General features: G+C 34.7%; 3 protein-coding genes across 5 annotated transcripts in view; 1 reads left to right on the top strand and 2 right to left on the bottom strand.

The window, feature by feature from the left end:
- Nucleotides 1-12: 12 nt before the first annotated feature.
- LOC112905183 lies at nucleotides 13-1,785 on the top strand. The gene is made up of 4 exons (XM_025977096.1): nucleotides 13-237; nucleotides 301-402; nucleotides 617-728; nucleotides 1,774-1,785. The coding sequence occupies exons 1-4, from the start codon at nucleotides 107-109 to the stop codon at nucleotides 1,783-1,785; spliced, it is 357 nt and encodes a 118-aa protein (XP_025832881.1). The 5' UTR covers nucleotides 13-106.
- Nucleotides 1,786-4,714: 2,929 nt separating this feature from the next.
- LOC108741615 (nose resistant to fluoxetine protein 6-like) lies at nucleotides 4,715-48,427 on the bottom strand. 3 transcript variants are annotated; one of them, XR_001938534.1, is made up of 15 exons: nucleotides 48,134-48,427; nucleotides 47,881-48,077; nucleotides 47,311-47,504; nucleotides 46,163-46,236; nucleotides 38,246-38,439; nucleotides 37,844-38,004; nucleotides 34,843-35,011; nucleotides 30,529-30,728; nucleotides 21,604-21,742; nucleotides 6,278-6,467; nucleotides 5,957-6,099; nucleotides 5,796-5,907; nucleotides 5,468-5,718; nucleotides 4,832-5,079; nucleotides 4,721-4,780 (listed from the first exon to the last, which is right to left on the bottom strand). XR_001938534.1 is itself a non-coding variant. In XM_018476469.1 (13 exons), the coding sequence occupies exons 1-13, from the start codon at nucleotides 48,342-48,344 to the stop codon at nucleotides 5,702-5,704; spliced, it is 2,001 nt and encodes a 666-aa protein (XP_018331971.1). In that variant the 5' UTR covers nucleotides 48,345-48,427; the 3' UTR covers nucleotides 5,239-5,701. The 3 variants fall into 3 exon arrangements, 1 of the variants encoding a protein (XP_018331971.1); XR_001938533.1 differs by having other exon boundaries at nucleotides 4,715-5,079; XM_018476469.1 differs by lacking the exons at nucleotides 4,721-4,780; nucleotides 4,832-5,079 and having other exon boundaries at nucleotides 5,239-5,718.
- Nucleotides 48,428-56,303: 7,876 nt separating this feature from the next.
- Nucleotides 56,304-63,860, bottom strand: part of LOC108741616 (O-acyltransferase like protein-like) — a 15,898-nt gene continuing 8,341 nt past the window's right edge. The window contains exons 7-14 of the mRNA XM_018476470.1: nucleotides 63,018-63,178; nucleotides 62,796-62,964; nucleotides 60,373-60,566; nucleotides 60,185-60,308; nucleotides 58,803-58,992; nucleotides 57,733-57,867; nucleotides 57,196-57,301; nucleotides 56,304-56,444 (exon numbers count right to left, since the gene is read on the bottom strand). Of these exons, the coding sequence (XP_018331972.1) occupies nucleotides 57,827-57,867; nucleotides 58,803-58,992; nucleotides 60,185-60,308; nucleotides 60,373-60,566; nucleotides 62,796-62,964; nucleotides 63,018-63,178 (879 nt within the window). The 3' untranslated portion in view covers nucleotides 56,304-56,444; nucleotides 57,196-57,301; nucleotides 57,733-57,826. The remainder of the gene's footprint in view (nucleotides 56,445-57,195; nucleotides 57,302-57,732; nucleotides 57,868-58,802; nucleotides 58,993-60,184; nucleotides 60,309-60,372; nucleotides 60,567-62,795; nucleotides 62,965-63,017; nucleotides 63,179-63,860) is intronic.

Below are 63,860 nucleotides of genomic sequence, written 5' to 3'. Positions count from 1 at the left end.
TTTGCATTTCTAGATTGTTGCGTTTTGCCAAATTCTGACAATTCTGCCATGCCTGGTAAACATTATAGGAACTGATTTGCTACTGATTGCATTATGCACCGAGTTGATGATTCAGCTAAGAATTCTTTCGAGTGAAATGGGAAATCTGAAGTTTGACCAAGTAAAGTCAAAAGAAGATAAATTAGAATGTAACAGACGATTAAAGAAATGCGTCAAGTATCACATTTTCTTACTCAGGTAGCATTTTCTTTCATATGAATAATTAAACTGTATGTATAAAATATTATTTTTGTGTTTCAGGGTATTAAGAAGGGTACAGAAGGTATTCTCTCCAATACTGCTTTACCACCCCGTCCTGTTATGCCTTACGATGTGCTTTGAGACTTACATAATAACAGAATGGTAAAAGATATTCTTTTGTTTATATTATGGTCTATATGTACGTACCTACATAATGTTTTTGTCTATTCAGTTGCAAATTATAAAATTACTTTTATTAGTAGGTAGGGACCTACTACTAATTTTTTTGTTACTTAAAATTAGCAGTAGATACTGTAAAAAACAGAAGAGAACTCAGAAAGGTGGTTCTCTATAACCTATTTTTTTTTCTGTTTAGTCTTCGGGACATGAGACTGATGCATTTACTTATAAAGAGCGTCTTGTATGTCATGAGTGAACTACTCGAATTTGCCATATACTGTATTTCAGCCGAATTTGTTGCTTTTGAGGTAAGTCCGAACAATCGTCATTAACAACATCATCACGGGGTACAGTTGAGACGATCAAAATCGGCAAAAGTACACAGTAAATTATCTGTGAGAAAAGACGTATCTTCTTTCTTGTTTCAACTTCGGACTGTAGCCATTTGCTACGTTTTGAACACACCTTTGTTAAGTTAGGAAACGCTTCATGAGTAGTATCAGCAGATAAAGTGACAAAAGATAACCGAATAATAGTCAGCGGTGCAGAGGTTAGAAGTTGCTTGGGTACACAAAAGATCAGGGTTGGCATAAGGTCGTCAGTCCTAAGACTGGTTGTGGACACGCACCTCCACTCCACTAATCTTCGCATTTCTCTAAAACTGGAAGAACCCATATCCTTGACCATTTACGAACGGTAATCTAACCTAGGTTAACCTCTACCCTCCTAACTCCTGTTTCTGCCTCTAATATGTCTTTGACTAGACCTTAATGTCTGAGAAGGTGTCCTACCAACCTATCTCGCCTATTTCTTATTTAACAACCATTTTCCAATTTTGCCTGGTTGGAATTATATCTTCATAAAAGCTTCCTGCTTTGTTAAATTGCTGAGAATGTTGAACTTTCTTTAAAGTCCGATACGAGCAACATGCTCAGCTGCTCTTTGTCTGCATCTCTTTCTGTTACACATCAATTAGTTTAATGTTATTAGTGCCCGCTGCAATTCCTACCAGACATCTCTTTTCTATGTTTACGATATGATATTCCCTACAACGTCTGTCGTGAGTAAAAGTAGGCGTTCTGTCAGCAACCGCTCTAGCCTAGTTAGTAAATTGAAAGAAGAGAGTAAATGCTACAGTTTTATTGCGGACTATGCCAATTTTGAACGTCTCAACTATAGTAAGTTCGAAAACTTTCCCGAAAATTACTTCATCCAACATCCGTAATTATTTGAGAATACTGTTTAACTTGAGTTAACCTGTTCCTCTCATCACTCCTGTTTCTAATTTTAAAATGCCTTTAAGTAGCCCTTCACGTCCCTCCTTTTCCCTATTGACTTTGTTACTTTTTCCAGTATCAGTATTAACATTTGGTGACCACTTATTTTTGTTAATAGTGTAATGTTCGTGGGTTTAACAAAATTAACTTCTAAGACTGAAACGAAGACAAAAACTATTTATTTACACTAATTATTAAAGAACTTAAAAACACTATTAAATTATTACTAAACTTAGGTTATGAATTATTCTATTTATTTACACTACTGTTGCTATAACACTATTCACTGAGCTATTTATTTCACTGCTATTACTGTCAATTTATTTCTGGAGTCACTTCTGCAACAGTCAATTTATTTCCTCTCCTCTCGACGATCGTCTCTTCCTCTAAATATTCTTTTGTTTACTTCGCTCTCGAACTTTCCCAAGCGTCTTATTCACTCCAAAATGGCCACCAGATGATCCATCATGAAGATACTGCAATACCTCTCTAACCTTGTTTCCAGGAATAACCAGTTGCTTCCTATTTTTCTCTCCATCTGGACTTTCAACAACACGCTTCAGGTTGCCATCCTCCAAAACCATTGAGTCCCACTGAGCCCATAACGATTTTAGTACTTGGGTACAGGAAGAAATTTGGTGCCATGGTGGTCGTTTTCCGTCTCTTTTCCATTCCATCACCTTGTTCAGGTCCGGCTCGTTTTCTTGGTCGTGTTTTATATTTTTGGGTAACCACTCGTCATCGATTACCGTGACGCGTCGAATTGCCTCCTCATTCTTTTCCATTCGATCACACTGCTTGCAATCTGTTTGACGTCGAGTACTTGGGTAAGGAATACTTTTCCTACACTGCCTCCTAGTATGACCTGGTTCGCCGCAATTCCAACATCTTAGCTTTCGAGTTTCTTTATCGAATTTGGAGATTTTGACGAATCCGTTTCTTCACAGAGTAGCCGAACCCTTCCCTGTTTGCTATATGTCCGTTTAACAGTTTCGTACTCCAATGCACGAGCCAATGCATCAGCTAGCGTCTTAGGTCGGTCAAGGTGTATTCGTTGTTGAGTGCCATCAGTAAATGCCTCCACAGCCAACCTTTCCATCAATTCTTCTGAAGTATTAGGATAGGCCAGTCGAGACAATCTCGCAATATCTGCCTCGAATTCTTGTAGGGATTCCGTTGGTTTCTGCTGACGGGTTTTCAGTTGGATGTGATACACCGCTGTTAAATGAACCTCGCCGTAGCGCAACTCTAACCGTTTTCCCAACTGTTCATAATCCGCCAATTCATCCGGGGAAGGGTATTCAAAATGTAACATGCATCTCCACGAAGCGCAACGGTCAACGCGGTTTCCATACTGATTTCTCTTTTTCTTCTTTTCAATTTCACCTCTAGTATCACTTATCTTTTTCGGCATTCTCATTTTTATTTCTTCTTGTACCTACCTTATGTTTCAATCTTCTGTTTTATTTCTTTTTGAGCTGCTTTTAGCTCTTCTTTTCCCATTTTCATGTCTGCTTTCATTTCTTCTTGTATTGCTTTTAATTCTTCTTGTCTCATTCTCAAATTAACTTTTATTTATTCTTGACCCTTTTTCATTTCTTGGGTCGTTTTTTTTTTCATTTTTTGTGGCATTTTCTGTTTGTTCTGCTTTCGTTTTTACCGTTACTACCACTGAGGCTTTTATTTGTTCCTCCATTTTTTACTTCGATTCCTCTAGTTATATCAGGCATGAAATAACCCGATTTCTTCTGAAATGTTCTACGAAGGTGTCCCATTTGGCAAAATCGTTCTTCTTTCTTCGTAAGCTTCCCAACGATGTATGGCTTGCTAGGGTTATTCGCGATCCGTGTAAATTTCCAGAAATTTCAATTTTACTGTTCGATGACATCGGATCCGTTTCTTCATTCTTCGAAAAATCGATGAAATTCTTCAATAACGTCAGATTCTTTCTTCTCACTTCAAGAACATTCCAATGATATATTGTTTGTTGAGGTAATTCACGATCGGTAGAAACTTCCAGAAAATTGACTGATGAAAAATTCTAGAATATTCGATTCCTTCTCCTTCTTCTTCAATCCTCTTCAGTCTCACTCCTGACACCAAATATCGTGCAATCATATACCTTTCTCACTACTGACTAATTTATTTAATGTCTAATTAGCATCACCATCAATAATTAATTTCTGTACTAAATCACACACCTTGCCGCTTCTTCGCTCTTTTTATTTCGCTTTGTATCGCTTCTAAAACTAGAACTAACTAACTAGACTAGACTTATTTTAGAATATTCTCAACAATTCAGCAAACTTCAGGGGATTTATGGAACTCAAAATTGAATAAACGATAAAGTAAACGGTGTAGTAGGGGAATTCTTCCTTCTTTGTTTCGTTTCTTGTTGTTTTGTGGTAATTTCTTTACTTTTAAGTAATTTATTATTGCTCTGTATTATTTTAGGCACATTCTACTTATTTTACAATGTGTAAGGTTTTTGTAATTCTTACTTCTGAAAAAAACTGTAGCATTTAATAAACCATAGTACATGTTTAAATTTTGAAATGTAACATAAAGCTATGAATATTACATAATATTGCGTTTTTAATAAAACTGCTTTTTTACGATCATAAATTTCTTTTTTATTGATTTTCCTTCACTTTAAAAAATAAACTGTCGTCACATAACGAAACATCATTATGTTTTGCCATTACAGAGAAACTCTCATCAATCTTTCAGAAAGGTGAATCTGATCTCAGATCAGCGTATTACCAAGATCTTTGAATTATATAAGTTAAAAAAATATTAAAAACAATAAATAAAGATATAACTAATTAACCTCTTAGTTTTTATCGACTTTCAAAAATTAATTGGGTGAAAGCTTAAGAGGCAATAATCCTTCAGTTATAATACAAATCATATATTAATAAGGTAACTGTAATACAACGCATCGAACATTTTCGTAACTGTGATGTATAATCGGTAATCGCCCAATACTGAACTTGGATTAAGAGTTTATATGGGTTGTTAGGAAAACTTCTTCTTGGTTGTACTGGTCGGTATAATCGTGGCATCTAGTTAATGATGGAATACTGAAAACTTTCTAGAATTTAAACGGGACAGTTAAAATGAATATATATTACTTTTAGTAAAATGTAAAGTACTTGATAGCATTGAAAATAATTTTGAGAAGACTTATATCATGGCTTATTATGGTTCTCGATAAGCTGATTAGTTGCTTTCCTTTTAATCGTATAGATAGTCGAGTCTCTCGCAAAAAACATCTTGAGATATTCTTCTTCCTGACCATTGTCGAGGCAAGAAGTACTTACGGATTGTGCCTGAGTGCAAAATACCACGTGGTAATGGTAACTTACAAGAGCAATCACATCTGAAAGCAGTTTGTTTTGAATGATAAAAACAAAATTTTCCCACAATTTTAATACAAACAAAATCAAATTTTTTGAATATTATTGAATATTCAGTGAAACGTACGGTTTTTTTATTCGAATTGTTTCAATAAGTCATTCAGATTCAAAAAAATGACACCAAAAGTTGTTTAAGTTTTGCCCAATACAACATTATTGTAGTCTACATACTTGAGCTTATACATATATGTACTTCACAGTTTGACTTTTATTGATTTTATCTTTACTATTTCCAATTTTATTGCTTAAATTATTTCCTATGGCAGTTGCGGTAGGTACTATGCAGCGAAATGATGGTTGTAATTAAATTAGTTTGAAGCTTAATGCAGAAGAATTTCAAAAGTTATATACCTCAACAGTTATTACAAAATCTGAATTTTGTAAATTAGGAGTAGTAACGCATTTATTATTACAGAAACTTGATTAATGCTGCGTTATGAGCATACATATATATAATATAGAGATTTTACAAATAAAAGATGACAATAAAATAACACCATAATCATTAGATGTTTTCAAATCTCAAATGAACAAAAATCAATATGGAATTAATTATCTTTAGCTTTCCCCAAAGCATTTATTTTCTCATTTCGTTTTTCTTACTAAAAGAAAAATAGAAAAACAATAATAAAAAATCATAATTAAGTAGGTAATCAATAGAATTTTAAGAACTACTTACTATTCATTTTAAGAGCCAACTTGAAAATACCGTTTATTGGAAAGTCAAAGAAAAGTGACCATGTTATTGAAAACAGGATCGTATAAATTAGATCGCCGAAAAAAAGATAATGCTAAAAAAACTTAATTTATTTCGGTAATAGAAAACTTTTCTGTTTTTACCATAATAAACACATTGAAAATAGCTTGCTGACGTTGTCTAAATGTTGTAATACCAAATTGAGGAAAATGTAATAAATACATAGGAAATGCTATCTTTTTAATAACTCCAAATATTGACAGACTAAGGAAGGTATTTATGAAACCTAAAAATAATTTTATTTCATTTTTATTTTATAGTTCGGAGTTTAGATAAATACTTTCTTATCATCATAATACGTATTGTTTCAAAGCCGGTGGATTTATTTAAGAAGACTTTTTAAATTACGTTTGTAATTCAACAAACAAACAAACTCACTAAAAAAAAAATGAAATGACACTTACCTCCATATCCATTTGTGCATGCAAAAATCACCCAGCATAGGGACAAACACCAAACAGGACAAACAAAAGCTATGAGGAATGAATGTTTCAATTTGCTGTATTTTTCATCGAAGAAAACAAAATTCTGAACAGCAAATATGCATGCAACCATTGTTGTTAATATCACGAACCACGTAACGGTAACCATCACCTGTAAAATATGACCTGTTCTGTTAAACTCTAATTTTAAAGAGTAGATAGCGGTTAATTCTTGGTCAACCATTTTAATAAGTACTAAACAAAAATTGAATTGCTTCACAATTATTCATTGAAAACCTTAATGTACTTTCTCTGTATATTCCTATACGGGTAGTTTATATAAGCGGAAGTAAACAACGTGAAACAGATATATGGTGTCTAGTTTTCTCTATCTTCCGAGCATTTGCATTTATGCTGCTATTATGTTAAAGATTCCTCAGGCATGCGCAGCATAAACAAAGGGTCTCCGAGGAGAGAGCGAGAATAAATATAGTCGGCACCGTAATGGCAGAACATTCTGTTCTGTACCAACTGACCATGAAGTAGTATTACAAATATATAATTCTGTGAATTCTGTTAATCATGAGTCAGTTATTTACCGAATTATTTTTATATCATTTAGTGTTTCTAATTTAATATGCGGAAATCAATCAATCCGAGCTTATATTATGCATATATGCTGACGAATGCGATTATTCTATTCATGATCCAACAGTCAAGTGTCTCAATCGAGATCTGTATTCAGCACACAAGTTTATATATTGTAGTATTATGTACCTGTATATAACGCGTTTCATCATCATAAGTTGTCAATCCTAAGACTGGACACGCACGTCCACTCTTTACTTAGGTAATCTTCGCATTTCCATAAAACAAGAACAACCCACATCCTTAACCATTTGCGAACAGTTATCTAATCTAGGTCTACAATTGCCCCTCCTAAATCCCATTCCTGCTTCTAATATGTCTCTGACTGGACTTTCATGCCTGAGAAGGTGTCCTACTAATCTATCTCGTCTATTTTTTACTGACTTCAATAGAGTCCCCTGTACTTCTATTCTTTCTAATACCTTTTCATTTCTCACCTTCTGTATCCACGGTATCGTGATCGTTTACCTTTAACACCGCATTTCGAACGTTCTAACCTTTTCTTTTCCGACGCGCCCACTGTCCATGTTTCCAACCAGTACAGCGTCGTGCTCCAATTATACACCTTTAACAACTCTTTTCGAATTTCTAAATTAACCACTCGCGAGCATAGAAGTGACTTCTTTTTATTGAAGGCTACACGACCCTTCGCTATTCTCTCCTTTATATCCGTACTACCCCTTGCGTCCTGACTTATCTGACTTGCTAGATACCTAAAATCGGCCACTTTTACTAATTTTTTGTTCCCTATCTTTATATTCGTCTTTCCCTACTTCTTCTTCCCTTACTTACCAGTATATTTGTTTTACTTTTGTTTATTTTCATGCAATACTGTATTGTCAATACTGCTTCCATTTTATTTAAAGCTATCTCTGACTCCTCCTTGCTAGATGCTAATATTACTATATCATCTGTAAATCTAAGCATACTAATCTTTTGCCCCTGTATATCTATCCCTACAGTTGTACTGGCTTTAATTATGTTGATCGCGTCTTCGATGTTTAGATTAAAAGGTAGCGCTGACAGTTTGCATCCTTGACTCCCTTCCTAATATTTACTTATCTACTTTGCAGACTGAGCTCTATAACTGCCTGTTGCTCTTTATACAAACCAAGTATCACTCTTCTATATTTGCAACTCATCCTTAAATTTTTAAGTATATTTAACATCTTCAATCTACAAATCCTATGTACGCACTCTTTCTTTTTTCTATCGTTTTCTCTGTTGTTACATGTTTATAAGTTTAAAATTTAAAAGTTAATATAGTGTTTTAAAAATCCAGTGCTTTCACTAAAATCTACTCAGAACATACTTTACAACGGTCTGGTCTTCAATAACACGGCGAAAGCCCAAACACTGGTCTTTCTAACACCCGACAAACAGTAAAAACAGCCTTAAAACAAGGAACGCGGAACACGAAAAAGAGAAATCTAAAATTCAGGAAAACTACGAAATAAAAACACCAACTCAAATAAGTCACCATCCTTTGTTCACCTATCATTTGCATGACACTGAACGGTGTACTAAATAAACAAAATGATTTCAGAAAATAATTCCGAAGGACTTAAAGCGTGGAAATTATAACGTGGCCAATTGAAAGCAAAACTTACAAAGGTTTCAAAAGTCATTAATTCATTTAATCAAGAAACAGATGATTCGGTACAATTCGAAGAACGTGTTAAATCAATTAAAAATGTTCTTTCACTGTTCGAAGATATTCAGATAAATATCGAAAATTTAACAGGTTTCGAATTACAACAAGATGAATTTTAATTCCTGCACGAACGCCTTATTTCGGCGGCCTTTAGTAGGCTGCGATTTAATCATCAAAAACACACTTATTCCGAGTTGTTGGGAACGCTTTGTTGACATTTGAACAATTATACACTGGTCTTTGTCAAATTGAGGCCGTACTTAATTGGAGGCCTTTGGTACCGCTTTCCAACAATTAATAAGTATATATGGTATGACTTGTAACATAGCAATAGATTTACATAGAGTTACATAAAAATAATTTTTACTTAAATGAAATAAAGTCAATAATTACAATAGGAAAGCAAGACTATAAGAAATCGATAAGAGTAGTTTTTTTTCATTCACGTGTAAATTCTGTCGGCAGTGAAGGTATAATGTCAAATTGAAGTTTACAGGGTTTGTCCGGAAAGTAATAGGTCTAATTTCCTTCCGCCGCGACTGTACTCCGGAGCGTGCGCGCACCGGCTGGATTCGGTAGAGGGCATTTCTAGCTAACGAACGAGCGGCTGGTGAGTTGTCTCCGAGCACCTGGAGAGTCAGAACAGGCTTTGCCGCGCGACGTTTTTTTGTGTGAGTGGTGCAATCCGAAAATGCAGCGTTCGTTAGAGCAGAGGTACGCGATTAAATTCTGTGTGAAACTCGGTAAATCTGCGACAGAGATGTTTGATATGATCAAGCAGGCCTACCCAGATGTTGCTTTAGCAAGAAGTGGTGTGTTTCGGTGGCACCAGGCCTTTTCAGAGGGCCGAGAAGAGGTCGCCGATAAAGACCGTGCTGGAAGACCTTCGACTTCGACAAACACCGACAATGTGACTCGTGTGCGCGAAGTTTTGAACTCAAACCTTCAACTAAGTATTCGTTTAATTGCCCAGATATTAAATTTACCAAAATTTGTGGTTCATGACATTGCGATGGAACATTTAAACATGCGCAAGGTGTGCGCGAAGATGGTCCCAAAAGTGCTTACTGACGACCAGAAATTGCAGCGAGTGGAAGTGTGCCAAGAAAATTTAAACATGTGTGAAAGTGACCTCCAATTTTTGAATAACGTAATCACAGGTGACGAGTCATGGAACTATGAGTATGATCCCGAGATAAAGAGGCAATCTCCCGGGTGGCACACGCCGGCGTCTCCTCGCCCAAAAAAGGGAAGAATGAGCAAATCCAAAGTGAAAACGATGCTCATTGTCTTTTTTGACATGAAAGGCATCGTCCATCATGAAATTGTAACGATTAGCTCAATAATTTTTTTTAAATCGACTCAGTCCTATTACTTTTCCGACAAACCCTGTATTGGCTAATCTACTCATTCTCCATAATGGAGCATGGTACCAGTAGTTGGTTCTGGCTAGCGTTACATGAAATAATTCACCACGTTGGCGCATTCTACGAGGCGGGTCGCTCCAGTTCACGTATGACAGTAACTCTGGACAACTATTTATGTTAATTATCAAGTTATAAAAATATTGCAGATCGTTAAAATTTCTGACAGAATGAAGTGAGCTTAGATTTAAAAAACAGGCGATCTGATAATAATCAGGATAATAGCTTGGTAGAGGCCAGTGAAGTTTCCAAGCGACCAAATTAAAAATTTGTGTTGGACCGTTTCAAGGCGTTTTCCAAGCTTATTATAATACGGAGACCATACCAGAGATGCATATAGCAAAACCGATCTGATTAGTGTTAAATAGAGAGTGCGTAGGATGTAAGGATCAGAAACATCAATAGTCATACGTCTTATGAAACCTAGTAATTGTAGCGACTTATTAGCAATACGATCAACATGTTTATCAAATTTAAGTTTATTGTCAAATTTGACTCCTACATCTTTGAATTCTGTTACAGTTTCAAGTAGTACATTGTTAATGTGATAACGTTCAGTTATTTGATTTTTGATGCTCGAAAATCGGATGACTTTACATTTAGATATATTGAGCATTAACTGATTCGTGTGACATCAGTTCGATAACGCTAAAAGGTCGTGACGTAACACTTTACAATCTTAGACGCTCTTAATAGGATGAAAAATTTTTAGATCACCAGCGAATAGCAAAAATTTGCACGTTAACGAATGCTTTATATCATTTATAAAAGTAAGGAACAATAAAGGGCCGAGATGCGAACGCTGAGGTACACCTGACTGTACAATATTGTCTCGTGATATAAAAGATTTGAACTTAACATTTTGAATTCTATGAGATAAGTAGCTTTGCAGCCAACGCAAAAGAACACCATGCATTTCGAAGGATTTTATTTTCTCTAACAAAATAGGGCGATTTATAGAGTCGAAGGCTTTTGAGAAATTAGTATAAACAGTGTCGACTTGCAAACCTTGACTAAGTTTTTTCAAAGTGAAATGCTGAAACAGTAATAAGTTAGAGACTGTTGATCTGTGTTGTCGAAATTATAGGTATCACAATACTTTCGAATAATTTTGGAATAGTACTCAGAATAGAAATAGGTCTGTAATTTTTGACGTCAGAACGCGAGCCTGATTTGTGAATCGGTGTTATAAAGCTACTTTTCCAGATCTCGGGAAATGTTCCTTCGCTCAGCGACTTATTGAATAAGACATGAAGCATTGGAGTTATGTTAAAATTACAATTTATCAGAAAGGAGGGCGGAATACCGTCCGGTCCAGCGCCCTTTTTGGGATTCAATTTTGCAATTTTATGAAACACTTCAGTTTAAGATAGAGAGACTTGGCCAAGATTAAAGCTAGATAAAGATTCGGTTGTAGGAGGTAAGTCATGACCTACATCCATTGTATAAACTGATTCAAAGTAACCGGCAAATAAATTAACAATGTCATGTCCAGAGTTAGCAACAGAGTCGTTCAGACTAACCTCATTTGGCAGACCACTTACTCCCCGTTTGTTATTGCAGAATTTCCAAAAAGATTTAATATCGATCATGATAGATTGTTCAGTGTGGCGAATGTATTCCGAATAGTCATGTTCAGCCATCGACTTACATTGTTTACGTAGTTCGGAAAATTTATGATAATCAGATTCGTGTAAAGTAGTTTTATATTTAGTATGTGCGAGACGCTTTGAATGAAGAAGTTTTTTACATTTTTCGAGTACTAGTTTGGATAATTGGAAACTTTTTCGAAATATTGAGGAACATATTTAAAGATAATATTGTAATAAAGCCATAAAAATAATTTAGAGAAGATTCTAAAGAGTTAACCAGAAAGTAAGGAAGCCAATTGACGTTGCACAATTCTTCATTAATTTTTACATAATCAGCTCGATTAAAATCAAAACATATCTCGTCGCTATTTAGCTCAGCAGATTTGTCATTACAAGATACGTGAAAATCAAGTGCTGGGTGGTGTTTATCCACCGGAACTAGATCAATTGCTGACCGAGTAACAGTGGTATTTTCATTTGATGAAAATATTAAGTCAAGTGATCTGTTATTCACATTAGGTATGAAATTATTTTAAAATAAATTTAAATAGTTAACAGTACTAAGTATTGAGGAACTACAGAGAATAGAATTTTGACATTGTTTGTTTACATTACAGTGAATGCCAGTGATATCATTTACTCAAGTAGTATAAGGAAGATTAAAGTCGCCTAGTAAGATGAAATTATGCGTAGGATTTTGTTCAAAAATTGATTCAACTGTTTCAGTAAAACTTATATATGCTTGTAATTTTAAGTTTGGAGGAAAATATACACAGCCAACGATATAGTTACCAGTTAATGTTTTGACCTTGACAAAAGTCTGTTGGGCTAGAGAGTTATCGGTGACTATAGCCGAGAAACTGTATTTGCTATGAACCGCAATTAGTGCACCTCCTCCGACATCAGCCTTGCCGATTCCTTTGTGCCTGTCCCTCCTGCAGATTGAGTGTTGAGAGAAAGCTCAGCGTCCGAGATACCGTCATAGAGCCAGGTTTCTGTCAAAGCAAAGATTTCGAAACTCTCAAAAGCTGCATAGGATCGGTTCAAAAGATGTAGCTTGGTCCTGAGTCCGCGTACATTCTGATAATATAACTTTTGTGAGGATTGCCTGGCTATCAGTTTTCCGTGCGTTTGGTAGACGAAGATGACAGCTTGTCCATGATCCTGGGAACGCCGTTAATGTACTTGAGATGCTTGTTGCTGATGCCCTCAGCCTCCAGGTCCTTAAGTTGATTATTCAAGGACGAGAGGTGCTCACGTTGGCGTTTGGTACGATCAGGAAGTATGCGCGCTGATCCCTTGTAGTTGGTTTTGTTACCGATATATTCTATAGCAATGTCAGAGTTCCTGAATTGGACCCTGATGGGACGAGCTGCTGGTTTTTGGCGTTGGCGCGACCAGCCACGGCCTTGTTACCTGCTTTGAAACGAGAAACAGTGAAGTCTGTTGCATTTAGGTTGTTTAGGGTCCTCTGGGACATCGTAAATGAGGATATTTTTAGAACGCCACTGTCATCCGACGATCTCAGCATACATGGATTCATAATCCAAACCAGATTGAGAACCACGAGTGCGATCGTTCGAATCCTTCAAGCCTTCAACTTTTTCTACTAGGTCGGCGTTTTGTTTCTGCAGTTCCTCAATTTTTGTCGAAAGCGTAGATAGAATATTTTTTATAATCGTAAGTGGATCACCCTCGAGACATGAGGAACAAGAGAATTTCATTTGCCGTTTAGTAGCCTTGAGTGCGAAGACTCGAATGTCGGATGCTGAGAGTGATGTGCAGCTCGGGTGGAACTTTGAGTTGCAAGTGTCACACTCGACAAAATCAGCCTCATTGCTTTTACTTTTCACTACGATAAATTTATTACACTTGGCACAATTATCCATTGTAATTTGGAATAATAATCACTTACAATAAGGTATCAATTTACACGAATAAGGTATCAATTTACACGAAATAACATTAAGTTTTATATGTTTATTTCTTCCTAACTCCTGACTTTTAATGTCCTAACACCGGCCCACTTCCTAATCGGTGACAATTTAAGGTATTTAACAAGTTTCGAATTACAACAAGATTAACGCGACATATTCGAAAATTCTTATTTTAAAACAATACAATAGCCAAAAATAAATTTATTAAAAGCAAAATCGCAGACCGACAATTCATTTTTCCAACTCGAACAATTCATTGCAACCAACCGGTAATTCAAATGAAAAGTAGAAAATATATAATATCATGTCAAATTATCACAGTTAGAATTATCCGAATTTCATGGTCATCATAATTAGTGGATGACTTTTTACGCCACATTCAATTCATTAATTCATTCAAATACACAGCTAAACAATATTCAAAAATTTTATTATTTAAAATCATGCATTAAGGGAAGGTTCAGCAAATTATACAATCAATGGAAATTTCCAGTGAAAATTACGAGGTCGCTTAGCAGCTCCTTAGGGACTGTTATGAAAACAAGAAATTAATTATTCACACAAATGTTAAAGCTTTATTTGACATATACAGTTAAAAATATACCGCATTTTCATTTGAGAAAACTGTTAAACAATTTCAACAAAAACCCCAGAGTACTTTCGGTACCCTAAGGTAACCAACAGGATCTTAGGACGTCCTCTTAATCTACATAGCAACAGAGAAAATTAACCCAATTACAAAACGAGAATGGAAGGAATCGGTCAACAAAAATTATCTTCCCAGGGTTGAAAATTTAACAAGCTTATTATCAAAAAGGTGTTAATTTTTAGAAACAATAGAAAATAAATCAAAATCACAAAAACCCAACTTTAAATCAGAGGAAAACACTTGCACATGTTTCAATTCACAAAATCTTGTAAAGAAGATCATTTTAATTACCAATGCGAAAAGTTTTAAAAAATGTCCATTAAAGATCGAGATGCAGCAATTCAAAAGCATGAACTTTGCAAAAACTGTTTACGCCCGGATCATGGGCAAAAGAAATGTAAATCAGGTAGTTGTAAGTCATGCGGCGGTCGACATAATGCTTTACTGCACCCGATATATGAAAATGCAAGAGCGGTTATTAAATTGAGTGAATCAGGTACCGAGGCGGACGTTATCGTGGCGAGATTGCTTCTACTCACAGTTAAAGCTGGAAATTATTTTGGCTACGGCAAAAATAAATATTTCTGATAAGGTAGGAAAGCAAGTTGTTTGTTGGGTGCTCGTGGATAGTTGATCGCAGTCTAATATCATAAACAAATTGTTCAATTGTTCGCAGAAAAAGTTAAATTATTATTCTGCACATGTACCAATTGTATGTTTAAATAACTCCGTTAGTATTGTTATAGCNCCTATTCTTTCCAATACCTCTTCATTTCTAACCTTTTCTACCCACGATATCCTCATCATCCGCCTATAACACCACATTTCGAACGCTTCTAACCTTTTCTTTTCCGACGCTGCCACTGTCCATGTTTCACACCTGTACAACGCCGTATTAATATTATTGATGATGAAATTGGAACTGAGAAATAGAATTATTTGAATTATAGGTATTCAAACATCTGAATATTCAAATAATTCGAATACGATGTCAAGCCCTTAATAACACAATACACCTGAAGATGCCTCAATCGACGAAATGTAGGTAAAACGTTTTTCAATAAAAAATTGTAAGCTAACTCTGAAGCTCCTGTTCTTCTTGTTTTACCATAATTTATTTTAATTTTTTATCGTGTAATTAAAAAGGTCGTAAATAACGTTATACTTTATGAGCATTCATGAGAAGGCTTATTACCAGTAACATAGTACAAGGTTGCAACTTATCCCTAATTTTTGACTTACAAATAATTTTAAACAAGTCAATTAAATTTTACTGAACTTTTTAATAAACCAGATGATGACTAATTAAGAATTATTGCTTATACGTACAGATAACTTTCCTGAATAAGCATTAATCTTTGTACATCGAGATAAAATGAAAGACCCTTAAATTTTTGAAACAGAAACTTAGAACAAAGAGATCATTCAAACTTTCTCACAAATAGCTAGTAACATCTCTGCTAATTAGTCTTCGTTAACTTTTTTATTAATATTATCAATCGCTAAAAACTTTTTAGGTATATTTTTCAATATACTCTACGTTGGCTAAATAAAAATGGGGAAGGATAATTTTGTGCAGTCGTGAGGTAAAAAATTATCCGGAGACCACTCGCAAGTTGCGTTTCTGAACTCCCGCTCTACTAGAAAGTTTTCAAATAAAACTAGTAGCGAGTTTAAATGATGCGTTTAATAAAAAGGTTTCTTACATACTAACTAAAACATTAAATTAATTTAAAACTAGAGAACAATTAACAAAGAGGGTGGAGTCTAAATGAAACATATTATGGTGGTGGATAAATGTGGGAATTTCCTGAATGTCGTCATATAAGAGAGGGTGTTGAACTCAACCAAATACAAAAAAGTTCTGGAAACAAGTATGAAAGAGCTAACAATGAGCCAGGTATTAGTGACAGAAAAACCTCACTTATACTTCCAGGAATTATTTGAATTCCTCACGTACATTTTGTCTGTGTAACAATTAGAATATTCACGAAATACTTATTGTAAAACCAAATAATAACAGAAATGAATTTATGACCTAAACAGTTTAAGTAATGTTTGAAGAAATGTAATAAAGTTGGATTGAACAAAGGAACAAAGAAATTTGAAATGTAATGAAAGTAAATAACGGAAAAGTTTTTGAATAAAAATAACTGTAAAAATACAGATAATTATTAGCACTAAACAAATTTAATGGCACAAAAAACGAAATAAGGGTGGATAGTTTCGGGACCTGTTACGGTCACTAGTAATTCAAGTAGTTTTCATTGTTATTCAAGGAAAATCTCTATTGATAGATTACAATCTCAATAACAAAAGAAATGCCAAAACAGAGATAAAATTTACACGCGCGAAGAAAATGCATGCGAGGCACATTTTCTCCAAAATCATATGCGAAAGGAGAACAGGTTAATGGTAAAAATGCAATTAAATGAGTATTGCACAGTTGCGTAACTTGCTTTAAATCTCAACCTCCAGAAACATTTGTTCGAATGGGTGACTTGGCTAAATCCAGATTTGTTCCAGCTAGACCTTTCAGTCCAGTTGGCGTTGATCTTGCAGGTCAATTGATCTTGCGATCCAAAAAACAAACGGTTTTCTTATATCTGTGTATTTGTCTGTTGCGTTACAAAGGCGATTCACATTGAATTTTTGGACAATTTATCGACTAAAATCGCTTGAAAAAGTTTATTGCGTGAAGAGGTCTGTGTAAAAAGATATATAGTGATAATGCCACAAACTTTGTAGGCACTAGAAATGAACTTATAAAATTGATCAATATGTCATTCAAATTTTCCGAAGTACGGGGGTTTTTATTGGAAAGTTCAATTAAATGCAGTTTAATTCCTGCACTAATGCCTCATTTATTCCGAGTTGTTGTTAGAAACGCTTTGTTGACATTTGAACAGTTATACACTGTTCTTTGTCAAATTGAGGTCGTACTTAATTGGAGGTCTTTGGTATCGCTTTCCAACGATCCAAATGATTTTAATGTCCTAACACCGGCCCATTTCCTAATCGGTGACAATTTAATGACATTGCCGGAGGAAAACTTCGACGCATCTGCATTGAATCGTCTAAAGATCTATCAGCGATTGCATGCGATAGTTCAACATTTTTGGAAGCGCTGGTTCTCGGAATATTTAACTTCCCTGCAGTCCCTAAATAAGTCGAAGCCTGGCTCAACTTCTAACGTTCAAGTAGGAGCTTTACTCTTGTTGCACGAAACCAATTTGCCAGTACTACAGTGGAGAATTGGTCGAATATGTGAGGTTTTTTATATTAATCATGAGTCAATTATTTTCCGAATTATTCTTATATTATTTAGTGTTTCTAATTTGATAAGCGGAAATTAATCAATCCGCGTTTATATTATGCATATATGTTGATGAAGGCGATCGTACTATTCATTCATGATCCAACAGTTAAGTGTCTCAGTATCGACACCTGTATCCACCACACAAGTTTATATGTCGTACTTTTTGTACCTGTATATAACATGTTTAAAAGTTGAAAATTTAAAGGTTAAATAGTATTTAACATATTCAGTGTTTTCATTGAAATCTACTCAGAACATACTGAACAATGGTCTGGTTGTCATCGCAAAACCTAAACAGACACGGATTTGAAATTTTTCTTCATTAACTCGCGACAATCTGTAGTAGTAGTAGAAATTAAATTAATTTCCCACTGATATTACATATTAACTGCTACTAAAAGAACAGTTCCTTAAGTGTTCCATCATCATCATCATCATCATAAGGTCATCAGTCCTAAGACTGGTTGGACACGTACCTCCACTCTTTTCTATCCTGAGCTAAACTTCGCATTTCCCTAAAACTAGAACAGCTCACATTCTTAACTATTTGCGAAGAGTAATCTAATCTAGGTCTACCTCTACCCCTCCTAACTGCTGTTTCTGCCTCTAATATGTCTCTGACTAGACCTTCATGCCTGAGAAGGTGTCCTACCAACCTATCTCGCCTATTTTTTATTGACTTCCATAGAGTCCTCTGTTCTCCTATTCTTTCCAATACCTCTTCATTTCTAACCTTTTCTACCCACGATATCCTCATCATCCGCCTATAACACCACATTTCGAACGCTTCTAACCTTTTCTTTTCCGACGCTGCCACTGTCCATGTTTCACACCTGTACAACGCCGTATTAATATTATTGATGATGAAATTGGAACTGAGAAATAGAATTATTTGAATTATAGGTATTCAAACATCTGAATATTCAAATAATTCGAATACGATGTCAAGCCCTTAATAACACAATACACCTGAAGATGCCTCAATCGACGAAATGTAGGTAAAACGTTTTTCAATAAAAAATTGTAAGCTAACTCTGAAGCTCCTGTTCTTCTTGTTTTACCATAATTTATTTTAATTTTTTATCGTGTAATTAAAAAGGTCGTAAATAACGTTATACTTTATGAGCATTCATGAGAAGGCTTATTACCAGTAACATAGTACAAGGTTGCAACTTATCCCTAATTTTTGACTTACAAATAATTTTAAACAAGTCAATTAAATTTTACTGAACTTTTTAATAAACCAGATGATGACTAATTAAGAATTATTGCTTATACGTACAGATAACTTTCCTGAATAAGCATTAATCTTTGTACATCGAGATAAAATGAAAGACCCTTAAATTTTTGAAACAGAAACTTAGAACAAAGAGATCATTCAAACTTTCTCACAAATAGCTAGTAACATCTCTGCTAATTAGTCTTCGTTAACTTTTTTATTAATATTATCAATCGCTAAAAACTTTTTAGGACTTAATTATCTACTCATCGATTTTCAATAGCGTCCATGTCCATTCAAATCGAAAACTAGAGATAGATACGAATAACTGTGTGCAGCGTACACCACTGATACCCTGAGCAAGTAAACAAATACAAAATATTTAGGAAACCGTCTATTTATGCAAGCAATTGATGGAAAAACAGCTGTAGTAAATGTAACCGTCAAAGTTTCAAAGGTCAGATTATTTTATGCGTGTCGTACAAGCAACATACGCTAACAGTAAAAATCAAAACTCAGAATTTGGGACTGCAAGTTTATTTACAAGATTATGTAGGTGTATGATTTGTCCTTGATATTAGTTCGGGATGATAAACACTTTTTACACATACATGAAAATATTTAAGGCTGTCATAAGAACATTATCAATAAATCATCAAACCAAGAAACGAATGTTTGTCCAAAGTGAGAGTTTAGTTCAAACCGTGCTGCAACAAAATGCGTACGACGCTACTACAATTATTGTGATTAGGTGCAGCTACATCTGCTGTAAGCCCATAAACTATCTCACAATTAAAATACCTGTTATCTGTAGTTGTCGTTTATTACGAAATTGTATTTATAGCAGTTTATTAACCGATAGAGGTCAAGTACTTTGATGATTACGGAACCACTATTTTTATGAAAATTTGAAGAGTGCGACTTGGAGTTAAACGGACTTCCTTTTCTTGGACCACGTATTCTACCACATCGTTTCGCTTTATAATTTGTAAATGGAGAATGATCTAAGCGAAGAAGGCTAGCACGAATGTATGATGGTGGAGCTAATTAAACCACTATTTGACTGAATATTTTAGATAGCCGTTTCAAGCAAACGAAGAAGGCCATCACAAATGTAGAACAGAGCTAGACCGCTATCTGTCAGAATCCCGTAAACGGTCGTTTCATGCAATCGAAAAGGCTTTACGATTGTAAAAAATTCCTCAGAGAATATGTTGAACAATATATCACAATCAAAAGTCCAGAGGGCTAAGCTGTATTGTGGATAATTTTTGCGACCCCCGGGCTACTCAAGAGGTAACTTGACCCCAGTTAGATCCTAAGTAGTTATCTTCCAGGTGCGAGGTAGCGAAACTTCGCATGGCTGGATCGCGTCCCTATACTACATAGTTGGTGTTGAGCGGAGGTCTAGCAGTTCCCAACGTGATTACTTTGGTTGAAGCATAGTTAATTTTCTAACTTAATTTAATACCTTTTTGTAAAGGTACTGGATAGTCGTATTATGTCATATCACATTTGAAAATTACACTCGATTGAAAAGATTAACTAACATTGGTCCACGGCTTACCTTACCATACGTAACCAGGTCGAAAAAAGAAATTCATGGTGGTCAATATTCTGTCGAAACTTCCAGATGCGGATCACGATTTCGATCTTGTTGTCGTGGATTTAGTTCAGCAGGTAGATATCCATCAACATAAATAGAACTTGTTGAACTTATTAAAGTGCAAGTGCATTATACCATATATGACGTTTACCGCGCCGTTTGTGGTACTTTATATAACGCTGTATCTAGGCAGCAGGACAGTTGCTCTGTGTTTTGTCAAAACTGTCTGAAACACGCTCATACAACAAGATCAAAATCGAGAATCGCATCAGGCAGTTTCGACAGATACTGACCAGCATGAACTTCTTTCTTCATGTTTTAAATATTCTTCGTTCTCACCGCCCGACAGTTTCTTACAATTTATCGTAAAACAAAAAAAATATATTTTGTGAGGGAAGCAGATTTCGACACTATCCATGAAAAAGGTGATGAAGGTTTTCATCCATTTCGCCTGAATAGCCGTCACAGTGGTTGCAAACTGACGTTTGAAGCATACAGATAACCAATAATATTTCAACTTTCTGTGAATATATTATATTTTTTTAACATCCGGGTAGGTATAGGTTGCTGCAGTACCTATGTATTTCCCATTTCTAACAAAAAATTACTCTGTCAAATGTTAGTTTCTATTTATCTTCCAGCTGTTGTTTCAAAATTCTTACAAAAAATATTTTAATATATCGGTTTCTCTTCTCTGGATGCGTAATATACCGTTCGTAAGATTAATAGATATTGCAACTTAATAGACGTCTTTTGTTGTGTCTTCAATTAATATTTGTAAATATAGATATATTCGATTTTGTTTGTGTTAAATAGCTAGTAAGTTGTACATTGTTTTCATATTGTACAAAGTAAAAAAAAAACAAACAAAAAAGTGACATATTGTTCAACAACCAAAAAATCCGAAAGCATTTATGGGGCAGTGCTCGAATACTGCAACCACCGATCAATTTTAGTTCATTTTGGATTCATGAGAAGTCTCTATGCTTAATTGTAAAGAGATCTCATCAATCATTAATGAACTCACAATTATTAACCAATTACGGCAGATGGCGTTCGCCACGCCGAATACATAGTTCATCAGTTTACCATTATTAGTCGTCATTGGATAACTTATCTTTAAGGGGGCACAACTCCAAAAACACTTTTCTTTCTTTTTGTTATGGCATGCATATATTAACTTCAATCATTGGCATGTTTTCTAAATTGCCATTAATTTTTAATATTTTGCGTTCAAGTTCTTACGACGAATTTACTTACCCTATTAAGGTCAATTTTATTTTTTTCAGACTTGGTTATGAATAAAAGATATCCCATAATCATTCCAATTATCCACGCAGACATTCGTAGATGAGTTTTAATATAAAACCGTGTGAAGAATTTATTTGTCTCTTCAGTACTAAAAACAGATAAAATGTAGTTAGTTCGGGAAAGTATTATTCAATTTTATATTATATAAATATTTTATTAGTTAGAGACTCAAACAGAAAATCCTCCTTAATTATTTTCCTGATGGGAAACTCTTAAAAATGTACTTAATTGTTTTTAGTACTTATTTTGATTTTGATTTCAAAATTATAGTACTTCCAGACTGCATACATATGTTACTATTACAAAATATTGCGAATATCCGAAAACAGTCACTGTTGACAAGTATGATAATACAGATAAAACACATTTTGCCTATGGTCTTACCTTTGTCATCTGTATTTATCAAAAAAGACAAATCTAGAATATAAATATGAGATCCACATCGACGTATCTACTAGAGATGATGAAGAAAACGAAAACAGTCGCGTGTGTATGTGTGTGTAAGTACAAAAATAATAAAAAACTCGAATTATTCTTGGTAATAGTAAGAAACGACAAATCAACACCGAAAAAACTGGTATGCTATACCTTCTGGATGATGATACTCCCTCCTGTATTTGCATAATAACGTACTTCACGCTGGACTAAGTGCTTTTTCGGCTTGGTGGTAAGGATACGTTTAAAATGTCTATATGTGACATACTCAGCTCATCTGATTCATATATATGTAACTTTATAGATAGTTATCTATTATCAATTGTCAGGATAACTCATACGTTTAAAAATTCATAACTGTCGTATTCATGGTAAGCACTTGTTAAGAGAGCATGCATCTATTGAAAGCTTTACATAGAGTTGAGGGTCGTATCCACGTGATAAATCCGTTATTTTAAAATTGGAAATAACAAGTACCGTGGATTTTCTTTCGACGTTTACACTTGGTAGCGAAAAGATCAATTTCAAGTTCATATGCTTGATCGAAAAAATCAGGAGTACTAAACTAGATTGTTGTATATTTAAGACTTTGTTGATTTGTGTTAAATTTCTGTTTTAAAATTATATAAATTACACACTGCGATTCTGCTACTGTCTATTATTAGATATCCCTTTTCGTACATAATATTTTATCATTATTTATTAAATTTAGTTTACGGTTAAACAGAGTGTTATTCAAACACGAGTACATACTTATTACCTGCATGGATAATAAAATTAAGTTTTTGTTACGCGGAGTGCGGGTCGGATCGGCATTTTAAGCGCCCGCCGCCGCGATGGAAAGGAGGCAGAGAACGCGCTAGGACGCGCCTTACCCTTTAGTCCAGTTATTTTAGGCATTTTAAACCCCAATTTGGGGAAAAATTCCTAGTAAGCTGAATTTTTGTATACACCTTTACTATGGCGTTGTAATGAAGATGTGAAAAATCGACATTGATATCGTGCCGGCTGAAAGTCTTAAAGGTCAAAAGCTCACGAAAATCATTTTTTCGCGAATATCTCGCGACCTATTACTCGAAGGTCAATAGAGGTCATTACAAAAATTGTTCGTCGTGAAATTATTTACAAAAAATACCTCTTGGATTTTTCTGTAAAATTAACTGTTTTCGGAGTAGAGCGCTGAGAAGGAAAGTGTATACCGTACACCAAGGCGTAAACTCCATTGCTTTTTATTATTTACTTTAAGTGTCTGAAAAACTTCTATCTGATACTTGGGCGTTTTATGAAAAATATACTTATATTGTAGAGGTTTTGGAATCTACTGTATATCATACAAACGACAGATGTTCCGTATTTTATTGTTACGAGATCCGTCACTTTACAACTGCTACTGCCTGTTGGACTGTATTTAGTTCGATTGAAAAATATTTCTTGAGTGGTAAAGACGTCATGTTAGTAGATTCATGCTATAGTTTTCATTATGAGTGATACGTGTTTTGTATGTAATGAATTGTTATCGGATGGTGATGTAGTAGAGTTAGGCGTGGTCTACAAACATTAAAAAATGATAGTATCGCCAGAGGTGATGGTAATATTGAATATTTAAATACTGTGATTTTTATGAATGGTCATAGTAAAAATTCTACGAACAATGTGACTACTGCGGCTTTCAAACGACGCCAAGAAGAACCGAGTACACCAAAATCTCCGCGTAAGAAAAGAATCAGCTGTTTTGATTTCAAAAAATTATGTTTGTTTTGTGGAGAAGAAGCGAGTGAAAGAATTGAGAGGAAAAGAAAATAAAATACAGACTATTAGACAAGTGAGTACTCCTACATTTAAAGACACAGTATTAAAAGCTGCTGAGGCGCGCGGTGATAAATATGGTAGAAGTGTAAAGAAGCGTGTGAATTTTGAGTATGACTTAGTATCTTTCTAAGCTAAATATGTTTCTCCAATTTTTTGTAAGTCACTGGAAAGAGTGCCGCAGGCCGTCCATTGAATGAAAATATTAGAATTGCCATGGACAATGTTTTTTATTGCATAGAAAATAATGGCGATTGTCAATTCACGTTGGGTGAGTTGAAAGATGTGATGAAATATTACATTCCAGACGATAAAACAATAATAAGAAAAATGATTGCTTAATATTGGAGTAATACTGTAATTACCACGAAAACTAATATTTGACCAATACGTCGTATGAAGAAAAAACAACAAAATCATTGTGATGAACGTCTTCGAATTGTAGAAGCTACTGCATCAATAAATAATTAAAGAAGATATTCGTTCCATTACAATTTTTCACGACTCTTATCCACCACCAAGTCGAATGTTTGATAATATTAATGACGAAATTAATAATACTTTAACACATTTCTTGCATAAATTAACTGTGAAAAATAAAAAAGGCCAAACAAAAAAATTGAAGCAAAATCTACAGCCATAGCCCATGCTACAATGTCCGCGATCGTACTCGTCACAGCTGCCGTATAACAGGGGTTTAGTGTAAGAGAAGTACACGGAGCGGCATAGCCTAGTGGTTAGACCACAGCTTAGCATTCGGGAGAAAGGTGGTTCAATTCCGGGTCCGTCTACCTTGATCCAAAGTTCCTTGAATCATATAGGCAAATGCTGAAGCAGTAATATTCCATAGATAATCATTCATTCTCTTCTGTCTACATTCCTTCCGTCTCACCTTTCTCACTAAATAGGATCTTCCGCCCTACCTTCTGGCATAGTCTGGAGGAATTGCCCGCACACCAGCATTAGTGGCTGGTGGGAATGAGACACATAAAAGTTTTATAGAGAAGTAAGGTTTGGTCAAAAACTGGAAGATACTAGACCAAAAGAACCAAATTAACATAGTCCAAATCACTACTTCACCTGATTATTGTGCAAATAGTGGTAATAATTTATTAAATCCTTTTTTGATACTGACTTTGTTAAAAGTACTTCCGTTCGAAATAGGGATTCACGTGAGATGACGTCATCAGCTGTAGCAGCTCGCTGTTTAGTCTCGGACTGCTTCAAAATCGCAACGACCGAAAAACAAAATGCATTATCTCGGAAACTACTACTCGCAGAACGATATTTTTTAATTTGGGGTAGGTCGCGAAAATAATAAGTTTGGAAATATTTTCAACTCTCCATAGATTAGTCCAAGCAACTTATTTAACAATAAATAATTGTGATTACATACGATCGTCGATTTTTCCTATCTATATTCAACCCGCGTTAATAATTGTGACTAATCGTGCAAGGCATAGGTATACCTAATTACTTCTCTCTGGGGGTAGACCCATCAGTCTAGTCCCGAACTGAACGAACAAGCCCATATCTGCCCATGCATTGCTTATAACATAAAAATAAAAACATTTCTTAATGCCATCTTATTGGGCTAAATGAGTAGAGCATTTGAGCAAAATATAAACTTTGGAAATTGTTTAAACTATGTTAAATAAATTATTAAGATGGCTGAGATTGCGTTTCTCGAGGCGCTAAATTGCCAATCATGACGTTTTTCAAATATTTTAATTACATTACGTTTCCCTTCATTAAATAAAGGAGAAGTGGTATCGCATCCGGCTACGGCATTTAAAAATAAAATAGGCATGCTTTTTCGCTACCTACTGATCTATGCCTTTTTTTTAATATCTCGAAAACGATAAATTTTAGAAGTAGGAAAGCCTTATGAAAGTCTACCTAAAATCATAAGTAGAATTCAATACTGTCATACACAGAGTGTTCCATTTAAAATAACGAAGTTGATGTCAACTTCCGGTATAACCGTTCTCAAAATTTAAATCGAATTAGTTTACGAAATATTTTAATGGGTGGTCACCGTGAGATTCCCTGTAGAAAGTTGTTTTACAATGCTCACATTTTAAATTCTGAAGACTCCCAAAAAATGAATCTGTATAATAAGACTAAAATTCGACTATTTCATAAAATTTTTGGATTCACTTGAACTTAAATAAGGTAATGATAAGTTGTTTTGGTTTACATCGAACGTAAAAAAGCTCAACAGGCCGAAACTATTGCAGAGTTTATTACAAAAAAGAAATAAGTGAACGTTAGACAGCTACAGAATTTTTGTATTTGATTGATCGCATTTTATATTGTCAATTATGTTAAAAAAATTACTTTTAAGCTTACTTATCCGTGTAAAATAATTTATTTAATATTCCTTCTTCGCCTACTAGTTACGACAATAAGTATCCAAATATTCGTTTCAACAATTTTGGATACTAAATTAAATCCTAATATCGGTAGCCAGGAACTAAATCAAACTTTGTAACTACCTTACTTTACGATCGTTTGAGAACTTTACGTCTATAACGGCTAAAAACTTTTAAAAGTTCTTACTGTAGCTTCCGGTTTTGTTTACACAATTGCTAGAATCTTTAAGGAATGGCATTTTTAATGTCTGTCTTACTGCAACTTTATTACATATTAACAAAAAGGTATGTATGAAAAAATAATATCGTATTGAAATGCCTGATTCCAGTTATCAAAAATCGGCGACTTCGAGATTTGTGTCTCTTTTCTATTTTGCCCCTACTAGCCCAAATTTTACCTCCCCCACATGCAATAATTTTTTGTCTTTACTGATGTTAATTGCATCTGCAATAGCAGTGCATATTAAAAAAAATGTATAACCTCGACTAACTCTCTTTCCAATATTCGCTGCTCTACATTGTTGCCCATATTGTATAATTGCCTGATGTTCTTTATACAATATATCACTCTTCTGTCCTTATATATCATCACTACATTTTTCAATTTATTTAGCATCTTTTCCCATTTATCATTGTCAAAAATTTTTTTCTAGATCTGTGAATCCAATGTACATAACATGTAAAGTAAATAAGTTGAATCATTTATCTTAAGATAATAAAATATCTCGCTTGGATCTTATTATCATTTAAAGTTTTATACAAATGTTGCATGTGTTCAAAGAGGAAATCAGCTGGTTTCCTTGAACTTGACCTTAAACTTGACATCCATTATCAAGTCATTTTGTTTAATGAAAATGCTTATTTTTGACCTCAGTAACGGAAATAATGGAAAATATTGTTATAAGATATATCCTTGAAGGTGATTGGCTCTTCATTTTTCGGTCCCAACCTATGAGAATAACCAAATATCCAAATAATGTTGATTCTATCTCATTATTTCGGAGATAATTTTAGGAAAGAGAAGTGTTTCATCGGGGCAATCGATTGGCGACCTTGAGTGTGATATCAACATTGAAGTTCAAGGCTGGTTGAAAGTGAAGTCACTTATTTTAAAGGGAATACATATTTTTTATCTCAACAATGGAGAAAGCGGCAATTTTAAAATAGGAAATACCGATAAGTTGATTTGCTTATAATTTTTCAGTAGGTATTTGTGAGTCATTAATAACAAGTGAATTTCAAAGGTTTCTAGATTTAAAAATATCCAACTGTTTACATTTCTGTGTCAAAATAATGTATTTTTACGAAAATTTTTACGGTTACGGTTATCCCTATGGTTATTGTTATTCAAGAAGAATTTAAGAATAACGAACAATGAAGTAAATAAACTTTTCTCTTCAAAATAACTTGCTGTAATCTTTAAATAATAAATTCTGCAAAACAAAAGCAGATGTTCTAATAAAAGTAGAAAAACTTTTCAAATAATTAAGTTTGAGGTTAAACTGATTACATAAGCGCATGAAGTCAATCGATACCTTAAATGTGTAAATCGTAGTTGTTTGAACAAGAGAGAAATTCAACTAAAAATAACAATTCAGTTCAATAAGTCGATATCTTTTGTAGTAATCAGGAAAGAAATATTTTTTATAATTGCACATATTATTCTTTATGATTCTCATGCGTTTTTATAGCAACTACATGAAGCAAGTGTTTACTCCCATTATTGTTTCTTTTCTGTAAATATGTTACCAACCGATACCAGCGTAAAATGTAATCTAGATTACCACACTACTGTGCGGGCTAGAATCTCACTCATTCAAATTAAATAGTTCAAAAGCTACTGTATTTTCAATAAACAAACATTTAATTGTAAGCCTTGATTTTTCGTGAGTTAATTAGAATTGGAAGGACCCTGGCCGCATTTTGAATACTTAAAATAATACTTTGAAATCAGTGCTAGTAAATAATGTTTAATTATTCTTTTTAAGTGAGCGGAAGTGTCACTGGATGGTAGGGTCGGAATTGATTATTTATTTAAAGTTGGCAGTCATCTTTTGTTATTTATTTTAAGCGGCCAATACAGTACGCTGGAAATTGATGTTATGTATAAAGTATTGTAAATATAAATAAATCAGTTGATTATACAAAGTGACTGGTTATTTTATTGCTATGCCTGTGTCGCCATAGTCACACTATTATTTTGTTATGAATATTTGAAGAATTTACATTGAAAAAAAAATAATTTGGCCTTTTTTTATTATATTGCGTTGTATCATTATTTATTTAAAATTATCATTTTATATTTAGAATTGTGTAGTGAAAAGTAGTGTTCCTGCTCCTATTGGTTGTAGTATTCTCTCTAACTATTCTTTCCTTCTCTACTGTCTTCGTCACTGTTTTTCTAGTTTTTTCGTTTTATTTGTCAATTCTGTTATTTTTTATCTTAAAACTACGACTCTTTTTCCTAATCCTATGTTTTCATGCATGCCCTGTCATTTGCCGCTATTGGTTTTTTTCATTTTCCATCGCGAAGTCAACTCTAAAAAACCAAATCGTTTTTATTGTTGATTCCGCCCTTCTCTCATCACCCCACTTCCAATCCCTCTTTTTCCAACCCTTGCTTGGTACTGGGGTTTGTATAAATAACCGATGCTTTCCTCAGTACCAGCATTTCTGACATTCCACCGACACACGGCAAGGAAGAGAGAGATCCTCCGACCATTTAATTCTCAAGCCTTGTATTTTAACAGTATTTGGCTAACTCTGACATTCCACCCACCAGCGGCAAGGAAGAGAGAGCTCTAGCCTCTTTGTACCCGCCATGTAATTTTGTGTATATATATTCATATCTGTTTTTTCTCTCATCTCCTTTTTGTCAACAATCCATGTCTCATTTTCTTTTTCTGTCAGGTTTTTTCACTTCATATATACATATATATAAGTTAGGTTAAGTCGTTTCTTTTGCTATTGTTAGATTATGTACATGTTTTTTTTTGTGTGTGGTTGTGAGAATAAACAATTTAAAAACTAATTAAATAGACTAGCCGTTTATATCAATGATCAGGATAATATCCCCTTAACGATTGTGAAAAGAAGTTTCCTCGGACTAGGTCTCCAAACGATTGATGAATTTGTGCATCATTTAAGTACCACAGCCCTGTTTAATGAAAAACATTTGATTTCATAAACAAACTCATCATCACCATCATCGTCATAAGGTCGTCAGTCCTAAGACTTATTGGACACTCACCTCCCCTCTTTTCTATCCTGCGCTAATCTTCGCATTTCCCTAGAACAACCCATATCCTTAACTATTTGCAAACAGTAATATAATCTAGGTCTATCTCTACCCCTCTCAACTTCCGTTTCTGCCTCTAGAAGGTCTCTGACCTTTATGCCTGAGAAGGTGTCCTACTAACCTATCTCGCCTATTTCTTATTGATTTCCATAGAATCCTCTATTCTATTACTCTTTCTAATACCTCTTCATTTATAACCTTCTCTATCCACGGTATCCTCATCATTCGCCTGTAAGACCACATTTCGAAAGCTTCTAACCTCTTCTTTTCCGCCGCGCCGACTGTCCATGTTTCGCACCCGTACAGCGCCGTGCTCCAAACATACACCTTTAACAACCTTTTTCGAATATCTAAATTAACCGCTTGCGAGCATAGAAGTGACTTCTTTTTATTGCAGGTGACTCGACCCTGCGCTATCCTCTGCTTTATATCCCTACTACTCCTTCCGCCCTGACTTATCTGACTTCCCAGTTACTTAAAATCGGCCACTTCTTCTAATTATTCGACTCCTATCTTTATATTCGTTCTTTCCTTACTTTTCCTTCCCTTGCATACCAGTATTTCTGTTTTACTTTTATTTATTTTTATACAGTACTGTTTTGTCAATACTGCTTCCAATTTATTTAAAACTATTTCTAATTCCTCCTTGCGAGATGCTAATACTGCTATATCATCTGCAAATCTAAACATACTAATCTTTTAAATAAACTAGGACAAAACTATACAGACAATAGGCACACAACAGATGTAGCAAAATTTGTATAACCAATAAGTAGGCTCCAGTAGGCACCCCATCTGCAGAAGACTTTATGTGTTTTTCTTTTGAGTTTATTGTATAATACTATTATTCATCGATCCATATGCTGTCTGTTATTGCATCGCGTGTGTTGTGTATTTTAATGTAGTACGTATCTGTGTACTAACATGAATTAATCTAATTTCTGTAAATGAAGGACTTACATGCCATATAATAGGAATCCATATACTCTCAGTTCCTCCCTCCATACAAGAATGAAGGAAAAACTGATTGATACAAGGATCAATAACGAAAGAATTATCAAAATACACCGTCTGTATCCATAGGATGTTGCTGTCAGTATAACCAAAGATGTTAATTGAAGCTGAAGATGTACATCCAAGTATCCTGTATGTGGGAAGCACTGGAATAGAATAAATTATTTCTAAAATTAGCATTCCAAGAAAGGCATTGTAGTAATTTTTAGAAGTTTAGTTTACGTTCAATTCTATGAATATATGATATTCTCAAGGGGGACAAAGTGGAGGTTAGAAATTAGTTGCTGCTTTTTTCACTGCTTTTAATACAGATTCAACCCAACCACTGGATTAAGCGGTTTAGAGTTCTTGGTCCCTAGCCTTTTAAGGTAGTTGTTATTGATTTTCTAGCTTTGATATTTTTGTGAAAAATGTCTATGGGTGTCCTTCGAAACATATTGAAATTCTAAGAATTATAGTCGAGTGAAGTGTAATTTGAAAGATATCGAAATGCTTAATATTTTCCATTTTTAGTTTTAAATAATAAGCTGCAATAGAAAGATATATTGCAATGGGTAATTTCTAGTTACGATGTATAATATACAGGGTATTTCTGAAACAAGTAGCAGCCTTTTAGAAGACGATAGGGCACAATGAAATAAGAAAATTAAGTGAATATTTACGGTTCTAAGGATCAACGTTTTCGTTGAAAGTACAGGTAATTTTAATTTCGGCTTTTGAGAAAAATGCGTCAATGCAACGTCGTTTTCAATAAGCAGGTAACTAGGAGAATCAATTGTATTTCTTTGGTACTATTTTGCTCATGTATTGTTTACTAATTGTTGGATTAGTTTAAGTGTAATTCAAGGTGTTTATGCTATAGCTGAATGTAGCTAGTATTTCTTTGTTCTTCTAATGTTGTAACTCTGATGTATTTAGTGAATCGATGGTAGATCAGTGCGTCACTGTTAATACGCAGCGATCACATTGTACAATAACCACAAGGTACTCACTATATTTTCGGGTCGTGATCGGCAACAAGACAACCCTCAAAGTAGTCCACGCGAAATAGCACGTAACATTGGCTCCTTTCATGTATGACAGTGTGGTAAATGTTAAGGGAACAGTTACTGCACCCTAATCATTTACAGCAAATACAAGCCTTGCAGGAAACCGATTTCCAGGTGCTAGTGGATTTGTGTTAGTGCTTTCGGTAGGAAAGTACTGAAGAGCCCAATTGTTTGTATCATGTTTACGGATAAATGTTGTTTCACGAAATGATTGTAGTCGGTGTATAAGCTAAAAATCAGTTTCCTGTAAGGCTTGTATTGGCTGTTAATGATAAGCATGTAGCAACTGCCCCTTCAACATTTGGATTTCTTCTACTTATTGGTGTAAGAAGTAAGTCTACTTCTTGGAATTTTAGTTTATTCGTTAGACTAATTTATTGGCCCGCTATCACAACGGCGACATCAGACGCATTAAGAGCAGTCGAAAATGAAATGCATGGGATAAGCCAGGGAATAGTATCTGCGGGCATACATTTTGTAAACAAACGCTTGAAGCCAGTAAGCTCAGATAAGATCTAATTATTTTTTGTGTGTGTGTGGTGTTTAATCCATGTGTGAACTGAATTGTTACAGTTGTGAAAATAATCAACAATTATCGGTGAGTTTAATCACAGAGCATTTCCATGTTCACTTAAATATCAAAATGCTAAATTCTTGCCGATTTGATTTACATTTTATTGTTTTGGCATTTTTGTCTTATTTCATTAAAGAGATTAGAACTCAAGTACCTGAGCTTTACAATTCTCATTAAGAAGTAACGCTATTACAGAGTGCTTGAGCCGTTAGCGAAAATCCTTTAATTATTAATTACCTGACAGAGTGCTTGAGCCATTGACGAAAATCCTTTAATTATTAATTACCTGAAGGAGTACTTGAGCCAGGCAGGGTGCTATTTTGGAGTGTTTGAGTCACACAGTGTGTTAAAATCCTTTCACCCGTTACTTTATTTTACTCTGTTGCACCGCAAGGTACCTTTCTTTGTTGTTAGTAGTTTAGCACTCGCGGGTGACAGACACGATGTGCTTTACTTTGACGAAAGTATGTAAAACAAATGGTATTTAGGTGAACTGGTCGCTCATACTTTTGTTATGTTCCAGGTATTTCGCGCATCATGTCACCTTGTGCTGAGGCATCTTCCATTTAACATAATCAGTTTTACTTTTGTTTTATAAAATAGTTCCTATATATTGCTTTTCCTTTTTTTTATAAATATATTTTACTTTAATTATTATTTTTGGGAGTCTGAAGTAATTTGTGTCACATTGGTAATATGGTTGGAACGGCGACGCTCATGTAAGGTGTACCTTGCGATTACTATACAATTTGATCGTTACATTTACAGTTACAAACTGACCTACCATCGATTGACTAAATATAAATCACTCTTAGTCTAATCTAACAAATAATAAACAGTACATAAGCAAACAACAGAAAAGAAATACAACACTAATACTGTTAGTTACCAGCTGATTGAATACGACGTTGCATTGCCGCATTTCTCTCTAAGGCTGGAAATTTATTGCCATATCTAAATAAAACCACCCTTTTCTCGAAAACGGTGAACTTTCGGATCTATAATACTTTACTTAATTTTTTTATTTCACTATCATCTTCTGCAAGATTGCTACCTATTTCAGAAACATCCTGTATACGTACTTTCTTTTACTGCTCTTTGCCTGCTATTAGTACCGTAAAACAAATGAGATTGTAAGATTAATAGAAGAAAGGCGAAAATAAAAAATAGGATGGTCGAGGAAGGCCAAAAAAGATTTGAGGCTATAAAGTAGGAAATAAGTAGGCAAAGTGCGAATATAAAGATAGGAAGAGAAAAATTACAAGAAGTTGTTGGTTTCCCGTGTCTAGAAAGCCAGGTAACACAGGCTGGAGGAAGCAATAGATATATAAAACAGAAGATAGATAGATAGAGTCGAGTCCCCTTCAAAAAGAAGAAGTTACTTCTATGCTCGCGAGCGGTTAATTTAGAAATTATTGTTTATTTGTTTATGTGTATTGTATAAAAGATTGTTAAAGGTGTATGTCTGGAGCTCAGTGCTGAATGGTTGTGAAACATAATTTTGAGGTAATCTACAGGGGATTAGAAGTATTAGTGTGGTGTTACAGGCGAATGATGAGAAAACGTGGATAATGAAAATTAAAAATGAAGAGGTATTAGAAAGTATAGGAGAACAGAGGACTCTATGGCAGTCAATAAGAAATAGGCGAAATAGGTTAGTAGGACACCTTCTCAGGCATGAAGGTCTAGTCAGAAACATATTAGAGGCAGAAACAGAAGTTAGGGAGAGTAGAGGTAGACCTAGATTAGATTACTGTTCATAATTGGTTAAGGATGTTCTAGATTTACGGAAATGCGAAGATTATCTAAGGATAAGAAAACGTGTAGGTGCGTATCCAACCAGCCCTAGGTCTGATGATCTTATGATATAGATCGTAAAACCAAACGGGCCACACGCCTTATTTCTTCTCAACGCGAGTTGACCCTGACTTAGTATAGTTTTTTATAACATAATAGAAATACGACTTATTGACCTACTAAAATTTAATTTTATATACAGTTTAGGATATCGTCAAAATGTTCACAAAGTTAACTTTATGCAATGGAGTAAATTCTAAGTAAGTTGGTTTACACTAAATATTATTAATAGCACAGTTAGATGAATATATACTTGTAATAATTTAAGATCATTATTACTCGCCTACTTCATTGGCTTCTTTTTCATTCACGGTAACTTCAACTTATCCTTGTACCACATATAGGCATTATGCAGGTATCTATACTATTTTTAAGCGATTTCTAAACCTCAATCCCCTCGTGCAAGAATGTTCTTATGTTTTGAGAATCTGATTCCGCTAATAACTTTTTAAAATTTTGATTTTTTTAACATTATCGCGCACGTGAATTTTGTTCTACGAACTTTTTGGAGAACTTCATACGTGAACAGGTTATTCAATGCTTATCGATAATTCAATTTACATAAATCGTCTTTAGATTGAGTCTAAGGGTGGTACAGCATTCATAAGGTTTTTGAATTCGAATATAAATCCACCTAATTCTTCAACGTGCACTACCGACTCTTGCCTATGGTTAATGTGGATTTATCATTTGATTTATAAATAAGCATTTACTATAAACAAACACATTCAAAAATTTATAAAGTAGGTACTCCAATAAGCATTCAGTTTAATTACTCACCAAATTATCTGGGTTAACGTAATTCTGTACATGCAAGAGAGCTGACCACCAGTTTTCATTACAATTTTGTAGCGAAGGATTCTTGTAACATGGCAGTAGAGGCCCTTCAAAAACTCTTTCTAATAATAACTTATGTATAACTATTAAGACGGCTATGGGCATAGTAAACCTACAATAAAGAAATCGTTTATTATATTGGAAATTGTGCGGTTGTTAATCACATGGTGAAATATTTTAAAAATAAACATGAATGAACAAAAAAACACTTGGTTTGTACCACAGTTGTATTTCTAATTTTTGACAATAGATTTTGTTCACACCATCTTGAAAAGGGTACTTAATAATAATTTCTTTAAATATTCATATTAATAAATACTTCATTCTCCATAGATCATCTCAAACTTATAACGAAAATTGTTGCTGTTGTCATGCTCTCGCCAGGAATCGAACCTGGGTCCTTCGATTAACGCACTAATGCTCTAACCATTATGTTAGGTTATTCATATTATATATTACGTTATTTACATGGTTCTTATGGAAAAAGTTAGTTCAATAAATTACACTTGTGTATGTAAATGTATCTGACCCAGTTGTCGCACTGTGTCGACGATTGGAGAGGGTGATTGTGTGTGCTGGTCTGTCATCCACCTTCATTATGATGGTGGTTGCATAATAAATGAATGTTCACCTTTTTTAAGCACTTTATATGGACCATAGTATGAAAACTATTAATGGATTTGTTTCAGGTGTTCCAGTCGAATTCCTGCTCAGAAAAAAGGGCTTCATAATCAACGTGTGTTGATAGCTCAGCAATTCGTGAGAGTATGACGGCAATAATATTATCTTTCTCCTAAAATATGTTGAATATTCCTTCAGAACTGGCTCATAAAGTTGAGGTGTCGTGAATACCTACGAGAATATTTGTCAGGGTTCTGACGTAAAGGAAAAGTAAGGGGTTTGTGGTTAGTAAAAATAATGGGGTCAAGGGCTTCAAGAAATTGACGTGAATGCATGATTGTGCGATGAATTGCGAGAAGTTTTTGATCGAATGCGCAGTATTTAGATTCAGCGTTAGAGTTTGAAAGAAAAAAATTTTAGGAGCTCCTAAGTGCCGTTGTGAAATTGTTGTAACGCAGCGCCCAAGTGATGGTCGGAAGCGTCTCAAGAAATTGCTAAAGTCGCATCGGATTGCAAATGGTGCAGAAGAATTGTGTGCGACAGTTACTTCTTGCGCAAATTGATTGCGTTATCGGCTGTGGGGATCCAGTGAAGTGGTGCACTTCCTTTTATTTTCCCCTGTGGAAGTTCATCAAAGACAAAAGGAGTGCGGGCAGCGCTACGCAGGAATTTTCTGTTAATGTTGGACATACCCAGCAATCTTCGCAATTGTTTTACGGTACTTGGTTTGGGAAAGTTCATGATTGCTGTCACTCTATCGGGTAAAGGAAAGCAGGCGGTTCTGGCTGTGATCACCATTGTAGTCATTACTGTTGTTGCCGTCAATTATTCCTTAGTCGGCGTCACCACTCTAGTCGATAAACTAGCGTAGAATTGTAGTTCTGACAAGAACCGGGTTTAGTGAGCGTTGGAGACTCTTCAGCACCTATGATGACAGTTGACACTATTACAGCATCTGATGGTCAACACTATTTCAGCAACCGAAGAGGTTGTGTTAGACTAATTTATTGAGTATTTTTTACAGCTATTTGTACTACATTTATTTACATGGTTCATATGGAAAAAAGTTAGTGTTACACTTGTGTACGTAAATGTCTCTCACCTGGTTGTCGCTCTATGTAGCGATTTTACCATGCCATATACCCTATCAAATTCAAAAGTAAAAACAGAATATTGATTTTATAAAAGGGTCCTTTCATTAAAGAGATTGAGGAGTTAGTTTTGGCTAGAACATTATTCAGGTGTATGTTACAGTTCGATTCAATAGAATGTTGGTTTTAATTGGTCAGATATTTCTGAAAACTTTGCTTGCTTAAAGTCAAATTCGTATGGGGTGTATTTGAATGGTACTGAAAATTGTAAGTGATAAGTATTACACTAATTAAGACAATCAGCAGAAATCTCTAGCGAAATTATTATGAAATTCAAGATCATAATCGATTATATTGTAGCATGTGCTGAGAATAAAATAATTCGAAGTGGTCTGTATTCTGTCGAAACTGCCAGACGCGGATCGCGATTTCGATCTTTTGGATCTCATCAGCGCGTCGCAGGCAGCTCCGACAGAACACAGAGCAACTTTTACCTGCTGTCTTAACAGTGCGTTTCAGAAAATACTACAAACGGCACAGTGAACGCCATCTGTAGCACGATGCTACATTTTAGGATTACGTATTTTTCAACAAGGTCCACTTGTGTGAATATCTACTTGCTGAAAACGAATCCTGGCGTAGCCAACCTCAACGTGATAGGCACGTTAGCTTAATTTATAGTATTTTATGTGCTGAGAATTATAAAACAAATGACCTCAATCAAAGTCAATTTGACATTAAAGTCTGACCACAAAAGGCATGACTTAACACGTTCAATGTCACCATAAAAATTTCCGTACTATGTGAACATCTTTCTTGCAATAGGGGATTCCGCCGGCGGACGTTTAGTCACAGGCTTTCAATTTTTTATACCAAATAACGTTTAAATATCTCGTTTAACTAGATGGGCGCCACTTCAATTATTACTGCTTATGCAATTTTATTGCTTATGTCATTTTCCAATCATATATGTACTTATATATAAAATCTTTGTATCTTCATAAATCACTTAAAAAAATATTAATTTGCAAATTTTATTTATTTGCCTCGTATATTTAAACCTGGTTAATAAGGTATTCTGAGAAAATTTGAAAGTGCGCCGTTTATTGATCGTTGTTGGTGTTCGTCTTACTCATTTTATCTTGATCACTTTAATGCATGTTTGGTCTTTTAGCATATTCATATTCAATTTAAATATTCCAACTTATGGTTCTAGTTCGAGAAAAACCTACCTTAAATATTTCTGCAAAATTAACTTAAATAAACTAACGTTTCCATATCTATCCATTTTTTGTAAGAAAGAGTATGTTGTCAGAAAACCTCCCACAAGAAGGAAGGTTTCCGAGCTAAAAGTTGATCCAACCACATCAAACGACAAGTAGCTGCGAATCCACTAAAATACAAAAAGAAAACAGTTATCGATTATGGAATACTGTTTTTGGTATTACAAAGAATATTGTTTCAACAAAGGTTAAATGTCACTTTAATGCAGATGGATAAAAAAAGCTTGTATTATCATACATCCTATTGTTTATTTGTGTCGATACTTGTTTTCGTTGAAATAATGCATCATCGAGAGTGTTAATAAAAATGATCTTTATCTACATAAAGTAACTTTAAATTATCGTACGAACCTTTTCGAATGACGGTGAACGTAATTGTGGAGTAAAACCCAAAAATAAACCTTCGTTTCCTAACATCATTGAAAATATTGCTAAAACACTAATCCCATCAATACAACTTAAACGTTCAGGGTGTGGATCTTCATAAAATATCTTTTTCCAATTCTTCCAAAGGGAAAGTGATGAAAGCAATGAATTAGTTGAATCTGAAAGCAGGTTCTTTTTAGAATATATATAACGTTAAACTTGTACGTTAATACGAATACTTTAACGTGTGATGAATCCACACGGTAAATTTATTAGGAAAAGAGTATTTTTTATAGATGAATCTGTTATTACTTATTCTCGTCTGTTTCAGAATTATTATTTCTTGTCGCAAATTTTTGGTTGATTCTAATCTTTTATAGCACTTAGTAAACACATTTGCAATTGCAAGTGAATGTATTCAAAATGTGACTGATAATCATAACTAATCCGTATATACGTGTTAACAGTCATTGCTTGCATGTGCACATGCAACCGCACGCTACTGTGGAAGTAGTAGCAGCAAATAATGATCAAAACGTGATGTGCATTGCTGAATATAAATGATCTTTTATGAAAGTATATGGGAAGATGGAACTGACGATGAATATGTGAATTACAAGCACAAGATATTACATAGAAAGCAGTAAGAGCTTACAGCGGCGTAAATTACACCATGCACAATTTTGTACATAAGGCGTTAATGATATGCAGTTATTCATATTCTCCTGTGATCTCCCTGATTGTTTTGGTTTACAACTGGTTCTTATTGGACAATTGGAGTTAACAAGTCTACCTTAAATTAGGCAAGACGAAATCATCAACACACATAAGTCGTCTTTTAAGGGTTGAAGGTAACTTAGAGTTTCAGTGAAATTAACCGCGGAAGTTTCTCTGCAATTCGTATATCTACTGCATACCTCTGAAATTACAAAGCCGAAACATTCGGAAGAGAATATTATCGAGGGTGGACAACCCACCTTATATCAAATGGCTTGCCTAGATCTCGCTGATAAGAATCAAGACCAGGTTTTCCGTATCCCACATCCTTCTAGAATCAGTTCAGAGTCTATAAATAGTTACCACGAGATGGAAAGAGTTACAGTCAGTGTATATTTTACAATGGTTACGAGGGGATAGAAACGAAGTAGGAAGCTCGAAGAAGCAATCAAGTAAGCGATATTGTAGGGCATTAGTTATTAATTAAAAATAGTGGTGTTAATAACACGTTGTGAACTATTAGTAATAATGCATAAACGATAACTAGGATGTCAGATCCGTATCATAAATTTCGTGCCAAAAACTGTTCACGTGACTATAGCATATGAGCAGTTACGCAAATGAGAAGGAAATACATATTGTCACATGTATGTAGACTACCCAAAGTACATATTGACTTCTAAAAGGCATTTACTGGAACATTTTTGAAACGGTTAATCTCTATAAATAGTTGTCGCTAGATCGGGAGGAGTTAGTGCGAGTCAGAGAGCCCGAGGCGATAGAAAGAGAAGAAGGAGTGATGAAGTGATAAAGTGTTTATATAGTGGTGAATTGTTAACTAATAATAGAAGTGTTATTTAGACAGCAACCTGTTAAACAAAAATTATGGAATTGCGAAAAGGAGTTTAAATACGTGACATTTGGTCTAAGATGTGGAGTGGAAGAAGACTGAAGTGGACTGGAAAAGTAAGAGCAGGATTTTGAACATTTTCATCTAATATTCCAGAGCACCCATCCATAATTTTCTGGAAGTTTCCATCGGTTGCGAGAAATCCTAGCAAGTGATATATCGTTGGAAAGCTCTCGAAAACAAGAAGAAAGAAGAATAGAAGAAATCGAAATATTTCATGCCATTTACAACCAGAAGTACCGAAGCAAAAATGGAGGAACAAATAAAGGCATTAATGGCAATAATGGTAAAAATGGCACAATGAATGAGAAAAGGTCACGATGATGATCTAAAAATAAGAGAAGAAGAATTAAGGGCAGGTCAAGAAGAAATGGAATAAAAAATAGAAATAAGAAAACATTTTTGAAAACAAGCTTTTATTAAATAAAACGTGAACTAAAAAGGAAAAATAAAATTAAGTAACATGTCGTAGATATGTATATACATGAATAAAGTAGATAAATTCTAGGTTCGGAGTGACCCCTCTCTTGGTAATTTTAAAAACTTGAGGCACTGATAATGTATAGCGTACATCAGTGCCTCAAGCTTTTTCAACTTACATACGCATATTGCAAGTTAAATAAAAGCTTGTAAAATGGAAGCAGTACAGGTAGTAATAAATAAGAGAATGAAGGACAAGATAATTGATATTCGAAAGGAAATGGAAAAGGAAATAGAAGGGAAATCAGGGTGGAAAAGAGGATAGAGGGAAGGGAAATCAAGATCGAGAATAAGATAGAGAAAATGAGAGCAGCAATTGAAAGACAACCCTCTACTTCAATACCTGATGATTCCGGTGCAAGGTTATCAAAAATTACACCTCCCACTTTTGACAGAAAGACCTCATGGTCTAAAATAATTCGAAGTGGTCTATATTCTGTCGAAACTGCCAGACGCGGATCGCGATTTCGATCTTTTTGGATCTCATCAGCGCGTCGCAGGCAGCTCCGACAGAACACAGACCAACTTTTACCTGCTGTCTTAACGATGCGTTTTAGAAAATACTACAATGGCGCAGTAAACGCAATCCTAAAATGTAGCATTGTGCTACAGATGGCATTTACTGCGCCATTGTAGTATTTTCTAAAACCTCATGGTCTGTTTACCTGAATCTGTTTGGATCGGCAGAATCAAATTCCTGGACTGATTCAGAAAAAGCAACGACACTAATAATTTCTTTACGAGGGGAGTCGCTAGATATACTCAAAAGAAAGCCCGAGTGCTAACAATATGATTTCCACCATCTTGTCAACTGTGTAGAAATGACGTAGGGCGATGAATATCTACAGCAGGTAAGGAACTAAAGAAGTAACGAGACTCTTTAACAATTTGAAACGTAGATGTATTTTCCCGGAGACCTTGCGTGGGAAACTGCGTTGTCCACCTGTAGAGATGAAGGAAGAACTAGAATCGATCTGTTGTAATCTAACCACTGTTCAGCCTGAAGGACCCTGGGAAGATAAGGCATTAATCGAAGACCAGAGGAAGAACGAAGAAATTGGCCCAATAATGAGAAGGAAAGAAGCTGGAATCTCAAGACCACCGAGGGCAGATGTAGGTCGAACAACGAAAAGTAATTGGGCATAGTGGACCTTCTTTAGCTTGAACCACGGCATCTTGAAAGAATGTGAGAAAGTCCAGATGGAACCAAAAACTTGCTCCAAGTGGTACCTTCGAAGAAAAGAAAGAAATCTTAGAAGCAGTCCAGGGATATTTCGGCGTTACTAAGACTCTATGAAACGTACGCTAGCGATTTTATTGGTCATGAATTAGAAGCAATTATTTATTTTACATGGACACAGTAGAGTTTGTTTGGCTAACATCACGACAAAAACTTTTTATTAGTTTAGCGATATTTCTCGCAATTTTTAACGCACGCTTTGCTCTTTTTTAGATATCCTCACGGGAAAAGATTCATGTGATACCATTTACCGAAATGCGTCAGCAGTTGAAGACATATATTGTAGAACCTTTTACATTTTCAAACAGTTATGCCCGATTGTTCTATTTACATCGTAACTGACAAAGGATTAGTCTGCCGCGCCCCTCCCCCTACACTAATTTTAAATTTTGCTGCCATTAGATTTAACAATAAGTCTTAATAGAAACGGCAAAGTTAGATCAATCTGATATACGACAATTTAATAAAAGTAAAGCATTAGGAGAGGGCCTTTTTGGATTAACAATTCTGTTTAGAGAGTGGTCCCATTTTGTCAATAATATTGTTCCTGTAGGTATGTGACATAGGAAAAATTGGTTTTGCAACCCAACATAGGTATACAAGCTACACCGTAACTGAAGGTGTAAATAAAAAGGTACAAAAACACATTGAACGAAGTTACGTTGGCGTAGATACATACATTCAATTCATACACAGTTCTGACACGGATACAACGTTTAATAAAAACAAACGTGCAACGCGATGGCTTTTTTAAAAGCCTTTATTGAACTGGGTTTGTTGTTACTCTACAAAATACAAACATAACAAGTCAATTGTGAATCGGTTTCCGATGTGCAATAATATTGTGAATATGACCTGATGCTGTAGTGTTACGAGTCGCATGTCGATGTGACCTTCAGTTTGACCGGCGCAAAGTAGAAAAAGACAGCTTTAGGCTAGAAAAGGAAGGAGACAACTCTCGGCCAAACTCTTAACCGGTGAGGAGCGTATAATCCGTACAGTACCGCACGGAAAAATTGACTATTTTATCCACTAAAATTGCATTACTCAAATGAGCTGTTATTGGTACCATTTACTACTGAAAAAATCAACGAGATGTTTATTTATATTTGAAGACATATTAAAGGCTTTAACGTTTGTTTTCGACTCGCACTACTATTCATGACTGAACAAAACTTTTGACAGGTACTGTATGAAAAAGTATGTTTAATGAACAAGAGTCGGGATTATAATGAGCTTTTTTGTCCCTACCTACGATTTTGCCAGCGCGCATCCAAGACATTGGAAGGGGCAATTCGCTAGAGAAAGTAAATGAAGTATAAAATAAGTTAGCTGGTGTCTTTAAATATTTAGTATTTCCATCACCGGAATAAGCTGAACATAAGGAGTTTTGGTAGGAATATTATACATGTAAACATGATGGCAATGTAATAATAAATTAGCGACTAAATCTAGGTAAACTACGCACACGTAAAAGGGTTTTGTTTATTTTTTACAACATGCTTTTTTCTTTTTAATACTATGTATCTGTTGAAGGTTATGTTATGGTCAGTGTAAGTTACCACTATTTGAAGCATGTATTTTTCATGTTCATCTTATCTATATACAGGGTGTCTCACGGTAACCACCCATTAGAATATTTCGGAAACTGCTTCGATTTGAATATTGAAAATTTGGAAAGTTCACACCAACTGCGTTGTTTTAAATGGAACACCCTGTATATTTTAACGGTTTTGAATACTACTTAAAATTTTAGGTAGATTTTTATAATGCTTTTTTACTTCTAAACTTTACCGTTTTCGAGATATTAATTTTTCTAAGAAAAGGTATCACAAAGCAGTAGGTTGCAAAAAAGCATGCCTATTTTACAATAAGAAACCTGGAGCAACAATATTCTTAGAAACGGTAGCTATACCCTGAAGCTTCAGCCTATACTTACAAAGTGGGTTAATTACATACAAGGTATCAGATATTTAGTGTCGGATCGGCTAACATCAAACAATGGTAAGTGAATTTTTCCAAATGGAATACCGTGTATATATTTTCATAGCCTTATACAGAATTTTATTGTTCTTCGAATGGCACTATGGTTCCCTGTACCCATCTGCTCTAGTTTTCAAATTATTTACTTTACTTTGTCAAATTAACTAAAACTGTTTATTTGTTTACGAAAATGGCCGCGAAATTCTTAGCAAAACTTCAAAACAAATAATATGAGTTAATTATCGTCACTCAAACACCCATACTGACAGTTTAGTTATTTTAATTCTCAATGTCAATTACTGAATATTATTTTTATGAAGAATGAAAAATGATATTACGTATTCAAATTAAGAAGAATTTTATAAAATCAAATGCAATACGTCAGACTACAGATAACAGTAGTAAAAAATTAAATACAAAATAAATAATTAGCGATATTAGTTTAATGGTTCGAGCTCTTACTCATAAATTTACCGAAAGGGTAAAAAGTTGCTTACAGCTAAACGGGGGCACATCCAATGATTTAACTAATACATTTAATTATTATCGGCTGACATCGTTAATTATTTATTGTTTGTTTGCTTTTCAACTACTTCCTATTGATTTTATAAAATTCTCCTTAATTTGAATAGGTATTTTCATTTTCCATTTCATAAAAATGATATTCAATAATTGACATTGAAAATCAAAATAGTTAANGGCACATCCAATGATTTAACTAATACATTTAATTATTATCGGCTGACATCGTTAATTATTTATTGTTTGTTTGCTTTTCAACTACTTCCTATTGATTTTATAAAATTCTCCTTAATTTGAATAGGTATTTTCATTTTCCATTTCATAAAAATGATATTCAATAATTGACATTGAGAATCAAAATATTTAATGACTAAACTGTCAATATGGGTGTTTGAGTGACAATAATTAACTCATATTATTTGTTTTGAAGTTCTGCTAATAATTTCACAGCCATCTTCGTAAACAAATAAACAGTTTTAGTTGATTTTACAAAGAACAGTAAATAATTTGAAAACTAGAGGAGATGGGTATAGGGAACCATAGTACCATTCGAAAGACAATAAAATTCTCTATAAGGCTATGAAAAAATATACATTTGAAAAAATTGACTTACGTTTCGCCGTTAAATATCTAATACCCTGTATGTAATTTATTATATGTTTTAATCAACTTTTGAAAGTACAGACGGGAAGCCAGCTTTCTTACTGTAAAATAGACATGCTTTTTCGCAACCTACTGCTCTGTGATACATTTCTAAAAAGAAATTGATATCTCGATAACAGTAAAGTTTAGAAATAGAAAAGTATTATAAAGGTCTAACTTAAATTATAGGTAGAATTCAAAACCGTTGTAATGTACAGGGTGTTCCATTTAAAACAACGAAGTTGGTGTGAACTTCCGGTATAACCGCAAGTGCGACCTAGATGCTGTTATTTTAATTAAGGAGAGCATACCCAATAACGCTACTGTCTAAATTTTTAAAACTCGAATCGAAGTAGTTTCCGAAATATTCTAATGAGTGGCCACCGTGAGACACCCTGTATATAAAAATGGATCCCTAAATGTGCTGATTCGAGAAGGGCTGGACCAATTTCGATATTTTCTTTAAGATATTCCTTGAAGCCCGAGAAAGGTTCTTATGAAGAGAAAAATTGTCCATAAAAACGTAGAAACCAAATTCAAGCTGTTCCTAGCTGCCAATTCTAGGGAATTGCCAAGTTCATGACGGAGCGTCACTTGACCACTACTCAATCGATTTGACCGATTTATTTTTTGACAAAGCAAGGTTTGAATGAAAGAGAATTTTTGGAAAATACGCGGAAAATCCGGAATATTAGAAATAACAAAGACTTAAAGCGTTTCATCATCATAAGGTCGTCAGTCCTAAGACTGGTTGGACACGTACCTCCACTCTTTCCTATCCTGAGCTAAACTTCGCATTTCCCTTAAACTAGAACAGGCTACATCCTTAACTATTTGCGAACAGTAATCTAATCTAGGTCTACCTCTACCCCTCCTAACTTCTGTTTCTGCCTCTAATATGTCTCTGACTAGACCTTCATGCCTAAGAAGGTGTCCTACCAACCTATCTCGCCTATTTTTTATTGACTTCCATAGAGTCCTCTGTTCTCCTATTCTTTCCAATACCTCTTCAATTCTAACCTTTTCTACCGTCGATATCCTCACCATCGGCCTATAACACCACATTTCGAACGCTTCTAACCTTTTCTTTTCCGCCGCGCTCACTGTCCACTCGTACAATGCCGTGCTCTCCAAACATATACCTTTAACAACCTTTTTCGAATTTCTAAATTAACCGTTCGCGAGCATAGAAGTGACAAGATATTAATAACTATATCGTACTTAACTTCGTATTGTTAGTGTCTGCTTCCTCAGTCAAGTGCTTGAAACTTTTATTATTTTTGTAATTAATATTAGCTTTTTAGTTCATTCTTAAATAAAAAAATTGTTTTAAAAAGTCCTTTCTTATCATATTTATTTCCGAGATGTCAATTTAACGTTATTTTTAATAATATTGCAATAAACTTACCCAACAAAAACGTTCTGTAAACATCATACAATGTAGATATTACAATAAATAATAGCCAGGAAAACAGAAGACCACTAAAATTAAAAAAAAAGTTAAGATCAAGAAAAATATGAATGTTTAATCATATAATCAGAACATCTTCAGCTTCATGAAATCTAAACCTACTAAAATTCCATTTAAATTAGATATATCTCTATTTTTTGCAAATATAAAAATACAAGTACTTAGTACCTGCTAGTATTGCATTTTAAAAATAGCGTAACCTATTCAGTTTAGCATCAAGCACAGTAAGAACTATAATTACTGTTCCTAGCTGAGCCAGTCCAAATCCGGACAGTGGTGGCCATAGTTGGTTTTGCATAGCACATACATTTAATTGCGATGACATTTTGATTACATCTGTAATGCAACCAATTATTATACACCCGAATATACATAGGGATGTAGACCAGCTCCGTTCAAATTGCTGATTTTTAATTAAAGTTTCTAATTATAGGAAAGCACCCTGGATATCGAAAGTTTACCTTTAACACAATTCGATCTTCTAATTAAACGTTTTAATTATCAACGCGAGACAACAGTTGATAATGCCCACGTATGAAGTGGGCGAAACACGTGTCTACTCAAATAATTTTTTTTGTGTTAATTAGGGGTGAGTATTCCTTTTAATTTTTAATTGTTTATTGTTAATTTGTTATTGTTAACTGATGTTGCAGCAAACTATCCCAATCGCCATGGTTAACTGTATAACAGAGAGAATTGAAATTGTTTGAGAACAATAAGTTGTCACGGAAAACTGCAAGAATTACTAATCCGACATCAAGCACCAGAAATTTGAAAGTATTCAAAGCACCACCCTGTATATGATTGCAACATTATTAGGTACATATTTGATACGTCCACTTTCCGAAGAGAAGGTTAACCAGAAAACTGATGTAGGTAATTGTCAATAATGCGGTTGGTAAATAACTCATCGTGTAATTCCACGATGTTTGCTATGCATATGGGCTCTACCTCCGAAAACATCAAATTTCGAGTCTACTAAATTAAAAATTCAGTAGGCACATTTTGACATGATTGTGATAAAATATGTTACATAAAATAGTTTCCGTTGAAAAAGTCATACTTATAATAACATATTAACTTACATTGCTATAATTTCCGTATTGCTGAAAGGTACTTTTTGGTATTTAGTTTGACAGAACTCCTCTTTGATGGTTATATTTGCAAAAAAATGTTGAAACAGCTTTTCAGCTTCTTTTGTCGTACAAACACTAGGATAGCACAAACCCCACCAAAGAATTATATTATTTTTACTTATGTCGTCCGACTCATTTAAAATCTAAAAGTAATGATGAATTAATTATAATCAGAACGTTTGTACAATATTAAGGGAAGTTTTCAGGTATGCATATGCAAAACATATTAATTTTAGAATTAATCATGCATTTGCTGGGTTTCCCTAACTGAGATTCTAGAGAGAATCGCCACCAACGAGCTATGATGGGGTTGTTGAATTTAAAAGTTCTATACAATAACCCTATCTTGAAATAGTTTGTAGGGTTCATTGAAAACTTAGGGAGATAAAGATATACCTTATTAATCTGTAAATAATGTGATCTTTTTTATAAGTGTAGGACAAGAATGTGTTGTTTGTACATTAAGTTAGGCACATACACGAATCTTAAATGTATATTGAAGAAAAAAGGTTGAAGTACCTTCTCCATTGAATATCTTCTTAATATCAAATTAGAAATGTAATTATCATTAGCAGTTTCAAATGCAAGACAATACTTTCCGTTTACTGTCCCCCGGTTGGTCTCTGCAGCTAAATTGACACATGAGTCATAATCGCCCATATTCAATACATTTCCTTTAAGCATCCCCACCGGCAACTTTGCTGAAGCTTGATACACTTAAAAATAACATATTTATATATTTATCAAAAAGCTTTAATTTCGGATTACTTACTTTGCAATCCCCAATTTCCAAAACTGTCGATGTTTGCATGATATTCCTTCAATAATGTTCGACATTCTGGCGACACTTCAGACGAATATCTTTTTAAAAATATATCTATGAAAGTGGAGGATGTCTCTATTAAATCCCAAGACTTATGATAATATACATCTGATGTGCATGTATAAATTATGCTGAACAATACAATGGAAAAAAACAACATATTGAATTCAAGTACTTCGGAAGAAGTTGTACGTCTAGTGCTAAAAGTGCGAATTCGACTTGTAAAATAAGATAAACTAAACTAACGAACAACACGTGTGGTATATCATGACAAATAAATTATTCTAAAAAAATGTTGAAACGGTTTTTTTTATCCGAAAAATCTCGTTACCTGTCGTATCAAAATATAAGGTCTTTTCTTTATTATGTGGTTTAATATTTTCATAATTTTGTGTAATGGCCACGTGGTCAAAATTTTCTGTTGGAAAAGTTGGTTTAGAGCTTTTGATTTCAGTTAAGTTTTCTTATTGTTCTTCAATTCCTTGTACTGTCGATTAAGTTTTCTTCTCAAGTGTTTAAATTTGGGAAACACTTGCAGTATGAAAGTAAATATGCTTCGGCAATATTAAGTCATTTTAATTGTTTCAATAGGGTTACGGGGTTTTCCTAATTTATGGTAAAGGTTTTCAAAGCTTTGAATTGTTTTTCACTTATGGTACTTACGGTATGAACTGCTGAATGGTTTCCGAGAAAAGTTTCAAATAGACAAAGACTTAACGGACTTAATTTTTCTTTCCTTTGTAATAAAGTCAAGACGGAAGTAGTAGGGATATAAAGTAGAGGATAGCGCAGGGTCGAGTTGCCTTCAATAGAAAGATATCACTTCTATGCTCACGAACGATTAATTTAGAAATTCTGAAAAGATTGTTAAAGGTGAATGTTTGGAGCGTGGTGCTGTACGGGAGCGAAACATGGACAGTGGGCGCGGCGGAAAAGAAAAGTTTCGAAATTTGGTGTTACCGGCGAATGATGAGGATACCATGGATAAAGAAGGTTATAAATGAAGAGGTATTAGAATGAACATGAGAACAGAAGTTTCTGTGGAAGTTAATAAAAACAGGCGAGATACGTTGGTAAGACACTTTCTTAGGCATGAACGTCTAGTCAAAGACATATTAAGGACAGAAACAGGAATTAAGAGGAGTAGAAATTTGTCTAGGTTAGATTACTGTTCGGAAATAGTTAAAGATGTGGGTTATTCTAGTTTTAGGAAAATGCGAAGATTAGCTCAGGATAGAAGGCGTGGAGGTGCGTGTCGAAGCAGTCTTCGGACTGACCACCTTATGATGATGATGAATAATGTTTTTAAATATTACTCATGTTTCGACTCAGTTAAAGGTATTAAAGTGCCCCCTTTGACATTGAGTAAATTTTTAGTTCTATTTTTAGGCCTTTGGTCGCCCTTTATTTGTTAATTTAATTGACTTTAAATTCTACTATTTTGAATTTTTGGGTGATTTCGTGTACTTAACTGGTTTATGTCTTTTTTTTCTTTTTAGTTACGGTTTTCTATTTATTATTTACTCAGCGGTATTGTTTGTGCTTGGTCCAGTTAAATCATACTCTAAATTAGAGCCTTGAAGGAGCCAGCAATTTTCCCGATCAGAGCTCTCTAAGCGACATATCTGGATGCTTCGTTTTTATCCGGTGTTGGTTGGCTGCATGAGATTATTCCACTAAGCTAATTGAGACGAGATCTGAGGTTCAGGTACTAAATCCATCCCCCGTTCTAGACCACGTAGTTCCAAGCACCCCTAAATTGAAACCTCTGTGGTGTTTTTGCCATCCACTTTGTCCTGCAGCCTCCATCCAAGTTTCCCCGGAGAGGTCCCAGTCAATTGGTTGGACTCAGACAAGAACCTGCCAGCAACTTCAACATTGGGTTAGGTTAGTCCTTGGGCCCCATGCACCAAATTTTTAATAAATTAAGAAATCGTTTCAACATACTTTACTTGGTGCAATTTACATTTTATTTTATTTTTGTTGTTGTTAGAGAGCATTGAGCTCTCTCTTAATGAAGAAAATCTAGGAACCTGTGACTGAGTGTCCGGAGGTAAATTTCTCTTATTGTTATCTTTTGGTTCTTTGCTTTGGCAAAGGAGCGTCCGAGTAACTTTTGCTTCAATTATCTTTTGGTACTTTTTCCCTGTATTACTATATTATAAGAAAATGGGTTAGAGACATTTTCATCTTTCACTTCTCTTCTGTTTTCACACTTCCTAAAAGGTGGCCTGCCCAACCACCAACATTGGTAGCTGATCTTGATAGGAAACCTATAGATGATGTCAATTACTATAAGCATTTTCATGTACAACTGATATTAAATATACAAATGCAGTGTATCGTCATATAATGGACATTTCCTTTACATTACTAAAACTAAGGCCTTGCCTAACCCTGAAAATACTTCAGGAGTATATTTGGACATTAAGTTAATGCGCTCTTTTGCAGCTCCTCCCGTTTGGTCAATAAAATTTATCGATACTGGCCATGGTGGGTTGATGAGATCAAAATTAATTGGCGATCCACGTCTGGTAGTTTCGATAAATTTCTGACCAACAACTCAAACGTTATTATTGACGTTTAGCACTTTAAAATTTAGATTTAACATTAAAAGGTTTATACCGTATAATTTGCAATTTAAAATGGTTGGTATAGATTAATTATGGAATTCTTAAAATGGACGCTAACAACTAGTCAATTAGCTTTGTGTTCGCTTAAAACATATTTTCTGTTTTTTATTAATTAGTTTTTATATAAACTGATGCTTAAATATCACTATAAAAGCATTTCAGTATATGAGAATAAAAAACTAGTGTACTTACAGATATTTTCAAGTGAAACTTTTATTACATCGCCTCAAATTTTTTCGTCCATCTATCGCACGTCGCATTACAGCCGGCCGCGGGGTAAAACTGAAAGGCGCTCGGCAGAGCAGCCAAGAACAATATGGCGGCACGCATGGCTCGCATGATTCAACCGTGTAGCATTTATATTCTCACTCATTCGTGCAAGTGCATGACAATTGCATTTATAGACTGTGAAACTCTAAGCGAAGATGAAATTATTGATAAAATAACTTATCTAAGTTGAAAATGATTCAATGATTTAAATAAATATTGTTCTCAGTTTTTAATATGCGTCTGTCATCTGAATGATTGTATCAATTTATTATGTATTCCGTACTCTCATAGCAGATTGAAATTAAAATTTATAGTTGGATATCTTGTCTACTATTGATTTCCCATTCTCATACCCATTTTCCAAGAATTAAGATAAGATTAAGAACACGATCTTAATTTTAATGTGGGAACACTCGGTATAGCAAGAAAACATTTATTGTTGTGTATCAATTAAGCCTCTACATTTGTGCTGACTTAGTTAGGTCGCGACACACTGCGACTAACTAGGTCAACGGCAAATACATACACAAATGTAAGGTGCTGAAATGTCCTTTTCCATTTAAACCATGTAAATAAGTTTGTATAAATACCCTGTAAATATTCGAATAAATTAGTCTAACAGCAGGCTCGCTATTATTAGAATACTGATAAAGCGTCAACCCTTGGAAGCTGTGATTTTGTGCCAATCATCAATGACACATATAATGTGCCCAACGATATTATAAATCGGTTCTTCTCAGAACCACAACTTTGATAGTCACCTCTTACTACGACTATACACAGGGTGACTACAGTGGTGACCCCGACTACGAACGCATGGTCAGTGATGAACTACGATTGGTGACCACAGCCGCAACCATTTGAAGATGACCTGCCGCTGTCACACATTCTCCACCGGCCAGCAGCGCAACCCTGCTCCTCGGCAAGCAGCATGTAAGTTAACAACACCGCCCAGGCCAGCCGCAACGTGACGCCCAACCTTGCCACAACACGCCACCGTTAACCATGTCTGCATCATATAAGATGACATATGGCAAGAGGTTCGAGGACAAGATCTCGATCTCATTCAAGAGGCATTTCTTTGCAAAGACGATCCAACAGTAGCAACAGGAGCAACGACCTTTGCTTCTACCACAGCAGATTCCAAGACAAGGCACGGAAATGCATTCCTCCGTGCAGGAAGTCACCGGGAAAACAATAGGGAGCTCACTAATGGCGACAGGTAAGGTCCACACAGCGCAACGTCGCCTATTTGTAACGGACAGAGCCACAAACCAAAAATTTCTGGTCGACACCGGTGCAGATATCTGCGTGTATCCCAAGTCACTAATACCTGGGCCTCGTCAGAAATCCACATTCATGCTACAAGCAGCAAACGGCACCAACATACCGACCTATGGTACTATTATTCTGTCGCTCAACTTAGGCCTACGAAGATGTTTCCCATGGCGTTTCATTATAGCCGACGTCACCAAACCAATTATCAGCTGCTGGTAGATTTAAGCAACCAACGACTCTTGGATCAACTGACACACCTCACCACCTCTGGTAAATTAATCAACTGCTGCCAATCTTCCGTCACGTTCGTTACAGAAACGAAAACGACCACTTCTCCATACCACGAGATACTTCACGATTTTCCGTCATTAACTCGACCCAACGGCCAGATCACCTTTTCGAAACATGCAACAAGGCACTATATCAACACTACCCCCGGCCACCAGTAGCATGCAAACCACGACGTTTAGACCCGGACCATTTCTCTGCAGCAAAGAGAGAATTTGAAACGTTGGTACAACTGGGTATCGCACGTCCCTCCTCCAGCCCCTGGGCATTGCCACTACACATGGTCCCAAAGAAAGACGATGAATGGCGCCCATGCGGAGACTACCGTGCTCTCAACGCGAGAACAATCCCAGACAGATATCCTGTATGCAACATCGACGATTTCACGCATGCACTGGCAAATAAGAAGATTTTCTCCACGATCGACTTGGTTAGAGCGTATAACCAAATTCCAATCGCAGGGGAAGACATTCAAAAGACAGCCATTACAACACCTTTTGGATTGTTCGGGTTTCCTCACATGAATTTTGGTTTACGCAACGCCAGCCAAGCATTTCAACGTTTTATTGACGAAGTGTTACACGGCCTTGACTTCTGTTTTGCTTACATCGACGATATACTGGTCGCATCAGAAAGTGCTGAATAGCACAAACAGCATTTACGCACGTTATTTACTCGTGTACATTCATACGGAATACTGCTTAACCAAGCAAAATGCAACTTTGGTAAACAAGAAGTCTCTTTTCTAGATTATTCTGTCTCGGCAAATGGAATACGCCCTTTACCCGACAGAGTAACAGCAATCTCCAATTTCCCCAAACCTACTACCGCAAAACAATTGCGTCGCTTCCTCTTTTACAGAAAGTTCCTGCCTAACGCTGTCCGCACTCATTCTGCTCTGAATGAACTTTTACTGGGGAAAATCAAAGGAAATGCACCACTACAATGGAATCCCACAGCCAACGAGGCATTCAATTCAAGTAAGGAGCAACTGGCGCAGACTACTCTCCTGCACCATCCACAACCAGATCCTACCTTAGCAATTTTCTGTGACGCATCCGACCATCACTTGGGCGCTGCGTTACAACAATTCTACAATGGAACCTGGGAACCCTTTGCATTTTTCTCCTCCAAACTATCGAACGCTGAAGTCAAATACAGCGCTTTCAACAGAGAACTTCTCGCGATTTATCGCACAATTAAGCATTTCCGCCATTTTCTCGAAGCCCGTGACTTCATTATATTTACCTATCACAAGCCCCTCCGTCAGAACCCTGACAAATGCTCTCCCAGACAGTCACGGCACCTCAGTTTCATTAGCCAGTTCTCTACGAACATCCAACATATTTCTGGGAAAGACAATATCATCGTAGACACACTCTCAAGAATCTCTGAGCAGGAATCCGACAGGGAACTTTAAACTTATCTCAACTCTAACCAATCCCTACAACTTAAATGGATTCACATTCCTAACACAAGCAAATCTCTATCAGTGCAAAGACTGAAACCAGCGTACATCATGAAAGAAGAACAGCACTTCCAACCGATACTCACAACGAGGAAAATGGACGATCGACCAGCCCATACTACAACCCGGTCCAGTCGTCGAGTACATTTCCCTAGCTATATCCGAGCAAGCTGATCCACATCATTCCTCACTGGAAGGGTGGTCCTGTGGGAACACTCGGTATAGCAAGAAAACATTTATTGTTGTGTATTAATTAAGCCTCTACATTTGTGCTGACTTAGTTAGGTCGCGACACACTGCGACTAACTAGGTCAACGGCAAATACATACACAAATGTAAAGTGCTGAAATGTCCTTTGCCATTTAAACCATGTAAATAAATTTGTATAAATACCCTGTAAATATTCGAATAAATTAGTCTAACACCAGGTTCGCTATTATTAGAATACTGATAAAGCGTCAACCCTTGGAAGCTGTGATTTTGTGCCAATCATCAGTGACACAGATAATGTGCCCAACGATATTATAAATCGGTTCTTCTCAGAACCACAACTTTGATAGTCACCTCTTACTACGACTACACACAGGGTGACTACATTAATACTCTAAATCGGATAATTTTCCGAAAATTTACAATTAAATTGCTACATTCCGAAAACTTTCACTTGCATCGTGGTTTCATAAAACCACACAATCTTTTTATTTCGTTGAATTAATTAGTACTTTTTTATACTGCTTATAGAAGCTTTCAATTAAATTTAGCTAAAATTATAGGTTGAATTGGTTTCTCTGACTACTACGGTGTCAAGCGTCTTTAGCGAAACAATTAATCTTTGACTTCAAACCCGCGATTCAAAATCCACAATACGTTTCAACTTCTTACAAACAATTTGACGGCCTTTTTTAGTGTTTCTGCTTTTTGGTAAATGTAAATTAAGCTAATTTAATGGGTTTTTATTAACTGTAGTAGTAAATTCGAACAGAAGGATTTTGTAGTATTCAAGAATAATAAATGGCTAGTTTGTGCCCAAATGGATGTAGAAAGTAAATACCTACAACATTTTATGTTAGGTGTCAAATTAAGATGATATATTCTATAAAAGGAACAGGTAGTGTCTTGATTGGTTAATTTATTGTAACACAATTATATAAACAACCCATCCGTAAAGAGTATTACGTAGGTACCTAAACGATTTACATTTTGATTAATAACTACTATTATTTTCAGTATTATTGTCAAGTTACTTTATTACTAATTTTCAATCTAAAATGTATCTATATGAAAATTCGGAGTATAAATACGTGTGTAATACGTGAAATGTATTTTTTATGGTAAGGTGTAGTAACCTCTATGTTTACATTTAATTTAGAGGAAGTGTAGTATGGGTCGGCACTCAATGTGGTTTTCTGTTGGGCTCACCCAAAATTAAGCAACAAATCCTAAACGTGCTTCAATGTTCTAAAAAATCCAGTTCCCTCTCTTTAGGATTGGTAAGTCTCATTATGGATCCTAAGTTGTTTTCCTTTATTGATATTATGAATATGTAGGAGGTTAGGTTAGGTTAGGTTAGGTTACCCATATTCGATGTACGTGTACCATGTTTTATTAGTTTTAATATTTAAGGGCCACCTTTTACATGCGCCCACCGAAACGCCAACACAAGAGTCTTATTATATACAGCAGTAGACTGGGGACAAAATTAACAGCCCCATTCGACGGTGAATCTCAGAAGTTCCAAGATAGTCCATTGGGACGCAATAGAGATGTTGGAGACTTCTACTGGTGCCATAGTCGTAAAAACTCCAAAATAATTAAAAATCATCATGGATTTTAGGCGGAATGCTAACCACTGACACTTTTCATGCTTGTCACTCGGAGCGGACCACATACATCGGCTTATTGCTAGCCTTTACGCTGACACTGATATATCTATTCCATTGTTCCTTTAAATGCAACCCTAGTCGGAAAGTGTTCTTTTATAAAATTTTATTTTAGTATCAACATAGTTGAGAATACGTTATTTTAAAACTGAATTTGTATAATAAAATACGTATTGATGGTCATGAAGTAGCGTCTTGGAGTTACGGTGTTTTCAATACTAGTTAATGAACTTTTCAGGGTAAATAATTGTGTTCTATTCACAAACATAAATGCTTTATTAAACTTGAAGAGTTGTCAATTTTTTATTAAATATAGCTGATGCAAATATTATATTTCTCAGCTTCATGCCTTCAGAACTTTGCAGTATTTAATCCATCGGTTCTCAATATACTGGACTGCACTTTTTTTTCAAACGACCTCTTACCTTTGAATGCATTGTATTCTGTAAACAAATATTTAGTTGTATCAAAATTTCATTTTATCATATACGCAGTTAATATTGAATCGAATAACTATCTATAAAGACGAGATGTTGGTTCTGATTCTGCATTATATATAATTAAGTATAATGGAAATTTTTAAAAATACGCGGTGAAAGATCCAATATACGAAGTCAGTCATAATAATCACATGATCTGATATTTTGAATCATGTAGGTTTCTTGCAACCAATGACGGGTCGCATAATATTTTAAACAAACGTTTTCATAGCTACCAACTATTACTAAGTTAATGTGAAAATTCATTTTTATTTTTCTCCCACTACAAACTACCTTAAATTAATGAGGGAAAAAATTTTGAGGCAGTTTGTAGTAATAGAAAAATAAAAATGAATTTTCACATTAATATTTGATATTAACCCTTATCAAATGTCAAAGTGTCATATTTATATTACAAAGTATCGACTTCTAAACAATAATTGATTGTTGTCTAAAATTAAGAAAAATATATTTTTGTGCTATAAAAGTGTTTAGTGTAACTTTGAAGCCGATATCGTAATGCACCGCAGGCCTTCCCCACCGGCTGCCACCGTTTACAAACATACGATTAGTAAAACAGAAAGTGTTATATGCAATTGTGTATTAATTTTCGAGTTTTTCATTAACTATGGAAAGCAATGATGACAAAAAGATGATATGAAATAAAAGAACAAACGATAATATCAATCAATACCGGTTTCAATTTTTAACTTACTTTGAAAAGCCAGATTGACGAGATTTAATGCAGGAACATCGAATACTAAAGTCCAAAAGAATCCTCCCATTGTAGATAGGCAAGTATCCGCAAATACTTTTCGATACTAAAATAATACTACTTTAGCAGTCGTTACTTAAGGTGAGTATACATCTGAGCACGAACACGTTCGTATCAAGGCAACTTGGTTTGTATCCTTAAGAATTCTGAACGAAGTCAGTTGAGACAACAAATGAGACAGTGATGCGCCACATTCTATTTAATTTCCAGTTCATTTAGTAGATAATCGTTGGCAATGATGATTTAATAAATTTTTATTAAAACGACCCAAACGAAGCAAATATGCTCAGATCCCGTTCACATCAAACGAAATTCCCTTTGCAATACTACCGCCTTGAAGTTTTGGAGTCCGAATAGCCTTGGGACAGAACGGGGCAGTCTGCCCCACCTCATTTACCGGTTGATATTAGACAGATACATTAGATATATTGCTCAGATATAGACGCACCTTTACATAAAGAATAAGTAAAAACATACAATTTCAAATCTTTCAAAACGGCTCTTTCCTTCATCTTTCATGGTTGCAAATATTTGTAAATCTAAATGTACTATGTACACGCCATAAGATATTTTAATCAACAGTGAATAATGCGGTAATGTTGACGATTATTCCTAAAAAACAAAAATTAATAAACAGAAAAACTACCAGGAACTATTTAAATTTCTGACCTACATTTTAACTGTGTAACAATGAGAATATTCACAAAATATCATAAAGCCAAACAACAGAAGAAATGAGTTTATGACTTAAACATTTTTAGAATTGTTTGAAGAAATGTCATAAAATTGAACTGAACAAAGCGACAAAGAAATTTGAAATCTAATGAATGTGAACAATTACACTAGATCTAACTTAACGGAAATGTTATTGAACTAACATAATTGTAAAAATACCGATATAATTAATAGCACTAAACACTTCCTAAAACCATTGAAAGATCCTAAAATAATTTCTTCGACATTTAATTGAAAAGTAGGTAGGTACTGACATTTAACAAAAAATTTCTTGAGTATTCATCATCATAAGGTCATCAGTCCTAAGACTGGTTGGACACGTACCTCCACTCTTTCCTATCCTGAGCTAAACTTCGCATTTCCCTAAAACTAGAACAGCCCACATCCTTAACTATTTGCGAACAGTAATCTAATCTAGGTCTACCTCTACCCCTCCTAACTCCTGTTTCTGCCTCTAATATGTCTCTGACTAGACCTTCATGCCTGAGAAGGTGTCCTACCAACCTATCTCGCCTATTTTTTATTGACTTCCATAGAGTCCTCTGTTCTCCTATTCTTTCCAATACCTCTTCATTTCTAACCTTTTCTACCCACGATATCCTCATCATCCGCCTATAACACCACATTTCGAACGCTTCTAACCTTTTCTTTTCCGCTGCGCCTACAGTCCATGTTTTGCACCCGTCTAACGCCGTGCTCCAAACATACACCTTTAACAGCCTTTTTCGAATTTCTAAATTAACCGTTCGCGAGCATAGAAGTAACTTCTTTTTATTATTTATTATTGAAACAGATAAATTCAATTGTCTTACCTCCGTATCCGTGATAGCAAACATGTATCATAATACTTAGACCGATTGCCCAGACTAATCGTATTAACGCGTTGTATGCCGAATGATGAAGTTTGTTATAGGGCTGTTGACGTTTAATTAAATCTTGAAAACCAATCCATGAAACCACCAACAAAAACAATGCAACTGCCCACAGTAAAGATGCGGTGAACTGAAATTTAATATATATTGCTTTAATCATCATAGGGTAGTCGGTCCTAAGACTGGTTGGACATGCAGCTCCACTCATTCCTATCCTGAGCTAATCTTCGCATTTCCCTAAAACTAAAACAACCCACATCCTTAACTATTTGCGAACAGTAATCCAATGTAATAAAGACATTGCCAGGCGCGGATGGCGATTTCGATCTTCTTGGATCTTAGGAGCGCGTCGCAGACAGTTTCCAGTATGGTAACGTGCCTATCACGTAGTGGCAAGCTACGCCTGGATGCGTAGCGATTTGTAAAATGTAGCATTGTACTACAGATGACGTTTACCGCGCCATTTGTGGAATCTAATCTACGTCTACCTCTACCCTTCCCAACTCCCGTTTCTGCCTCTAATATATCTCTGACTATACAATGCCTGAGAAGGTGTCCTACTAACCTATCTCATCTATTTCTTATTAACTTCTATAGAGTATCTATTCTCCTATTCCTTCTAATATCTCTTCATTTCTAACCTTCTCTATCCACGGTATCCTCATTATTCTCCAGTAACAACACATTTTGGACGCTTCGAACTTTTTCTTTTCCGCCCCGCCCACTGTCCATGTTTCGTACCGTACAACGCCGCGAACCAAACATACCCCTCTAACAATCTTTTTCGAATCTCTAAATTAACCGCTCGCGAGCATAAAAGTGGCTTCTTTTTAGTGAAGGCGACACGACTCGCGCTATCCTCTGCTTTATATCCCTAATACTCCTTCCATCCTCACTTATATGACATCCTAGATACCTAAAATTAGCCACTCCTTCTATTTTTTCGTCTCTTTATATTCGCTCTTTTCCTACTTTTTCTTCCTTTGCATACCAGTACTTTTGTTATACTTTTTTACCTCTTCCATTTTATTTAAAGCTTGCTATAGCATTTAGTATGCTGCTATATTATCTGCAAATCTAAGCATACTAATCTTTTGCCTCTGTATATCTCTCCCTACAATTGTACTGTCTTCGATGTACAGATAATAATGTAGCGATGACAGTGTGGATCCCTGGCTGACTCCCTTCCTAATATTTACTTCTCTACGTTGCAGCCCCAGCTGTATAACTGCATATTGCTCTTTATACAAACTAAGTATCACTTCTATTTTTGTAATTTTTTTAATACTTTACATTATTTCTATTTTTAATTTGCTACTTACTTTGTTTAGATACGGTTGCTTTCGATCCATGAATTTTGCAACTAGTATACCAATAAGATATGGAGACATTCTGGTGAAGGTAATGCAATAATATGACGCGAGGTAAATGTTACTCTCATGTCCCCTACATATTTTAATAGATATATCTTCATTGTGAAAAAACTGATTTGTAAAATTTGTATTCTTACCCTTCTACTCCAATTGCATATGCTTTTATTTTGTATTTCCAACAGACGTAAAAAGTATAGCTAGTTGAAACTACAATAAGGCCTAAAAGCCCGTAACAGGCTCTTCTGGGAAATCGGTGAAGTAAGATAAGAATTAAAGGTGTTATATAAAATAATTGCATATCTACGTTCAGATACCAACTTTGACCTATGCACTGAAATTAAAAGTAAAGTCACCATAACATAAAACTAGGTTCACTGCTTTCTAATCATTTCTGACATCAAGTGAAAGTAAACTGATGTGTAATTGATAAAGTTGAATGTAAACAGTGACATTAAAGGTAAAGCAACTGGAGAGCTTTTAGTTTGATTCTTTCATTTCGTAAAGTACTTTGTTCATAGGATGGCTTGTAATTGGCTGATTCACTTTGAGGTTTATTGTATAAACGGGTGTGTCGATGGATTCACTTTTTCAGTCCTATTGTCCAACTATTTCAAGTCATTGGACAAGAGTTTGCCTTGGGCATTCTATCTTCCATCTATTCTTTGGCATCCCATTGCTTATATTGAATTACACAACGAAGGGAGCATTGCTTTGGTTGATTTAGCATCGTTTGATGTGAGATAAGATTAGAAGCTAATGACTTATTCGACTCTGAATATACCATTTATTCTATCTGTCACTCTCGGTATTATTATATGCCTATATGTACAAATACGAATTTACAGCGCAGTAAAGCATCTGTAGAGATTTTGCACTGACTGTGGGTCAACTAATATTTGACAAGGTACTTGAAGGGTATTGACTCGTCAAACACAGAAGCCTCAAATAACGACAAATCTCTACATATGGTCTTAGCTGTGATGTCAACGTTTATACATTAAAAGCTGTTACACAGTAGAAGCTAGGCTTGGTCAATATTCTATTAGAACTATCTGTGAAGTATTCATTAATAGACCCATCTTTCCGCATGGGTTCGTCTGACTTGAGCCTAATCCTCCGCGATCTTGCAGCTCCTAGCCCTTGCGAAATCGAAAACAACAACAAAACAACAAACTCAAAAGCATACTGCTTCAAGAAAGATTGAGCAGTTGACCAATAGTGTTCACAGAAGAAATTATTGCAAATCAGTAATCTGCAAAAGCATCCGTCTAATGTTTTTATGTAAGTTCGCATTAGTACGTAATTTTTAAAATATGTGTAATAAGGTGCTTCAAACAAAATTTTTAATTTTTTTTTTCTAACTCTTACTCCCTAAAATGTTTCTATTTTATTTTAGTTTCCCATTTAATTAACATAGGAAAAATTCTTTTTTGTTTTAAATTGAATTTACACATAATTTACGCAATTTTTTCCAAAAAACCGTTTCATATTCTCAAAGTTGAGTCTTTGAGCTTTACAAAACTCTAAGACAAAGTATGATTATCTTTACAAAAAGACTAGTTACAGCCATTTAAAAATTACTAAATTTTGAAATTTGAAAAAATAGCTTGCAATTATTTTTTTTTGCATAATCCTCAAAATTTTTAATCAAACTATTAGTCAGTATTGTATTTTTATATATTACAAATTTCAAAAATGGTTCTCAGTACGTAGTGTAGGTGGCAGCACACATGATAATAATAAGATAAATGAATTAATCGTATGATTACAAGTAATCATGGATTATAATTTTGTTCCATATTAGTTTATATTAATTAACCATTTTTGAAATTTGTAATACATAAAAATACAATACTTACTAATAGTTTGATTAAAAATTTTGAGGATTATGAAAAAAAAAATAATTGCAAGCTATTTTTTCAAATTTCAAAATTTAGTAATTTTTAAATGGCTGTAACTAGTCTTTTTGTAAAGATAATCATACTTTGTCTTAGAGTTTTGTAAAGCTCAAAGACTCAACTTTGAGAATATGAAACGGTTTTTTGGAAAAAATTGCGTAAATTATGTGTAAATTCAATTTAAAACAAAAAAGAATTTTTCCTATGTTAATTAAATGAGAAACTAAAATAAAAATAGCGACCCCTTAGATTTGAGCTATAGGGCTCATGTTTGGCGAGGATTTTTTTTAAATCAAATAGAAACATTTGAGGGGGTAAGAGATAGAAAAAAAATTTAAAAATTTTGTTTGAAGCACCCTAATGTGTAAAAATAGCAAATATAACTAGAATGCTATTTATTCCTGTTGATACCCCAATTTTTGTTATAGCGGGCACAGATACATATATATCCTGTAGTAGTAAAAATTAATTCGAAGTTTAAATTACTTCAATGTATTGAAATTAACCCTACAATTTTTCTTCTACAATTCTTCTAAATATCTCATTAATGTAATTGTGCTTCAACTGTGAGAGGTGTACAAAGCTAAGACAGGTTTCCAATTAACAACCACAGCACACTTCCTACTACTCAAATGAGTAACTGTGAAGTATCTACTTCTTACCAGTTCCATTGGATTGAGGATATTTTGAACATATAACAAGCACGACCACCAGTATAGTTTACAATTTTTCTCAGCTAGCTTAGAAAGTAAAGGCCATTGCGATACTTGATAAACGAATTTTAGTAGGGAAACATGACATAAAACCATAGCAGCGAGTGGCACTGTAAGCCTAAAAATAAAAAAAGAAAATAAAAAGATATGGGAAAATAAATGAATAATTACCGAACATATCGCCGTACACAAATCTCAACGACGTTCATCGACTTTCCTTGTTGCAGTTTTGACTGAATTAAAAGAGTTAGTATGAAGCCACTTGCAACAAGAAATGTATCGACTGAAAATGAAAGTCCGAAAATCTCCATTGTATCGTTTCCTCCAAAAAACTAAAAAGCAACATTGACTTACAAGGGATAATCAGTTAAAAATAATGTTGATTAAATTATAGTGAGAAAAAATTAAAATGAATTTTCACATTAATATTTAAATTAAAGTAGTTGTGCCATAAATACCAAGGGTTGGCAAAAATTGATCAAACGTTAGTTAGTTAGTAGTTTATTTAAAAACAGTAAACAAAAAAATAAGCTGTCTGGTATCGTGGGACACTCACTAGCAACGAAGCTTCTTACGCTATTGAAGAAATATTATTATTTATAAATTTTGGTCAAGGTATTTTGTAGAAAAAACTGATAAATATCTAACATATGCAATCTGTACGCGTAATCTGCTCACAGTATTTAGCTTTTTAAAATGATCTCTATTTAGTCGAATATAGTTTGATATTCGACAATAAAATTGGTATCAGATGTTTTCTTTTTAAGATGACAATGTTCCGATGAACATATCAAATTTGAACTAGTTTATAGGAAAACTGCCAAAACATGTCAAAAAGTGCCAAAGGCGATTACACTGGTTAACAAATTTTAAGGTTTTGTTAATCCATGAAATGAGTTGTGCTAATTGCGAAAGAATACCTCTAAACATACATTTTGATGTAAGTTTTAAGGTCGAGTTAGCTCGCGTTTTTTGTGGAATCAAATAAAAATCTTTTGACTTAAGATAACATTA

This window comes from Agrilus planipennis, unplaced genomic scaffold, assembly GCF_000699045.2.
Source record: "Agrilus planipennis isolate EAB-ADULT unplaced genomic scaffold, Apla_2.0 scaffold255, whole genome shotgun sequence".
Classification (NCBI taxonomy): Eukaryota; Metazoa; Arthropoda; class Insecta; order Coleoptera; family Buprestidae; genus Agrilus; species Agrilus planipennis.
Note: the sequence above shows the minus strand (reverse complement) of the source record. Positions and strands in the feature narration are given on the sequence as shown.

Bases quoted from the DNA above. Each gene is read 5' to 3' on its own strand.
- LOC112905183 (XM_025977096.1), top strand. From the start codon at position 107: ATGATTCAGCTAAGAATTCTTTCGAGTGAAATGGGAAATCTGAAGTTT. The intron at 238-300 runs GTAGCATTTTCT...TTTGTGTTTCAG, and splicing joins TATCACATTTTCTTACTCAG to GGTATTAAGAAGGGTACAGA. The intron at 403-616 runs GTAAAAGATATT...TTTTCTGTTTAG, and splicing joins ACTTACATAATAACAGAATG to TCTTCGGGACATGAGACTGA.
- LOC108741615 (XM_018476469.1), bottom strand. From the start codon at position 48,344: ATGTTGTTTTTTTCCATTGTATTGTTCAGCATAATTTATACATGCACA. The intron at 38,005-38,245 runs GTTCGTACGATA...TTTGTATTTTAG, and splicing joins GTTCACCGTCATTCGAAAAG to TGGATTCGCAGCTACTTGTC. The intron at 6,100-6,277 runs GTAAGTGTCATT...AATTATTTTTAG, and splicing joins ATGCACAAATGGATATGGAG to GTTTCATAAATACCTTCCTT.